Source organism: Lampetra planeri, chromosome 63, assembly GCF_965212315.1.
Source record: "Lampetra planeri chromosome 63, kcLamPlan1.2.h2, whole genome shotgun sequence".
Classification (NCBI taxonomy): domain Eukaryota; kingdom Metazoa; phylum Chordata; class Hyperoartia; order Petromyzontiformes; family Petromyzontidae; genus Lampetra; species Lampetra planeri.
The window spans coordinates 3,061,175-3,133,001 of NC_136169.1; the positions used below are offsets into that span (position 1 = coordinate 3,061,175).

At 52.0% G+C, this 71,827-nt stretch overlaps 3 protein-coding genes across 3 annotated transcripts in view; 1 reads left to right on the top strand and 2 right to left on the bottom strand.

Annotated features, from left to right (window-relative positions):
• Positions 1-6,553: 6,553 nt before the first annotated feature.
• LOC144736790 (malonate--CoA ligase ACSF3, mitochondrial-like) lies at positions 6,554-24,361 on the top strand. Its single transcript, XM_078619425.1, has 11 exons — positions 6,554-6,729; positions 7,615-7,939; positions 9,101-9,513; positions 10,458-10,613; positions 12,781-12,938; positions 13,560-13,705; positions 15,062-15,174; positions 16,389-16,515; positions 19,156-19,290; positions 19,912-20,023; positions 24,198-24,361. Exons 2-11 carry the CDS (start codon positions 7,630-7,632, stop codon positions 24,310-24,312), a joined length of 1,785 nt encoding a protein of 594 aa, XP_078475551.1. The 5' UTR covers positions 6,554-6,729; positions 7,615-7,629; the 3' UTR covers positions 24,313-24,361.
• A 34,272-nt stretch (positions 24,362-58,633) lies between these two features.
• LOC144736875 (uncharacterized) lies at positions 58,634-70,767 on the bottom strand. The gene is made up of 4 exons (XM_078619531.1): positions 70,099-70,767; positions 69,044-69,345; positions 63,220-63,317; positions 58,634-61,162 (listed from the first exon to the last, which is right to left on the bottom strand). The coding sequence occupies exons 1-4, from the start codon at positions 70,760-70,762 to the stop codon at positions 60,997-60,999; spliced, it is 1,230 nt and encodes a 409-aa protein (XP_078475657.1). The 5' UTR covers positions 70,763-70,767; the 3' UTR covers positions 58,634-60,996.
• A 243-nt stretch (positions 70,768-71,010) lies between these two features.
• Positions 71,011-71,827, bottom strand: part of LOC144736808 (uncharacterized) — a 14,792-nt gene continuing 13,975 nt past the window's right edge. The window contains exons 11-12 of the mRNA XM_078619451.1: positions 71,127-71,827; positions 71,011-71,092 (exon numbers count right to left, since the gene is read on the bottom strand). The exon at positions 71,127-71,827 is cut by the window's right edge and continues 1,031 nt beyond it. Coding sequence (XP_078475577.1) covers positions 71,011-71,092; positions 71,127-71,827 — 783 coding nt within the window. The remainder of the gene's footprint in view (positions 71,093-71,126) is intronic.

The following is a 71,827-nucleotide window of genomic DNA, read 5'->3' on the forward strand; positions in this document are numbered from 1 at the left end:
GTGACGTCATTTATGGACGGCCTCTCAATGGCGCGTCTGCACCGCTCGCTACGAATGTGCGCGCGCGTGACGCTCCGTGTTTATCTGCCAGCAAGGAAGAGAAAACATCGCTTTCACTTAATATCCAATTCCCTTCGCACCCCATATAACACCTTCATCCTCACAAGAGGAGTCTTGAACCGAGACAGCCCTGCCACACGCTTAGAGCCACACGTGTTTTCTCCGCTTCGTGGAGGTTCCGACATTATTAATGTATTAGCTGCGCGGGTGTTACAGGCAAGCCCCTTGCAAGAGTAGATATTGCATTTTTTTTTTGGAACACGTGTCCAAAGCGTGTGGGTTGGGGTTGGGGTGCTGGACTTTCATGAATTATAGCAGATGCCTATTAAAGATTTGAAGCTTTCGTGACTGCAAGGATTCATACTCTGTTTTTTTTTCCGGTAAAGTCACGTAGGTAAAAAAATCTAATAAAATAATTGAAAAGAACTCAATTAAATCACGACGTTTCGGGCGCAACACAAGCGTCCTTCATCAGGTGGGGAGAACGGAGCGAAAGCACAACCGCTTAAGTGTGTCTAACCCTTGTGTTGCGCCCGAAACGTCGTAACTTAATTTAGTTGTTTTCATTTATTTGATTTGATTTTTTTACCTACGTGACTTTACCGAAAAAAAAAACCATAGAGCATGAAGCCTATAAGAGTTTAGGATAGCATTCAAAATATAAATATTCTTGGTCATTAAGCCCGTCTTTGGCAGGCAAAAGTTTTCAACCAAAAATAATTAAACTGAAATTATATATAACAACAAAAGTTAATCTACGATCGGACCATTAACATCGACTCCGAAAACATTTGTGTTTTACCACGAAAATAAAAACTCTAATTGTTGACGACTTGACGTTAACAACTTCTTACATTTCGATTTAAAGCTTTCGTGACTGCAGGGATTCATATTCTTGGTTCTTTCGGTAAAGGCACGTAGAAGGGAAATAATAAAATAATGAAAACATCAAACAATACAATTCTCACGACGTTTCGATTGTAACACAAGCAATCATCATCAGGTGTGAAAAACACAGCAAGAAAATTTTTAAAAAAGTGGCGGTTTTTTCTTAAAGTCAGCACTACGGACAGCGACTGGAACGGAGGAGGGGGCAGAGAATGAGAATGGAATGTGGTCTGAAAGTCACCGTAAGCGTGAACACAATCAATTAAGACCCGAAATGGTTGATCAAATCCTTCCAATGATTGCTAAGCCAGAATCCATCTTCTCGGTTGAAATTGTCTCTGTGTTTGTATATGTGGATAACCTCATGAACGAATCTCTCATGGTAGCCAGATGGCTTGCAGAGAACCTCTGTCTTGGAGAAGTCAACGTCATGTGAGCCCACTGAATTATAACAGTGATCTGCCACGGCTGAGGTGTTGGTCCTACCGTGTTTTAGGTCTGCTTTGTGTTCACGGATGCGGTCCGAGACATGTCGTTTGGTTTCTCCAATGTAACTGCTACGTGACTTTACCGAAATAACTTCTTATATTTAAAGACGTACCCATCGGACACCGCTCAATTTAAACATTCCATTCTTTTTAATGAGAAATAAGAAGAACAATATATGAACGTAATATGCTATTAAGGGAAGTTCACCTATCATTAACCGTTTTCGAATTACTCGGATTTAAAATCGTAAAATGCATATTTTTTTCGTTCAGAACCGCTTGACTCCGAAATATCTCAAACAATAAAATATAGAACAATGCTTCTCGCTTTAATTTGATTTGCTGTGTCACGCTCGGTCAAGCAAAAAATAACCGCAATGTCGTGAGAATTTTATTGTTTTATTTTTATTATTTTATTGTTTCCCTTCTACGTGACTTTACCGAAATAACCAAAAATGTGAATCCCTGCAGTCACGAAAGCTTTAAATCAAAATCTCAACACCTGTTTCATTGCCAGAAAGGGTAAAAGCCCATTCTTATTTTTCATCGTTTTTAATTCTGGCATAAACGCAATTGCGTGTTTTTTATAACAGTTTCGAGCAATACACTCAACGACTCACTCCAAATATGCCGTCAAATTTCCCATGCTCAGGGCAATCAGATTATATATATACACACACACACCTCTAAAGCATATGCTATATATATAATACAGTGTCTTTCAGAATGGACAATTCACGTCAATTACCCATGCAGCGTCGCTGCTGCTATTGTCTGGGAATACAAATGATCTGATCTGTGCAGTTAATCAAGCGTTCGGGCTGCATGCAAATTAACGAACCATCCACAACCGCGCAGCTTTCATGGATTCTCCATGACGAGACTGCCCCTTGCCATGCGCTTGTTCATCGGCGTGTCGGGCGCTCCTTCCCAAGAGGTTCCGCGTTTCTAAAACCTCGGCGGCGGCCGCCCTGGTAAATACTGTGGTTGTGTACGTGTGTGTGTCATCTCAGTCAGTCGACCCATGGCACTTGGGTCTGCCCCGTGACCTCCTGTCAGCGGGCGTTCGACACTTCACGTGGCCTCAAGGTGCACGTGGCCTGGCACAAGCGTCGTGGTGACGTCACCGCCACTTAGTGGCGAATGGCGGTTGTTGTGTGTGGACGTTACAGTTGGCACAGGAGGAGGCACAGGTGGTACATCGGCCACTCATCTGAGTTAGTCGACCCGTGGCACCTGCTGGGTCTGCCCCGTGACCTCCTGCCAGCGGGCGTTCGACACTTCACGTGGCCTCAAGGTGCACTTGGCCTGGTACAAGCGTCGTGGTGACGTCACCGCCACTTAGTGGCGAATGGCGGTTGTTGTTGTGTGTCTGTGTGTGTGTGTGTCTGTGTGTGTGTGTCTGTGTGTCAGTGTGTGTATAATGGGGAGCGGTAGTGTAGCGGTTAGCGCGTTGCGTTATGAACCCGGCGACACAGGTTCGATTCCCGCTCACGGCTAACACCAGTGACGATTATCTGAACCGGTCCTGGGCCTCCCATAGGTCGACTCGGCCTCAAATGAGTACCAGGTGCGGTGTGTAAAACATCGCCACTGGGGAGACAAAGACAATCGGGCGTGGTTGCTGGCCACCCCCCCCTCGTGTACCGTTCCGGCCTTCATAGGTGCTCGCTAACAGCACTTGCCCCTACAGTCTGTTAAGGCTACGCAGGGCATCTTTGTCTTTTATTTTTGTGTAATGAGCGCGGCGGATCTTAATGATGCAGTGGTGTCCGTCGCTTGTGGGCAGCGGAGGTGATGGGTTTTTTTTAAGTCTCGCCCGCGGACAAACATCAAATAATTGCGACTGGCAGCGCTTGATGGTTTTGCAACGGCAGTGAGGTGGGCTGAGTGAGTTACGTGGGGTGTGGGGGGGGGGTTGTGGGTGAGTGGTGGGAGTTCATTGCCATCACGTTGTGAATTACCCACGTGGCGATTTTATCTATATATATGTAATAAAGGACTCTTAGGCGATGTTGGTCTCCGTCTGTCCTTTATTGGGTTCTTGTCTCGCACCCCGCGATGTCCCCGGTCGGACCCGCACCTCTTCCGTCGCGTGCCCCCCCCCCCGCACGCCGCTCGAGTCCTCCGCTCTCTCTGCAGCCACTCCGCTGCTCCACGTACACCGCTGGCCGACGGTGCCGTGACTCCGACCACGTGGCAAATGGTGCCACTCCCCCGCCAGCACCCCGCGTGGCTTCTCCTATCTTCACTCTCTCTCGACTCCCGATCCCCTTCCGGTTCTCACCCTATATCCTCCTCCTCACGTGACCCTGACTCCTCCTCCTCCTCACGTGACCCTGACTCCGCCCACACTCACCCCGACGACCAGGCTCCACCTCCCCTAATACTCCGGCCCGCGTGAATGGTGCGGAGGCAGCGCCCACCCTGTCCTTGCTCGCATTACATATATACAGGGTGCTTAAAAACTAAAAATGTGAACACTTACATGGGACTATCGTTTTCAAATGGGAAATTAACGGATAATAGTATGGATTCCTGCATGCAGTCACGAAAGCTTCAAATCAAGATTGAACGGGTGATAACACTGGAACACGGTGAACACATTCCTGCGGAGGGAGCTGGTAGGATCGTTGGGTTGCTCGGGCAATGGCCAGTGTCAATGGCGGCGTGGTGTATTCCGCAAATATGGCCGACTGTGAGGGCGGGCACAAGCCGGCGTGAGTAGGTTAAACGTTGAGTTTTATAAGGGCACCACGGGGTGACCAGCCCCTCCCCACCCAGCCCCACCCCTCCCAGCCCCCACCCAGCTCCACCCTCCCCACCCAGCCCCATGTGAGTGAGTGGGTGAGTGAGTAGGTGAGTGAGTAGGTATGTGAGTGAGTAGGTATTTGAGTGAATAGGTATGTGTGTGAGTGAGTAGGTGAGTGAGTATGTGAGTGAGTAGGTGAGTGAGTATGTGAGTGAGTAGGTGAGTGAGTAGGTGAGTGAGTAGGTGATTATGTGAGTGGGTGAATGAGTAGGTGAGTGAGTAGGTGAGTGAATGAGTAGGTGAGTAGGTGAGTATGTGAGTGAGTATGTGAGTGAGTAGGTGAGTGAGTAGGTGAGTGAGTAGGTGAGTGAGTAGGTGGGTGAGTAGGTATGTGAGTGAGTAGGTATGTGAGTGAATAGATATGTGAGTATGTGAGTGAGTAGGTGAGTGAGTATGTGAGTGAGTAGGTGAGTGAGTAGGTGAATGAGTAGGTGAGTGAGTGAATGGGTGAGTGAGTAGGTGAGTGAGTAGGTGAGTATGTGAGTATGTGAGTGAGTAGGTGAGTGAGTAGGTGAGTGAGTAGGTGAGTGAGTATGTGAGTGAGTAGGTGAGTGAGTAGGTGAATGAGTAGGTGAGTGAGTGAATGGGTGAGTGAGTAGGTGAGTGAGTAGGTGAGTATGTGAGTATGTGAGTGAGTAGGTGAGTGAGTAGGTGAGTAGGTGAGTGAGTATGTGAGTGAGTAGGTGAGTGAGTAGGTGAGTGAGTAGGTGAGTGAGTAGGTGAGTGAGTAGGTGAGTGAGTGAATGGGTGAGTGAGTAGGTGAGTGAGTAGGTGAGTATGTGAGTATGTGAGTGAGTAGGTGAGTGAGTATGTGAGTGAGTAGGTGAGTGAGTAGGTGAGTGAGTAGGTGAGTATGTGAGTATGTGAGTGAGTAGGTGAGTGAGTAGGTGAGTGAGTAGGTGAGTGAGTATGTGAGTATGTGAGTATGTGAGTGAGTAGGTGAGTGAGTAGGTGAGTGAGTAGGTGAGTGAGTATGTGAGTGAGTAGGTGAGTGAGTAGGTGAGTGAGTATGTGAGTGAGTGAGTATGTGAGTGAGTAGGTGAGTGAGTAGGTGAGTATGTGAGTGAGTAGGTGAGTGAGTATGTGAGTGAGTAGGTGAGTGAGTAGGTGAGTGAGTGAGTATGTGAGTGAGTATGTGAGTGAGTAGGTGAGTGAGTAGGTGAGTGAGTGAGTAGGTGAGTGAGTAGGTGAGTGAGTGAGTAGGTGAGTGAGTAGGTGAGTGAGTAGGTGGGTGAGTAGGTATGTGAGTGAGTAGGTATGTGAGTGAATAGATATGTGAGTATGTGAGTGAGTAGGTGAGTGAGTATGTGAGTGAGTAGGTGAGTGAGTGAGTATGTGAGTGAGTAGGTGAGTGAGTGAATGGGTGAGTGAGTAGGTGAGTGAGTAGGTGAGTATGTGAGTATGTGAGTGAGTAGGTGAGTGAGTAGGTGAGTGAGTAGGTGAGTGAGTGAGTATGTGAGTGAGTAGGTGAGTGAGTAGGTGAGTGAGTATGTGAGTGAGTGAGTAGGTGAGTGAGTATGTGAGTGAGTGAGTATGTGAGTGAGTAGGTGAGTGAGTAGGTGAGTATGTGAGTGAGTAGGTGAGTGAGTATGTGAGTGAGTAGGTGAGTGAGTAGGTGAGTGAGTAGGTGAGTGAGTGAGTACGTGAGTATGTGAGTGAGTAGGTGAGTGAGTAGGTGAGTGAGTGAGTAGGTGAGTGAGTAGGTGAGTGAGTAGGTGGGTGAGTAGGTGAGTGAGTAGGTGGGTGAGTAGGTATGTGAGTGAGTAGGTATGTGAGTGAATAGATATGTGAGTATGTGAGTGAGTAGGTGAGTGAGTAGGTGAGTGAGTAGGTGAGTGAGTATGTGAGTGAGTAGGTGAGTGAGTAGGTGAGTGAGTATGTGAGTGAGTAGGTGAGTGAGTAGGTGAGTAAGTGATTATGTGAGTGGGTGAATGAGTAGGTGAGTGAGTTGGTGAGTGAATGAGTAGGTGAGTAGGTGAGTATGTGAGTGAGTATGTGAGTAGGTGAGTGAGTAGGTGAGTGAGTGAGTAGGTGAGTGAGTAGGTGAGTGAGTAGGTGGGTGAGTAGGTATGTGAGTGAGTAGGTATGTGAGTGAATAGATATGTGAGTATGTGAGTGAGTAGGTGAGTGAGTATGTGAGTGAGTAGGTGAGTGAGAGAGTATGTGAGTGAGTAGGTGAGTGAGTAGGTGTTTTGTTTAGTTTTAGAAAGATGGGGACGAAGGGAGAGAAAGAGAGAGAGAGAGGTGGGGATGGAGGAGGTAAACCCTCTAAAATCTGACAACGACATCCGTGTCGAGGAGGGGCTTCAACTCAGCGTCACGGAAACAATCGCTCAAGCCGCCGGCGTGCCCTTGCCCTCCACGCGTGTGTGGTGGGCCTCCCCTAGGTCGACTCAGCCTCGACACGAGTACCTGCCGGGGAGACAAAGGCGGTCGGGCGTGGTGCTGTTGGGTCACCCACATCTACAGCTCTTCGTGGTGGTACGGGTTGCCGGCCTTCATCGGTGCTGCTCGCTACTAACAGCACTTGCCCCGGCAGTCTGTTGAAGGCTACACGGGGCATCTTTGTTTGTTGAACACGTGCCGGCCTTCATCGGTGCTGCTCGCTACTAACAGCACTTGCCCCGGCAGTCTGTTGAAGGCTACACGGGGCATCTTTGTTTGTTGAACACGTGCCGGCCTTCGTACGTGCTGCTCGCTACGAACAGCACTTGCCCCGGCAGTCTGTTGAAGGCTACACGGGGCATCTTTGTTTGTTGAACACGTGCCGGCCTTCGTACGTGCTGCTCGCTACGAACAGCACTTGCCCCGGCAGTCTGTTGAAGGCTACACGGGGGATCTTTGCCTGTATCGTGGATTGCGTGTTCTCCCCCCCCCGGCCACGCCAAGGTGACTGGTCACGTGTTCCCGTTTGTCGGGAACACGTGGGTAGATTTCAACAGTGGAATCCCCCTCTGAACGATGGTAAAGCCACAGCCGTGTCAACCCACGTGGTTTACCACGTGGTGTTATTTGTACCGGATAATTGATCTTTTACGGGTTCCATACGGCGAAGTGAGTCACTGGTGAGTCACCGTTTGTCACTCATTTCCCAACGTCTTGTCTCTTCTCACAATTCAAGTTCCTAGAATCAACCCACCCGCGCCTGCAACATGGCTTCATCCCAGAGGTCGCAATCAGGTACCCGATACCCGTACCCTACCCGTACCCGGTCGGGTACGGGTAGGGTACGGCCGGGTACGGGTACGGGTACCCGTTTGCGACCCTGGTGCGGCCGGGTACGGATACGGGTAAGGAATCAAAACCCGTTTGCGACCTCTGATCCTTCCCCACCCGTCTCACCGCCCCCCCCCCCCGTCTCACCAGCGCCGCGACGCCGTCATGCTGACATTGGCGCTCGTTCGCGCCAGCCGGGCGCTACCGGCGGGCGTCAACGCCGCCTCTCCCGCCGGCGCCGGGGCCTTCGTTCACCGCCGGGCCTTCCGTCCGTCGGCCACCACCTCCTCCACCTCCACCACCTCCTCCGCCTCATCCGCCGGGTGCCTGTCCCCCGTGTCGTCGTGCGCCGCCGCGTTTGGAGAGCGCCTGGCCATCTCGGACCGGCACGGCACGGCGACGTACGGGGTCCTGCTGCGGGCCGCGGGGCGCGTCGCGCGGCGCATCCAGCGGGCGCTCGGGGGAGATGACGGCGGTAAAGGGGGGCGATGTTGTTGTTGTTGTTGTGAGTTGTTGTTGTTGTGAGTCGTTGTTGTTTTGTTGTTGTTGGGAGTTGTTGTTGTGTTGTGAGTTGTTGTTGGGAGTTGTTGTTGTTTTGTTGTTGTTGTGAGTTGTTGTTTTGTTGTGAGTTGTTGTTGTTGTTGTGAGTCGTTGTTGTGAGTTGTTGTTGTGAGTCGTTGTTGTTGTTTTGAGTCGTCATTGTTGTGAGTTGTTGTTGTGAGTCGTTGTTGTTGTGAGTTTTTGTTGTTGTGAATTGTTGTGAGTTGTTGTTGTTGTGAGTCGTTGTTGTTGTTGTGAGTTGTTGTTGTTGTGAGTCGTTGTTGTGAGTCGTTGTTGTGAGTCGTTGTTGTGAGTCGTTGTTGTTGTTGTTGTGAGTCGTTGTTGTGAGTCGTTGTTGTTGTTGTTGTTGTGAGTCGTTGTTGTGAGTCGTTGTTGTTGTTGTTGTGAGTCGTCGTTGTTGTTGTTGTGAGTCGTCGTTGTTGTTGTTGTGAGTCGTCGTTGTTGTGAGTTGTTGTTGTGAGTCGTCGTTGTTGTGAGTCGTCGTCGCGAGTCATCTCTCTGCGTCTTCCTTCCGCGTTGTCCACGGATGGCAGGCGCCTGGTGCCCACACCCCCCACGCTCCACGCTTCGCTCCCTTTCCTCAACGTTTGTGTGTCGGACTTCTTTCGCGCCACCGTACGTAGCCAACCGCGCTAATCGGAGCAGACTAACCACGACAACGAGCAGTTCTTAAACAAATTCGTTCGTCAACCTCACCAGACTTAAAAGTGCGTCGCTCCGGTGGCTTCCTAACATCGTGAAGGAAGAGCGTTCCAGACGGCCGCAGAAGCGCATCCGAAAGCGCCGCGCGACGCGGTGACGACCACAGTCTCTTCGCTGGCGAGCGAGCGAGCGGTGGACTCGCTCGCCCTGGTGGACTTTCTGTCCGCTGGCCCCCTCCCTCACCCCCTCCCCCACCCCCCACCTCGCCTCCCTGTCCGCCAGAGGTCGCAACCGGGTACCCGATACCCGTACCCTACCCGATACCCGGCTACCCGTACCCGGCCGGGTACGGGTACCCATTTGCGACCCTGGTGCGGCCGGGTACGGGTAAGGAATCAAAACCCGTTTGCGACCTCTGCCGTCCGCCTCCCAGGGAATCCGGCGTCGGAGGCGGTGGCGTTCCTGTGCCCCAACGACGCGCGCTACGTGGCGGCCCAGTGGGCCACGTGGCTACGCGGCTCGGTGGCCGTGCCGCTCTACCACCGTCACCCGCGGCGCGAGCTCCACTACGTGGCGGGCGACTGCGGCGCCCGCGTCGTCCTCTCGACGGAGGAGTTCGCCGAGACGGCCGCGGGTGTCGCCCGCGAGATGGGCGTGCCGCACGTCACGGTGATGCACAGCGACGTGTACGGTGGGGGGGGTGGCGATGACGACGACGACGGGGTGGGGGGGGGCGGAGCGACCGGCGGTGACTGGCGAGAACGCCCGGCGATGATCGTCTACACCAGCGGCACGACCGGGAGGCCCAAGGGAGTCCTGAGCACGCACGGAAATCTCCACGCGCAGGTGCATGAAGCGGGTGTGGGGCCTGTAGCATGACGCTGCGGAGGAGCGCTAAAAAATAAAAAAACACGCAAATATTAAAACGCAAATTTGTAACTTGCATAGTGAAGTAATTTTTATTTTTTTCATTTGCCATACAGCCAGATAATACGGCCAATCGATAACCTTAAACACGCAGTCGTTCATAAAAGTCGAAGGCAGTATAGTACTATAGTAATAGAGTAAGTGCAGAATCACTGAAACCGGAATAAAAAAAAAACACGCAAATATTAAAACACAAATTTGTAACTTGCATAGTGAAGTAATTGTATTTTTTCATTTGCCATACAGCCAGATAATACGGCGAATCGATAACCTTAAACACACAGTCGTTCATAAAAGTCGAAGGCGGTAGAGTACTATAGTAATAGAGCAAGTGCAGAATCACTGAAACCGGAATTTAAAAAAAAAACACGCAAATATTAAAACACTAATTTGTAAAATTTCGATTTAAAGCTTTCGTGACTGCAGGGATTCATCTTCTTGGTTCTTTCGGTAAAGTCACGTAGAAGGGAAATAATAAAATAATACAAATAAAACATTATAAAATAATTCTCACGACGTTTCGGCCACAACGCAAGCAGCCGTCCTCAGGTGAAGACCAGGTCTGTTGGGGAGACAGCGTCTGAATGAAATACCACCACGCTTGGAGCGTATATTTTTATTATTTTATTATGTTTTATTTTTATTATTTTATTATTTCCCTTCTACGTGACTTTACCGAAAGAACCAAGAAGATGTATACCACTTATTTAAGTTTTAAGATTCCTACACGTTGAATGCACCCACCTTCCTGCCATAGTAAATTCCTTGTCTGTGCAAACTTTCATGGCGAATAAAACCGTTTCTGATTCTGATTTGCATTTTTAAACGCCCGGCACGCGCCCGTTCCCGTGCCCGGCCGACAGGTCTCCTGCCTGCTGGAGGCTTGGGAGTGGAGCTGCGATGACGTCATCCTCCACACGCTGCCCCTTCACCACACGCACGGCATCGTCAACAAGCTTCTGTGCCCTCTCGCCGTGGGGGCCTCGTGTGTCATGCTCCCCGAATTCGATGCCCGGCAGGTTGGTGGTGGCGGGGAATGAAGAGTCGCCACGCCTGTCCGTTCAGTCGTCCACTCGCTCGTTCATTCGCCCACTCACCCGTTCACTCACCCACTCATTAATTAAGTCTCTCGCCCACTCACTCACCCACTCATTAATTAAGTCTGTCGCTCGTTCACTCGCCAACCCGCTCGTTCACTCACCCACCCACTCATTCACTCGCCCACTCACCCGTTCACTCACCCACTCATTCATTAAGTCTCTCGCCCACTCACTCACCCACCCACTCATTCATTCGCCCACTCACCCGTTCACTCACCCACTCATTCATTAAGTCTCTCGCCCACTCACTCACCCACTCACCCGTTCACTCACCCACTCATTAATTAAGTCTCTCGCCCGCTCACTCGCCCACCCGCTCGTTCACTCGCCCACTTACCCGTTCACTCACCCACTCATTAATTAAGTCCCTCGCCCGCTCACTCGCCCACCCACTCATTCACTCGCCCACTCACCCGTTCACTCACCCACTCATTAATTAAGTCCCTCGCCCGCTCACTCGCCCACCCACTCATTCACTCGCCCACTCACCCGTTCACTCACCCACTCATTAATTAAGTCCCTCGCCCGCTCACTCGCCCACCCACTCATTCACTCGCCCACTCACCCGTTCACTCACCCACTCATTCATTAAGTCTCTCGCCCATTCACTCGCCCACCCGCTCGTTCACTCGCCCACTCACCCGTTCACTCACCCACTCATTCGTTAAGTCTCTCGCCCACTCACTCACCCACTCACTCATTCACTCGCCCACCCGCTCGTTCACTCGCCCACTCACCCATTCACTCACCCACTCATTCGTTAAGTCTCTCGCCCGCTCACTCGCCCACCCGCTCATTCACTCGCCCACTCACTCGTTCACTCGCCCACTCACCCGTTCACTCACCCACTCATTTGTTAAGTCTCTAGCCCACTCACTCGCTCACCCGCTCGTTCACTCGCCCACTCATTCTTTAAGTCTCTCGCCCGCTCACTCGCCCACCCGCTCATTCACTCACCCACTCACTCATTCATTCGCCCACTCATTCATTAAGTCTCTCGCTCGTTCACTCGCCCACCCGCTCGTTCACTTGCCCACTCACCCGTTCACTCACCCACTCATTCGTTAAGTCTCTCACCCACTCACTCACCTACTCACTCATTCATTCGCCCACTCACCCGTTCACTCACCCACTCATTAATTAAGTCTCTCGCCCGCTCACTCGCCTACTCGCTCGTTCACTCGCCCACTCACCCGTTCACTCACCCACTCATTCGTTAAGTCTCTCGCCCACTCACTCGCCCACCCGCTCGTTCACTCGCCCACTCACCCGTTCACTCACCCTCTCGTTTGCTCATTCACTAATTCGCCCACTGACTCACCCGCTCACTCGTTGACGGATTAAATCGCTAATTCTCGCCGGCTCGTTCGCTCGCCGCTGTGTTCACCCACCGTACGTACGGAGGGTCACTGGAAAAAAAGCACACGTTTACTCACCCGCCCACTCATTCACCCATTCACTCACCCACTCACTAATTCACTCTTTCACTCACCCACTCACCCACCCAATCACTCATGCACTCACCCACCCACTCACTCAATCACTCACCCATTCACTCATTCACTCACCCATTCACTCACCCACTCCATCGCTCACTCACCCACCCACCCACTCACCTGCTCACTCACTCACCGACTCACTAATTCACTCATTCACTTACCCACTCACTCACCCACTCACTCACCCACTCACTCACTCACTCACCCACTCACTCACTCACCCACCCACCCACCCACCCACTCACTCACTGACCCACTCGCCCATTCACTCACCTGCTCACTCACCCACCCACTCGCCCATTCACTCACCCACTCACTCATTGACCCACTCGCCCATTCACTCACCTGTTCACTCACCCACCCACTCACCCACCCACTCACTCACCCACCCACTCTCCCACTCACCGGTTCCGTTCCGTCTACACGTACGTCATCAGAACTTGAAAGGGGTAACGACCGCGAGCCTTTTTGGTGACACGAAACGTGTCGAGTTGCTGCTGCTACTGCTACAGCCGCCGCCGCTGACCCTGCTCGTGCATCACCACTGCCAACGCATCGCCGTCGCTGTCCCCCCCCCCCCCGCCCAGGTGTGGGAGCACCTGTTGAGTGGCGAGGCGTCACCGCGGGTGAACGTGTTCATGGCGGTGCCCACGGTGTACGCGCGGCTCATCGACTATTACGACGAGCACTACACGCGGCCTCGCGTCCGCGACTTCGTGCGCGGCATGTGCAAGGAGCACATCCGGTACGTGTGTGTGTGTGTGCGTGTGCGTGCGTGTGTGTGTGTGTACGTGTGTGCGTGCGTGTGTGCGTGTGTGCGCGTGCGTGTGTGCGCGTGCGTGTGTGTGCGCGTGCGTGCGCGTGCGTGCACGTGTGTGCGTGCGCGTGTGTGTGTGTGCGTGTGCGTGTGTGCGCGCGCCCCTTGTGTGCCGTTCTGGCCTTCATAGGTGCTCGCTAACAGCACTTGCCCGAACAGTCTGTTAAGGCTATACAGGGGATCTTTGTCTTTGTGTGTGCGTGTGTGTCGTGGGGAGCGGTAGTGTAGCGGTTTAGTGCTATGCTGCGCTCGGAACCCGGCGACCCGGGTTCAATTCCTACTCACGGCCAACAGTGACGATTATCTGAACCGTCCCTGAGCCTCCCCTAGGTCGACTCAGCCTCAAATCAGTACCAGTTGCAGTGTGAAAACCTCGCCACCCAAAATGTCGTGGTGCCGCCCACCCACCCCCTCGTGTGCCGCCGTGCAGGTAGCCTTCACAGACGCTCGCTAACAGCACTCGCCCCAACAGCCTGTTAGAGGCCATACGGGGGAATCTTTGTCTTTGTACGGGTAGTGAACGCCACTCTCCCCTTCGTGCCGCGGCAGCCTCATGGTGTCGGGCTCTGCGGCGCTGCCCACGCCGGTTCTGGAGCGCTGGGAGGAGATCACGGGCCACCGCCTGCTGGAGCGCTACGGCATGACCGAGCTGGGCATGGTGCTCTCAAACCCACTGCGCGGGGATAGGATTCCCGGTGAGGATTCGGCGCGTACTTGCCGCTGGCTGGGAGGTGTTAATTGTCTAGCTGGGTACGCGGGAGGTTCGTGGGTTCGATCCCCGACACTGATCAACGTCACGCGTTTAGAGCATCTGGCTGTTATAAATGTCCACGTTGTTTCGATTTAAAGCTTTCGTGACTGCAGGGATTCATCTTCTTGGTTCTTTCGGTAAAGTCACGTAGAAGGGAAGTAATAAAATAATAAAATAAAACATAATAAAATAATTCTCACGACGTTTCGGCCACAACGCAAGCAGCCGTCCTCAGGTGAAGACCAGGTCTGTCGGGAAGACAGCGTCTGAATGACAGACCTGGTCTTCACCTGAGGACGGCTGCTTGCGTTGTGGCCGAAACGTCGTGAGAATTATTTTATTATGTTTTATTTTTATTATTTAATTATTTCCCTTCTACGTGACTTTACCGAAAGAACCAAGAAGATAAGCCGATTTGTTGCGCTATCATTTATGACAGACAGGACACTTCTGAAATAGAGCTATATAGCTTAGTGGTACCTGGTAGAATAAAAAAGTGTTTTGTTTCCGTATGGGTCTCTCTATAGGTTCCTATGGGTCTCTGTGGATCTCTATGAGTTTCTGTGAGTCTTTATGAGTCTCTAAAACATGCATTTAATGTATTTTGCTGCGTATTTGAAGCTTGCGGTGTCTCTCTCTCTCTCCCGTGGTGGTCGCGTGGATTTTTCTCCGGGTCCTCCGGGTTTTTCCCTCCTCGTTTAGAATCGACGGCTCGCGTTTAACAGCGATTTGTGGCTGCGAATAAATTCGCACGTGGCAAAGAGCCCCCCCCGCCTTTTTTTTTTTTTTTGGCCCGTCGTTTGCGACGACCCACAAGCTTACATGGCTACGGTGGGCCTGACCTGGTCATAAGAAAATAACAAGAATAGATTCACGATTCGGAACAACGCTCCCCCCCCCCCCCCCCCGCCAGTCAGCCGGTACCGCACGGCCGCCCTGGTTGGTACCGCGGCGATGATATTAGCCGAGGGAGCCGTTATAAATAAATAACCCTCGTGATGTCGTTTAAACGAAACAAAAAAACTGCTCAAGCCGGGTTCGATTCCCCGCTCATGGGCCGACACCTGTGACGCTTACCCGAACCGAAGCTGGGCCTCCCCTAGGTCGACTCGGCCTCAAATGAGTACCTGGTGCGGTGTGTAAACGTCGTCGGTTGGGAGACAAAGGGCGGGTCGGGCGTGGTGCCGGCCTTCATCGGTGCTACTCGCCAACAGCTCTTGCCCCGGCGGCCTTTTCGAGGCTATACGGGGAGGGGGGGACCTTTGTCTTTGTGGTGCCACCATGGTTGTTGTTGCCGTAGGCACGGTGGGGTCACCGCTGCCGGGCGTGGAGGTGAGGATCGTCATGGAGGCTGTGAGTGGGGGGGGCGAGTCGTGCAAGGCGATCGTCCAGGCAGACAGCAAGTCCACGAGGGTGAGTGACTCCACCGCTCGCTCGCTCACCATGCGCTCGCTCGCTCATCCACGGTGGCTAGGAGATGTTAACTACCTCGCCTGGTACGCAGGAGGTCGTAGGTTCGATCCCGACCCTGACGCCTGCTGTATATTTGGAGTTTGCGTGTCTCTCTCTCTCTCTCATCATCACGGTGGCTAGGAGATGCTAAATACCTCGCCTGGTACGCAGGAGGTCGTAGGTTCGATCCCGACCCTGACACCTGCTGTATATTTGGAGTCTGCGTGTCTCTCTCTCTCATCATCATCACGGTGGCTAGGAGATGTTAACTACCTCGCCTGGTATGCAGGAGGTCGTAGGTTCGATCCCGACCCTGACACCTGCTGTATATTTGGAGTTTGCGTGTCTCTCTCTCTCATCCATAGTGGCTAGGAGATGTGTTGCCCGTGTTGCCCTTCATAGGTGCTGCTCGCTAACAGCACTTGCCCCGACAGTCTGTTAAGGCTATAGGGGGGATCTTTGTCTTTGGGGGGGGGGGGGGTGGAGAGTGTAAACGAGTGGAGAGCACGCACCTGGGACCCCATCAGAATATTTCGAGGCAGGAATCTGGGGAGACAAAGGTGGCCGTGCGCGCCTCTTGACCACCCCCTCCCCACCCCCCCCCCCCCGGGCACGCAGCCCTTGCCCCCCACGGTCTGCCAGAGTTCCACACGGGGGGGTGGGGGGGGGGGCCTCTTTGTTTGCCCACACTCATCCCCGTCTCGACTCACTAGCTTGTCTCCGTGCTCTCAACTGACTGGCTGCCCGTCGCCAGTAGGGTCACATACAAGACCGCCTGCCTCTGCCACAGTGCCTTCACATCCGCCTGCCCGCCGTACCGTTCTTCATTATTGACAACTTGCAGCTCAGCACACGGCAGATGCCTGCGCAGCGCGACTCACGACCTCCTCTTGATACCAAGATCCAGGATGGTCATCGTGTCTACGCGCCGCTTCTCGGTGGCAGCCCCAACAGTCTGGAACGACATCCCTCTGCACATTCGCAGCGTCGCCTCAATCGCCTCTTTCAAGAGAGACTTAAAAACTCACCTCTATAGCCACGTGCTTTCGAGCGACTCTGAGCTTGGCTCCGCGCCTCTGAGTTGCGGCCACTACGTCTGCAAATTTGCGCGCGTTACAAATTGAACTATTGTTATTATTTGTCTCGTGTCGTGTCGTATCGTCGCCGGTTCGCAGGTGACGCCGGGCTTCGAGGGCAAGGAGGGCGAGCTGCAGGTGTCCGGCCCCTCCGTCTTCAAGGAGTACTGGCGGCGGCCTCTTGAGACCAAGGAGGCGTTCACGTCGGACGGCTGGTTCAAGACGGGTACGTGCGGTTGTGGTGGTGGCGGTTGTGGCGGTGGTGGCGGTGGTGCGGTGGTGCGGTGGTGGTGGCGGTGGTTGGCGGTGGTGCGGTGGTGGCGGCCCTCGTTTGCGTGGCCTCGCAGCGGGCAGGGGTCGGGGTTCGATTCCCGACTCGGGTGTATTTCTGTGTGTGGAGTTTGTGCATTCTCTCTTCCCCGTGTTCTGTAGAGTGTGAGTGAGTGCGTGTGTATGAGTGAGTGTGTGAAGTCAGTATGTTCTTCCCCCTATTCTGTATAGTATGAGTGTGTGTGTGTGTGAGTGACCGGCTCCGGTTTGACAGCAGAGAGGTCTCACTCCGAATCAGTCGGGTCTTCTCGGCCACGGTCATGCCCTCCTTTCTCTACGCTTGCGAAACGTGGACCCCCCACTAATGGAACATCTTCGCCGATTATAAACATTTAGGCTGGCCTGTCTACGATCCGTCCTGGGTTTAACCAGGCTGGATTGTGTGAGAAGCTCACATATCCTTGAAAGATCTGGACAACGTCCCATCGGTGAGCTCCTCCGGCAGTCAAGGCTGCGTTGGCTGGGACATGTTGCCCACATGCCCAGCCACCGCATGCCTAAACAGCCGGATTGAAGGGGGCTAAACGGGCGCGACACTGGCTAGAGAAGAGATGGAGTGATGTGGTACAGGAGGCTGAGTGGACTTGCCGATGACTGGTACCAGCGGTGTCAAGATCGGCCTCTGTGGAGGAGGCTGCTGCTGCGATGACCAATCATCTGCAACTCGATGAAACAAAAATGCCACAGTCTCCTCCCGGCCATCCCCCCCACGCCCGCCTCGCTTTCCCGTTCACGTCACCATCGCCGCGTTAATTAAAACATCGCATGTAGCGCAATCCCACGCCGGCGACAAACAACCGTTGTCCCCGTCGCGATAATTAGGCCCGCATCGTTAGTACACCGGCCTAGCGATTCAACGCTAACAAGGGCATCGGCACCATCATCATCATCATCATTATTATTTGAACGCAAATTTTGGCGCGTGGGAGGGAGTTAATTTGTTTCAGGTAGTCGCGCCGGTGTTGGCGTCAAGTGGCGTTGCATTTCGATTGGAGCCCCCCCCCCCTTCCCTTAGTAAAAAAAAAAACATTTGCATTCGCGTGACGCAAGACATGAAAATCAAAGCAATTTTTGTTACAAATTTTATTTTATTTTTTTACTAAAAATAACAGCCACGATCTCTTCACCGTTCAATTCCGCCGAGCGGAAACCGTTTTCCGCGTCCGAAAAAAATCCCAAGACACCTGCCCGCTCCCTCTGGAATGGAATCAACCCTTTTGCCGTTGCAGTTTTTCTTCCGATTCCGATTCCCACGACGTCCACGTGCTGACAGGTACTCGTGGCCTTTCGCGGGCCTGCCCCGTGACATACACCAACGGAACCGGAAGAAAAAAAAACGAAATCAGACAACTTCTTGGTTCTTTTGGTAAAGTCACGTAGAAGGTAAATAATAAAATAATACAAATAAAACATAATAAAATACAATTCTCACGACGTTTCGGCCACAACGCAAGCAGCCGTCCTCAGGTGAAGAACAGGTCTGTCGGAAAGACAGCGTCTGAATGAACACCATCAAGCTTGGCAGCGTAGATTTAAGCTGGGTTGGAGGAGGAAGGGCGCCTTTCCGACAGACCTGTTCTTCACCTGAGGACGGCTGCTTGCGTTGTGGCCGAAACGTCGTGAGAATTGTATTTTATTGTTTTATTTTTATTATTTTATTATTTACCTTCTACCTTACTTTACCGAAAGAACCAAGAAGATGAATCCCTGCAGTCACGAAAGCTTTAAATAGAAATCAGACAACTTTATCGGTGCCGAGGCTCCCACAAGGCCACGCGGCAGGGCGTGTGGCACAGCTTGGCGCCTGCTAATCGTAGGCCGTGGCCTCTGTCGCGACAGGTTCTTTGCGCTATGGCGTCAAATAATCGGCGCAAATGCACCACGCGTTGACGCCTGTTGTACCCTTGGAGTTTGCGTGTCTCTCTCCGTGGTCACGTGAATTTTTCTCCCCTCCACATTCAGAATGGACGTCGGGCGTTTCGAGCATTTTCTGCTCTATTCGTAGGTTTTTTCGGTAAAGTCACGTAGGTAAAAAAATTAAATTAATAAAAGTAAAATAAAAATAAAATAAAAATCACGACGTTTCGGAGGCAACACAAGCTTCCGTCTTCAGGTGGAACCGTCACAGCACGAAGACGGAAGCTTGTGTTGCCTCCGAAACGTCGTGATTTTTATTTTATTTTAATTTTACTCTTATAAATTTTTTACCTACGTGACTTTACCGAAAAAACCTACGAATATGAATCCTTGCAGTCACGAAAGCTTCATTTTCTGCTGCTCTGCATTTCCACGCGATGTCTAGAAGCCTCTTCGTTGCGCTTTCATTCGTGATAGCCAGGTCCCTAAAGTGGGCCTCACCTGGCAAGACAAAGAATAGTTTGCGCCTGGTACGGTGTGTGAAACACCAGCTCCATGCGAGCCTTCACAGGAGGTGCTCGCTAAAACAGCACTTGCCCCTGCGGCCTGCGTAAGCTACGGCGGGGGGGGAGATCTTTACCTTTGTTTCTGTGCACCCCCTCCCTCCCGCGGTGCGCAGGCGACACGGCCGTGTACCGTGACGGCACGTTCCGCCTGCTGGGGCGCACGTCGGCCGACATCATCAAGAGCGGCGGGTACAAGATCAGCGCGCTGGAGGTGGAGTGGAATCTCCTGTCTCACCCCGACGTCACCGGTAGCTCCGCCATCCCCCCCACACCCCCCACACCCCCCCCCACCGCGCCCCCCTCCCCGCCACAGGCTAACACTGCGTGAGAAATTCCCATGGTCCAAAAGTCAAACAAATCGAGTTCCTGTTCCAATGAGCATTGGGGCGCGGCACCCGTGCCGCCCAGCGGCCCCGTGCGTCGTGCCCGCTGTTCCTTCGTAGGGTCTTGGCCAAGAACGGCACTTGCCCCCACGTGTTCCGGCTCCACCCACCCACACACCCACACACCCACCCAACTGCCGACCCACCAACCCACCCGCCCACCCACCCTCCCACCCAAACACCCACCCACCCACCTGCCCAATCGCCGACCCACCCGCCCACCCACCCACCCACCCGCCTGCCGACCCATCCACCAACCCGCCCACCCACCCGCCCACCCAAACACCCACCCACACACCCGCCCAACCGCCGGCCCACCCGCCCACCCACCCACCCGCCTGCCGTCCCATCCACCAAACCGCTCGCCCACCCGCCTAACCGCCGACACACCAACCCACCCGCCCACCCAAACACCCACCCACCCACTTACCCAACCACCCACCCGCCCGCCCACCCGCTTTCCTACCCTCCCGCCCCCCCGCGCAGACGTGGCGGTGATCGGGGCCCCCGACTCGCTGTGGGGCCAGCGAGTGACGGCGCTGGTGGTGCTGCGGCGGGGAGCGACGCTCACCCTCAAGCAGATCAAGGAGTGGGCAAGGTAAGCCTGAGCCACCGCCTCCTCTGTGCGGGGCCCTGCAAGTTTCGCTGGCTGGCCTTCCTGCTTGGATTCGTGCTCGCCTGGCCGGTTAGGTGGCTGGCCGGCCCACCGAGCGGCCAGGTAAACACATTTTTTAAAAACTATTTTTTACTTTTTTTTTTTACTTTTTTTTACTTTTTTTAAAACTTTTTTTACTTTTTTTTACTTATTTACTACACCCCTGGTAAGGCCCATTGAGCTATAATGAAGCACTTTTTCAGAAGCGGGGCTGGCCCTCGTAAGTGGTGGGCTCGGCGACGGCAGGCCCAGCATCGTCGCCTGTAAATTCGCGGCAGCGGCCAAGGAAATACTCCCAAAACGCACGACGTTGATTCTAAATGCGAAGGGGAAAAAAGCGGAGGACCCCGGAGGAAAGAAATCTACGTGACCACGGGGAGAAAGACACCGCAAACTCCACATATACAGCAGCAGGCATCAGGTTTGGGATCGTACCCACGACCTCCTGTACAGCAGGCCAAGGTAGTTAACATCTCCTAGCCACCGTGGCGCCCCAATCATCGGCATTGGGGAGACAAAGGCGGCCGGGCGGGGGCGGGTGGGGGGGGGCGAGCGGTGACATGCGGAGGCGGGCCGACGAAAGTGAGGGCCCTAATTAAATAATTAATGAAACGTTTAAAACCCGCGTGGATGCGCATCGCTCTCTCGTAGCGGCGTTGCGCAAATTAACGCGCGACGTTGCGAGCGGAGCGGTGGTAGTAGTGGTGCTAAAATTTAAATTATCACCTCGCTGCAGTAGGGGGGGGGGGGGCGGGGGGTAACTGGAGGAACGGCGGCGGGCGTATCATTTCACGACGATGACGGATTATAAATTTAAGCAACAAAAAAAAAACTCGGCCACCGTATTGCATCGTGGACAACAAACGGGGAGAGTGGGGTGTGTGAACGGCCGGGCGTCTCCGTTAATGAGTTGGCGAGCGTTTTTTGGGGGGTTTTTTCCGCTGCGGTGCGAAAATGCCATTTTAATTGTCAATTATTTTTTTAATTGTCGCGGAAAAAATATATATATAAATTTTTAAACGCGCTGCGAAACACGCTCTCGGTATATTGAAAAAAATGTAATGTCTTTTATGTATTAGATTTATTTATATAATAATATTATTTTATATTTCGATTGTATAATCTTTTTTTTTTTAAACGCGCTGCGAAACACGCTCCCGGGATACTGAAAAAAATTGAATGTCTTTTATGTATTAGATTCATTTATATAATAATATTATTTTATATTTCGATTTTATAATCTTTTTCTTTTTGCTGCTTGCGGCGTCAGTCGGCTCACGTCGCGTTTTACGGCAGCGAGTGTCACGCCGGGAGGGGGGCGTCTTGACAATATCGCCGCGTTTGGTGAGGAACTTTACAAAAGAAAATTCTAACGCCCTCACCGAGAGCACCGATGCAAACCGTGGCCGGTACCTCACCAGGGATTTTGGCGGACGTTGCCGTCTTGGTTTCGCGGCCGCCGCCGTGTGCTCGCTTCCGTCCGTCGGGAAAGCGGAGCGCGCGTGCGTCCGTACCGGTGGTCTGAGCGTGTACGTGTGCGCATTGTGCTGAACTTCTTTCGTGCCGCCGTTTGTAGCCAACCGCGGTGGGAAGGACATCAGACTCGGCACGACAACGAGCGGTTCATCTTCTTGGTTCTTTTGGTAAAGTCATCACGTAGAAGGGAAATAATAAAATAATAAAAATAAAACATAATAAAATAATACAATTCTCACGACGTGAATCCTCACCTGAGGACGGCTGCTTGCGTCGTGGCCGAAACGTCATGAGAATTTTTATTTTATTATGTTTTATTTTTATTATTCTATTATTTCCCTTCTACGTGACTTTACCGAAAGAAGTCCAACACACGTACGTGTTTCGATTTAAAGCTTCCGTGACTGCAGGGATTCATCTTCTTGGTTCTTTCGGTAAAGTCACGTAGAGGGGAAATAATAAAATAATAAAAATAAAACATAATAAAATTGTATTTTAAAATAAAACATAATAAAATAATTCTCATGACGTTTCGGCCACAACGCAAGCAGCCATCCTCAAGTGAAGATCAGGTCTGTCGGGAAGACAGCGTCTGAATGAACACCACCAGGCTTGGCAGCGTATATTTGAGCTGGGTTGGAGGGGGAAGAGCGCCTTGACAAAGGAATTTGCATATCAAGAGGAATTTAGCATATTTATGGGAAATGCAGATATGGGATTAGTCATTACTTGTGGAATGCGTAGGAGGTGGGCGGGGGGTTTTCAAAGTCATATTATGCCCGTGTATTATGCAGGATTAGCAGCAACAAAGGGTGGGAGTAGAGCGGTTCTAGATGAATCCGTTAGTCAATCTGGGCGATTTCAGTTCCAGGCAGAGGTCGCAACCGGTTACCCGATACCCGTACCCTACCCGATACCCGGGTACCCGTACCCGGCTAGGTACGGGTACGGGTAGCCGTTTGCGACCCTGGTGCGGCCAGGTACGGGTACGGGTAAGGAATCAAAACCCGTTTGCGACCTCTGGTACGCCCGCGGCTGGATCCACGGGCAGGCCACGTGCAGCAGCAGCAGCGTAGCCACCACCAACCACCACCACCAACCACCACCACCAACCACCACCAACCACCAACCACCACCACCAACCACCACCAACCACCAACCACCACCACCAACCACCACTGGGCCCAGCTATTGTCCGTTGTCACTTCACATCGCTGGGTGTCATTGCGCTCCCAACTCCCGAGAAGTAGGGCAAAGCAACTCACAAGCAAATAAACACCTCGCCCCCCTTGCCCCCCAGGCCCCCCTCTCAACTCTCAACCCCCCCCCACCCCAAGCAACCCCCGACCACTCCCCCCCCCCCTCCCCCCGTCGCGAGCCTCCAATCTGCCAGATCGCCCGTGGCCACCCTACGCTCTCCTGTAAGACACGGAGACCACCACCCCCCCCACCACCACCCCCCCCACCACCCCCCCACCACCACCACGAACCCCGACCCTTTCCACTCCGCTGCGTCTTCCCCCACCGCCCCTCCCCCCCACTCTTGTCCCCCGCACCGCCCCCCCTCCCCTCGCCACGACAGCTCACCGCCCCCAGCGAAATGTGCAGCCTCGCGATCACCGCCACCACCGAAACCCGAACCTGGTCTCTCCATCGACCCACCACCACCACCGCCCTCGTCCACTTCCCGGCGACCTCGTGGCCACCACGGCGGGGAGGCAGCGGTTGTGGTTGTGGTTGTGCCCGTGGGATGAATTTCGGCGCTCTCCCGCCGGAGTGGCGCTCAGTGCGGGCATGGCCCATGCGCTCCGTGAGCCGTGGGTCACCGGCTGTGACGACTTCCAGCGGGGCCTCCCCTAGGTCGACTCGTCCTCAAATGATAACCTGGTGCGGTGCGTGAACATTGGGGAGATGAAGGCGGCCGGGCGTGGTGCTGGACCACCCGCCTCGTCGTGTGCCGTGCCGGCCTTCGTAGGTGCTCGCTAACAGCACTTGCCCCGACAGTGTTGAGGCTATACGGGGGGGGGGAACTGGTAAAATAAATAGTCAAAAATGTTTAATTTAATTATTGGTTTTTTACCCTTCTATCTGGCAACAAAACTGACACCTTTTTTACAAGGAGTCATGTTTACATAGACCACAATACCTGCGGTCATAATGCAAACAAAAAACATAACTCTGATAATGTATGCACTGCCCTTGAAGTTGATTGGTCCACACCCGAGACAGCTTTCCTTAGAGCCTAGTCTCCATTGGTGTTGGACCAGATGACGCCAAAAGGCGTCTCGGGTGTGGACCAATCAACTTCAAGGACAGTGCACATTATCAGAGTTGTGTTTTTTGTTTGCATTATGACCGCAGGTATTGTGGTCTATGTAAACATGACTCCTTGTAAAAAAAGGTGTCAGTTTTGTTTTCAGATAGAAGGGTAAAAAAACCAATTATCATATTTTTTACCGGCAAATGAGGTTCCAATGATGTTTAGTTTAGTTTTTGTTTTGTTATGCCACGTGGTGGTAGTTGTAGTCTTGAAAAACCGTTGGTTATTATCATGCCCCGACATGCGTGAAAAAACAGCCTCCGTAAGTCATCGGATTTCCCCGCATGATGGATAAAGTTCGCGATTGCCGTGCGTGCGCAGGGAGAGGATGGTGGCCTACACAATCCCGTCGGAGATGATCCTCATGGACGAGCTGCCCAGGAACGCCATGGGCAAGGTGAACAAGAAGGACCTGCTGAAGAAGTTCTTCCCGTGACGGCGGAGGGGCGCATTCGGCGGCTCCACGTCTTTGGTGGGGGGCTGGTTGTGGTGGGTGGGTGGGGGGATTAGAAGCAAGGATGTTATTAATGGATGGGCAGAGAGAGAGAGAGAAACGGGAAGAGGGGGGAAAGAGCTTCATGGCTCATCGGATTCTTCCGGTATGAATCAATGTTCTGACTATACTCTTAGGTTTTTTCGGTAAAGTCACGTAGGTAAAAAAAGAAAATTAATAAAAGTAATAATATAAATAAAATAACAAATCACGACGTTTCGGAGGCAACACAAGTCATCAAGTGGGACCATCACAGCTAGATTTACTGTATCAACCTAAGAGTATGAATCCTTGCAGTCACGAAAGCTTCAAATCTAGAATCAATGTTCTGATTTTGAGAAATACAGCAACAGGCGTCAGGGTCGGGATCGAACCCACGACCTCCTGTGTACCAGGCGAGGTAGTTGACATCTGCAAGCCACTGGTCTTCTCTGTTAGTTTCCGGACTCGTGGAGACCATTTATGCCCCTCCCCGCGTGTGGGACAACCACGGCGCAGGGTTTGCGTTCCCGTGAACGCCCAAGCACTTATCGCGCAGAGACCGGGGCATTCAAATGAAGGCCCTTTGTGACGTCGTCGTTAGCTCAGCCAATCGTAGTTTGTCCGACGAATTGCCCTCCACGCTCTTGAATGTTGCACTATATAAAGTTTTTATTTTTTTACAAACTCCAGGACTCTCGACCACCACCACCACCACGCTCCGTGTCTCTCTCTATGCCGCGTTTGCCAAGTTGCTCCTCCCCACACTCGAATGCAAATTAACTCGTTCCACGCTGCACGCGCGCGATTATTGTCGAGCGCGTTTCCTCGTCGTGAAGCGGTTAGCGCTGCCTTCGTCACGTGGAACGCGTGCACACACACACACAGAACACGTGAAACACACACACACGTGCACACACACAGAACACGTGCACACACACACACGGAACACGTGAAACACACACACACACACACGTGCACACACACGGAACGCGCGCACACACACGTGCACACACACACACACAAGGAACACGCGCACACACACAGAACACGTACACACACACGCACACACGTGCACACACACACAGAACACGTGCGCACACGGAACGCGTGAACACACACGGAACACGTGAAACACACACACGGAACACGTGAAACACACACACACGGACGCGTGCACACACACGGAACGCGCACACACACACGGAACATGTGAAATACACACACACGGAACATGTGAAATACACACACACGGAACGTGTGAAACACACACGGAACGTGTGAAACACACACACACGGAACACGCGCACACACACACACGGAACATGTGAAATACACACACACGGAACGCGTGCACACACACAGAACGCGCGCACACACACGGAACATGTGAAACACACACACACGGAACGCGTGAAACACACACACACACCAATATCTGAATCTTAATATGAATCGGCTGCACAAACGTAATTGCTCGGCGCGTCAATCGTCGGGCGAGTGCGATGTGGAACCTGTGTACGTGGATGGGGAGGAGTAGATTGGCACAGCAGGGGGCACAGGTGGTGCATCAGCCAGTCGTCTCGGTCATCTCAGTCAGTCGACCCGTGGCACCTGCTGGGTCTGCCCCGTGACCTCCTGCCAGCGGGCGTTCGACACTTCACGTGATAGCCTCAAGGTGCACGTGGCCTGGCACAAGCGTCGTGGTGACGTCACCGCCACTTAGTGGCGAATGGCGAATGGCGGTTGTTGTAGATTGGTGAACGAGGACAGATGGAGCGTCGTGGTGGTGGTGGGAGTCGCGAAGAGTGAAGTTGGGAAACCCCCCCCCTGCACTTGCTTGTGCCAGCTGCCAAAACTGGCACTGTGCCTGGCACAGGTGTTCGTGATGATGATGACGACGGTGCCTCCAACTGTTAGCGTTGAGTGGTTTCTGCTGTTGCATATTTATTGGTGCGCGTGTGTGTGTGGTGGTGTGTGTGTGTAGTGGGGGTCGTGTGGTGGTCAGCGGCACTGCGCTACGAAACCCGAGTTCGATTAATTCTAGATTTGAAGTTTTCGTGACTGCGAGGACCCCCATACTCTTTCGGTAAAGTCACGCAGGTGAAAAATAAAATAATAAAAATAACTAAATTAAATCACTTAATTTAGTTAATTTCATTTTATTATTTAAATTTTTATTTTTCATCTACGTGACTTTACCGAAAGAGCCAAAGAGTACCGAGTTCGATTCCCGCACGCGACCAATCGCAGCACTTGCCCCGACAGTCTGTCGAAGGCTATACCGGGTGTGGGGGATATTTGTCTTTGGAAGGTTGTAGCGCAGTGGTTAGCGTGCTTCACAACGAATCCTGTTCGATTTTCTCGGCCATGGCTAACCCAACATCGGTGGCGATTTATCTGAACTTGGACCTCCCCTAGGTCAACTCGGCCTTAAATGGAACGCGCCTCGATACGCTGGTGTGGGACTGCACTGGTGCAGGCATTAGGATGTAAGCCACACCAGGGAATCGCCCGACGTTCCGGCCTCGATGCGAGGCCGTTCGCAGCACTCGTCCCCGATAGTCCGATAGGTGGAGGGGTGGAGGGGTGGTTACTTAGATCGTTTGATAAAAACGAGAGTAGTTTTTAAACCTGTACAGTAGTGTAGTGTATAGTAGTGTAGTGTATAGTGTATTGTATAGTTTAGTATAGTTTATTGTAGTAGTGTCGTGTATAGTGTCGTGTACAGTGTGTAGTGTATACACTACACACTACACACTGATATACACTACACTATACACTAGTGTAGTAGTGTCGTGTATAGTGTCGTGTATAGTGTGTAGTGTAGTCTTTACACTACACTACACACTGATATACACTACACACTACACTACACACTAATATACAAAACACTGTACACTAAACTAAACACTACTATACACTATACTATACACTATACACTACACTACTGTACACGACACTATACACTACTGTACACTACACTATACACTACTATACACTAGTCTACACTATACTAGTAACTAATTGGCGTTTTGTTTACGTGACAAACCCCTTACTAATTGGCTGTGTCGGGTGGTGGAGGGTTACGACACAACATTTATACTTACGCGATCTAACCCAAACACCTTTATTACGTGTTACAATTTTGAAAAGATGATTAAGCGGATAAGTAATTACAAAACGTTGGGGGGGGGGGGGGGGTTGTTGTTGGAATTGTATCGATGACGATTTTACAGAGAGAGGATTGGTGGGGAGGAAGACATTTTACGTGACGTTGCACAAGAAGTCTCGTGGCATTCCGATTGTTAATTTTCGAACATCTTCCATCGGTGGAAGACGATGTGCATTTATTTATTGAATAAATCTCTTGCACGAGATTGACCGTGATCGTTCTAATCGTGGCGAAACTGATCGCGAAGGAAAAAAAAAAGCCTTGAATCGAAGGAATACAATGGACGTGATTCGAATAAACACTTTTAATTGAACGCACCCGCCGTTGGTTGTGGAATTCTTTTTTGTGTCTCCTCACTTACAACCTCATCACCAGCCTTGGTCTATCCACTGCTGGATGAACATCTCCCCAAGGCGTCTCCACCATCCTCATCACCAGCCTTGGTCTATCCACTGCTGGATGAACATCTCCCCAAGGCGTCTCCACCATCCTCATCACCAGCCTTGGTCTATCCACTGCTGGATGAACATCTCCCCAAGGCGTCTCCACCATCCTCATCACCAGCCTTGGTCTATCCACTGCTGGATGAACATCTCCCCAAGGCGTCTCCACCATCATCACCAGCCTTGGTCTATCCACTGCTGGATGAACATCTCCCCAAGGCGTCTCTACCATCATCACCAGCCTTGGTCTATCCACTGCTGGATGAACATCTCCCCAAGGCGTCTCCACCATCCTCATCACCAGCCTTGGTCTATCCACTGCTGGATGAACATCTCCCCAAGGCGTCTCCACCATCTCCATCACCAGCCTTGGTCTATCCACTGCTCGATGAACGCCTCCGCAAGCCACCTGCACACCAGGTCATGTCACCTCCGCTCCATCTCCTGGGCGGAGGTCCTTACGGACGCGTTCCATTGCTGGGCTGTCCCTCGGTTCTTAGTCTCGACCATGGGTCATCTTCCTGTCGTCACAATCGCTTCTCTTCGCAGTTCGGATGATGTCGGCATCAGCCCGCGTGTCTTCGAATCCACGCGCTCCACGTTTGTCATTTGTGTGCCCAGTCTTTCATGAATCGTAATAATTATAGATGTATTATTGGTTCTTTTCGGTAAGTCACGTAGAAGGGAAATCATAAATTAATACAAATAAAACAATATAATACAATTCTCACGACGTTTCGGCCACAACGCAAGCAGCCGTCCTCAGGTGAAGAAACAGAGCTGTCGGAAAGACAGCGTCTGAAAATTAAGACTTTACCGAAAGAACCAAGAATATGAATCCCTGCGGTCACGAAAGCTTTAACGCGAAAATTATAGATTTAAAAAAAAAATACGTTCAGCGAATGTGATGATGGGTCGGACATGGAGGCTCAACATTTGTGAATCAGAATATTTACAGGAGGAATCCGATGAACTATGAAGCAATTTTTTTCACAGATGTCCAGTATGGAGCACGGGGTCAAAACTCTTACAACAACACACAGACAATTACAAAAACACGGCAGGCGCGCAAAGTATAGGAAAGACAAGCAAATCACTTTTAACAGATCGATACAAATTAAACCAAATAATATTGTTTTGCATCTTACCATTGTCTAACAATTTAAATGCTTCTTCTTGGTTCTTTCGGTAAAGTCACGGAGAAGGGAAATAATAACATAATAAAATAATTCTCACGACGTTTCGGCCACAACGCAAGCAGCCGTCCTAAGGTGAAGAACAGGTCTGTCGGAAAGACAGCGTCTGAATGAACACCACCACGTTTGGCAGCGTATATTTAAGCCGGGTTGGAGGGGGGAAGAGCGCCTTGACAAATGAATTTGCATATCAAGAGGAATTTAGCATATTTATGGGAAATGCAGATATGGGATTAGTCACTACTTGTGGAATGCGTAGGAGGTGGGCGGGGGGGTTTCGTTTCAAAGTCATTATGCCTTCAAATCGAAATTTAAATGCATTAATCACGAACACAACAGTGCCTACTCAACACTCAGTGTCACCCCTGGTGCTTGACCCGCTCCGCCGTTGCCGTGGAGACGCAGCAGCGCCGTTGCCACGGAGACGCAGCAGCGCCGTTGCCCTGGAGACGCAGCCGCGCGCTCAGCTCGGCACGTGACACTCAATATAAACAAGTGGCCTTTCCTGCGCTGGGCTGCTCAGGCACGCGATTTATTTATAAAATACGTATTATTATAATTTTAGTATTATTTCATTGTTATTTGAGAAAACCGATGCAACTTAACAAACTTGAAAAGAAAAAAAACAAATGTCTCACATCTTGACGTCGCCTTTAAAAAAAATTTGGCGAACGTCGATGAAAATGTCGACGTTTTTGCAACAGGACGACTTTTTGCTGTTGTTCTATCGGCATCGAAATAATCGTCGTCTCTTGAGGTCGTTTGTGTGGCACACACACACACAAAGTAGCCAGCCAAATTGCATCATATCAGAATAACAAGACGGTAAACGCGCCAGATGTCGAAGATTTGAAGCTTTCGTGACTGCAGGAATCCATACTCTTTGGTTCTTTCGGTAAAGTCACGTGGGTAGAAAATAAAATAAAATAAATCACGACGTTTCGATCGCAACACAAGCGGTCGTCATCAGGCAAAAGGGACAAGTGCCGTGCAACGTTGCAATGGGTGGGGGGGGTGGGTGGTGGTCACGGCAGACGGACAACATCGACGGCGTCAAACACATTCCTGCGGAGGGAGCTGGTAGGAACGTCCGGGGTTGCTCGGGTCAATGGCCAGGGTCAATCGGCGGGCGTGGGTGTATTCCGCAAATATGGCCGACTGTGAGGGGCGGGCACAAGCCGGCGTGAGTAGGTTAAAACGTTGAGTTTTATAAGGGCACCACGGGGGTGACCAGCCCCTCCCCACCCTGCCCCCACCCCTCCCACACCCCCACCCTCCCCACCCCTCCCCACCCCAGCCCCTCCCCACCCCTCCCCTCCCCCACCCAGCCCCTCCCCCCCGCACCCAGCCCCTCCCTGGCACGACCGGACACAATAATCCCTGTGGGCTGGTGTAACCAGGAGGTTCCTACTAGTATTAACATCACGCTAATTTCTCACATTAACATCACGCTAATTTCTCACATTAACATCACTAGCCCCGGCCCACTTCTTTATGACCATTGGGCTCCACCCATTTAAAACCTTTTTTAAAACAGTCTGCATCAGCAGCAGACCATGCTTTCCCACCTGATGACGGACGCTTGTGTTGTGCCCGAAACGTCGTGATTTTTATTTTATTTCATACATACGTGACTTTACCGAAAGAACCAAAGAGTATGGAGTTTTAAAGAGTTTTATATTTCACTACCCTGGCCACCACACACGCTCCAGCAACACTTCATTTAACTCTGCCTCGAACCCTCCCTCCCACCCTCCCCTTCCTCTCCCTCTCGTTAATTTTTATTTACGATCAGATGAAACAAGAAGATTATCGGTGTAGGTTCGGCACTTTGCTTCGTTCATCATGTCGTTTTTTTTTCATTGCTTTCCTTTATATGCCCTCCCCCCCCCCCCCCCTTTTTTAAGTGAAATATTTTGCGTATTTTTCCCATTGTGAAACAAAATCAAGGCTGTGCTGTCTTTCTTCGTAGACAAAAACATCCTCCTCCTCACCCCTTTCCCTATCTCTCTACCACCTGTCTCTCTACCCCTCTCTCTACCCCCCTCTCTCTCTCTACCCCCCCCTCTCTCTACCCCCTCCTCTCTCTCTCTCTCTCTACCCCCTCTCTCTCTCTACCCCCCTCTCTCTCTACCCCTCTCTCTACTCCCTCTCGCTCTATCCCCCCTCTCTACCCCCCTCTCTCTACTACCCCCCCCCCTCTCTCTACCCCCCTCTCTCTACCCCCTCTCCTCTCTCTACCCTCTCTCTCTACACCCCTCTCTCTCTCTACCCCCCCTCTCTCTACTCTCTCTCTCTACCCCCCTGTCTCTCTACCCCTCTCTCTACCCCCTCTCTCTACCCCCTCTCTCTCTACCCCCTCTCTCTCTACCAACTCTCTCTACCCCCCCCCCTCCTCACTCTACCCCCTCTCTCTCTACCCACTGTCTCTCTACCCCCCTCTCTCTCTCTCTACCACCCCCTCTCCCACCCTCTCCCTCCCTCTCTCTCTACCCCTCTCCCTCCCTCCCTCTCCCACCCTCTCCCTCCCCCTCCCTCTCTCACCCCTCTCCCTCCCTCCCTCCCCCTCCCTCTCCCTCCCTCCCTCCCCCTCCCTCTCCCTCCCTCTCTCTCCCACCCGCTCGTCCCGTCGCTCACGAGGCTGGAGGCGCCGCGGCCCGGAGCGTGGCTGCCACGTGGCCGTGATCGTGACCGACAGCTGACTCCGTGCAGGCTGCGATCTTCCCGTCCCACCTTACGGCTCGCCGCGCCCTTCTAATCGCAGTGACACGCACAGATGGCCGTGACACAGACGTCGTCCCGGTGGCATCCACTGCGCCTGCCACCCCCCCCCTCCCACTAAAGGCAAAGAACCCCCATATAGCATTCACAGGCGTTTCGCGGGGCAAGTGGTGGATAAAAAAAAGTGTAGTTTAATTACTCTTAGTTCTTTCGGTAAAGTCACGTAGGTAAAAAATTAAATTAAAATTAATAAAAAAATAAAGTAATGAAAAAATAAAATAATAATAAAATATTTTATTGTTCTTTTTTATTATTATATTATATTTTTTTTTTATTAAAAATGAAATTAAAAATAATAAAAAAAGAAAAAAATGAAAAATAAAAAAATAATAAAATATTTTGTTCTTACTTTATTTGATTTTAATTTTTATTAATTTTTATTTCATTTTTTACCTACGTGACTTTACCGCCCTCACAGTCGGCCATATTTGCGGAATACACCACGCCGCCATTAACCCTTGGCCATTGACCGAGCAACCCAACGTTTCTACCAGCTCCCTCCGCAGGAATGTGTTATTTAACCGAGCACTTTTTTCCGCAATACACACCCTACGCTGGCAAACACTCTTCTCTCGCTCGCTTCCTGCACAACTGTACGTGGCTTGATAGCCTCTACACAGCGCTAGCCGTCTTAACACTGGCGGCGCTGAACCGAGACAGCCCAACTACCGTCTAGCAGCGCAATATCGACGGCGACGATGGCGACGATCTTTCAACAGCACGACGGAGATCCCACTCCAAACGACAGCCCCGAGCTCTCTCTCAGGGGCCCCTTTTATGCTCCCCGGCGTGGCTGGGGCGGAGCGAGGCACCTACCAGCGGCTTCCCGGGCTTCCCCCACGTGCCCCTTCTGTAACCTTTCCCCCAGATATCCCCTCTGGTGGGTCACGTGGCCTGATGACGTCAGGGCTGCCACCCCCCTCCCCATACTCTTAGTTCTTTCGGTGAAGTCACGTAGGTAAAAAAATGAAATGAAAATTAATAAAAAAATTAAACAAATAATCACGACGTTTCGGAGGCAACACAAGTCTCCGTCATCAGGTGGGACCGTCACAGCCAGATTTGCTGCATCAAGTGAGGTAAGGATTCAAGATGCAAGCCCTTAAATACAAGTTGGGTGGGGAGGAGAGGGGGGGGGGAGCTTATCAGAATGTGGTAGCCAATGAATGGAACGTATCGGGAGGGAGGGAGGGGGGCGGGGGCTAAAAGAAGGCACGAAGTGATGCAGCTAATCTGGCTGTGACGGTCCCACCTGATGACGGAGACTTGTGTTGCCTCCGAAACGTCGTGAGTTTATTGTTTTATTTTTATTAAATTTTATTTCATTTTTTACCTACGTGACTTTACCCGAAAGAACTAAGAGTATGAATCCTTGCAGTCACGAAAGCTTCAAATCTAGAATTAATATCCCCTCCCCAGCCAGCAGCCAGCGCTACGCTGCTGCACAGCTAATTCGAGGTCACTACACTAACAACAAACCTACGTCTCCTGACTTTTGGGGGGCGTTTCGCTCCACCCCTGCATCAGAGGGGTATTTGGCCTACTCTTCCCATGCTGGCCAAACCCGTTTGCCAGAGCCTCACTATCATTATTTGCCCCTCGACATTTGCGTCATTACTCGCAACGCTCATCAAGCGCGCACGCAGCGCAGACTTTCGCACGGCACTCGCTCGCTCTCTGGCCCATCGCTCAGCGCCGCCGTCGACTTAATTGCCCCGTGCTCTGCATTCGAAATGACGTGGGGGGGCCCTGGGTGGTGTGGCGGAAAGGCGGGGGGGAAGGGGGGAGTGGTGGGTATTATGGTAATGAGCCCCCTTAATTAATATTCCCCGAGTTTAATTGCGCTCATGCATGCAGAGTGGCGAAGAGGCCTTTGCGTCGGTGGGGGGGGGCTAGGCGTGGGGGGGCTAGGGGGCGGGGGGGATGGGGGAGAGGCGGGGCTGTCTGCGCCGGGTCACAGGTCAGGGGGTCAAATCCAGGTCTGGTTTTGTACTCGGCCGAGGCAGTGTCTCGGGTTCGACACCTGGTTAGGGTGGTGTGGGGCAGGAGCTTGACTCAGCTCATCATCATCCCTTCAAAGGGGTCGATACAATGAATACCACTTAATGTAGGCAAAGACAACAGTGGCTTCTCTCCATCTCGCACTCCCGCCATAGGAACGTGGAATATCCACCACCGGTTCTGCGCAAATGGCTCAGTGCTGGTTTTGGCGAGAAATCGTTTTGGCTGCTTATCTCAGAGGTGCTGGGATCTGTGTCCCCCCCCTCACCCCCCCACCCCCTCACCCCCCTCACCCCCCCCTTCACCCCCCCCCCTCACCCCCCCTCTTACTCGCATGCCTCCTCCTTGCTGTGGCTAGACATTTCGTCTCTCTGCATCATGGACTGAGAACAAAGAAGCCATCACGACCGTCAATAACAACTCTGTGTGTGTAGCCTCGACATTACTACGACCGGCGCCAAGGACGTCCAACAGGCATACGTAGAAATATATAACAGGAGACGTTTCGGGCAATGACCCTTCTTCATATTTTTATATATATTTTTTTTCCTTTACTTAACTGACTTAACACATGCTATTGCTGTTCAAAGCGAACGTTGTTATTGTACGTAATTGTGTGTAATTCTAAACACGCACCACGCGTCGTCAACAAGTTACAGCGTCCCGACTGGTATCGATCCTCTCTGTTTATGTTGCTTTGAAGAAGGACCATCGCCCGAAACGTCGGGCGGTTGGTGGCTACGCACGTGACTGCCTGCAATCCAGTACTGTGGAGGAGGCAGCAGCAGGGGTTTGGTGGATCACGCACCGACCTGGCCACCACAAACGATAGCCCAATGAAGTGGCGTATCGCGTGGAAATGCATCGCACTTTGATGATAAATGTGGAGGGGAAAACCCGGAGGACCCAGAGCAAAAATCCACGTGACCACGCGGAGAGAGAGAGACACGCAAACACCAAATACACAGCAGTAGGCGTCAGGGTTGGGATCGAACCCACGACCTCTTGTGAACCAGGCGAGGTAGTCAACATCTCACCACGGTGAGAGAGAGAGACACGCAAACCCCAAATACAAAGCAGGTGTCAGGGTTGGGATCGAACCCACGACCTCCTGTGAACCAGGCGAGGTAGTCAACATCTCACCACGGTGAGAGAGAGAGAGACACGCAAACCCCAAATATAAAGCAGGTGTCAGGGTTGGGATCGAACCCACGACCTCATGTGAACCCGGCGAGGTAGTTAACATCTCGCCACAGGGAGAGAGAGAGACACGCACACCCCCAAATACACAGCAGGCGTCAGGGTTGGGATCGAACCCACGACCTCCTGTGAACCCGGCGAGGTAGTTAACATCTCACCACGGGGAGAGAGAGAGACACGCAAACCCCAAATACAAAGCAGGCGTCAGGGTTGGGATCGAACCCACGACCTCCTGTGAACCCGGCGAGGTAGTTAACATCTCACCACGGGGAGAGAGAGAGACACGCAAACCCCAAATACACAGCAGGCGTCAGGGTTGGGATCGAACCCACGACCTCCTGTGAACCCGGCGAGGTAGTTAACATCTCGCCACAGGGAGAGAGAGAGACACGCACACCCGCAAATACACAGCAGGCGTCAGGGTTGGGATCGAACCCACGACCTCCTGTGAACCCGGCGAGGTAGTTAACATCTCACCACGGGGAGAGAGAGAGACACGCAAACCCCAAATACACAGCAGGCGTCAGGGTTGGGATCGAACCCACGACCTCCTGTGAACCCGGCGAGGTAGTTAACATCTCGCCACAGGGAGAGAGAGAGACACGCACACCCGCAAATACACAGCAGGCGTCAGGGTTGGGATCGAACCCACGACCTCCTGTGAACCCGGCGAGGTAGTCAACAGCTCGCCAGCGTGTCGCCCCAATGTGGCAGCAGAACGCGGCTGATCAAGAGTCACACGACGCAGCGGTGGCTCTCCGTGATATATAATGAAATAAAAGTTTTTAACTAATTTTTACATGATTCAATTATTTTTACATAAAGTCCACACGTTATTATTATTGACTGATGTGTTGATCGTTGTTGTGGTTAATTGCGCTTGTGTGCACCACTGCCAACGCAGCAGCAGAATCATCGAAATCGCGACCAAGATAATCCACGTCCCCCTCTCGGTCTGGCCTGGCCCGCTTTGTAGGTTCAACGTCTCGGATTTAGGGGCCGTCCATAAATGACGTCACGCGATTTTGGACGATTTTTTTACCCACTCCCCCCCCCCATCGTCACAAAAAGTCAGACCCCCCCTCAAATATGACGTCACAAAGCTCTGCCCCCACCCCCCCCCCAAAAAATAAAACATGCTTCAAATCGCTTTAAACTATTGTCATTGTAGTGCGTATTTAATGCGGCGCTGCACTCTGATGTTGTAGGAGAAAACATTTATTAAAAAGTATAATTAATTAAGTAGAACGTGCTGTCTATATTTATATAAAGTTGCGCATTTTGATGTGACGTCACATTTCTCAACGCCCCCCTCCCTCGTCACACATCGTCACAAATGTCTGACCCCCCCCCCCCTCCCCTAGGTGCGTGACGTCATTTATGGACGGCCCCTTAGCTGCTGCGGGAGTTGCATCGGCGGTGGCGCTGGTGGCACTCCGGTGTCTTCACAACCCATTTAACTGACGGCGAGGGGTGGGATGAGGCTCGGACTAAAATTCATTATCGCCCCAGTGCATTGCAAAAAAAAAAGAACAAATTAATGAGGTTTACGGATTTTATTTTTATTGAAAGTGATTTGCGTTTTTTTTAGAATTGTTATTATTAAAGCGATGTCCTTGCTCAAATGAACAGTGAGATATTAGTGCTCGTGTCTTGTTTACAGTTCGGCAAAGGCAGTGGTGGAAATTCCACATTCTTATGGCAGGGGCGTGGTGAATGCCGGGGGGGTGGGGCGGGGAGCGGGGTCGGCGAGACACCCCATAGGACAACCATTGTTGACTTCCCCACAATACGGTCCTGAATTTGCTCCCGCTGTCTGGATTCGGACCTAGATGCTCTGTGGTTCCGGCTCAGTGTGGCTGACCCCTAGACCACCCACCCATCCATCCACCCAACCACCCAACCACCCATCCACTCAGCCACCCAACCACCCAGCCACTCAGCCACCCAACCACCCAGCCACTCAGCCACCCATCCACTCAGCAACCCAACCACCCAACCACCCATCCACTCAGCCACCCAACCACCCAACCACCCAGCCACTCAGCCACCCAACCACCCAACCACCCATCCACTCAGCCACCCAACCACCCAACCACCCAGCCACTCAGCCACCCAACCACCAAGCCACTCAGCCACCCATCCACTCAGCCACCCAACCACCCAACCACCCATCCACTCAGCCACTCAGCCACCCAACCACCCAGCCACTCAGCCACCCAACCACTCAGCCACCCAACCACCCAACCACCCAACCACTCAGCCACCCAACCACGCAACCACCAAGTCACCCAACCACTCAGCCACCCAACCACACAATCACTCAACCACCCAGCCACTCAACCACCCAACCACCCAACCACTCAGCCACTCAGCCACCCAACCACCCAACCACCAAGCCACCCAACCACTCAGCCACCCAACCACCCAATCACTCAACCACCCAGCCACTCAGCCACCCAACCACCCAATCACTCAACCACCCAGCCACTCAGCCACCCAACCACCAAGCCACTCAGCCACCCATCCACTCAGCCACCCAACCACCCAACCACCCATCCACTCAGCCACTCAGCCACCCAACCACCCAGCCACTCAGCCACCCAACCACTCAGCCACCCAACCACCCAACCACCCAACCACTCAGCCACCCAACCACGCAACCACCAAGTCACCCAACCACTCAGCCACCCAACCACACAATCACTCAACCACCCAGCCACTCAACCACCCAACCACCCAACCACTCAGCCACTCAGCCACCCAACCACCCAACCACCAAGCCACCCAACCACTCAGCCACCCAACCACCCAATCACTCAACCACCCAGTCACTCAGCCACCCAACCACCCAATCACTCAACCACCCAGCCACTCAGCCACCCAACCACCCAACCACTCAGCCACCCAACCACCCAGCCAGCCATCCATCCGCCCAGCCACCCAACCACCCATCCACCCAACCACCCAACCACTCAGCCACCCAACCACCCATCCACTCAGCCACCCAACCACCCAGCCAGCCATCTGTCCACCCAGCCACCCAACCACCCATCCACCCAACCACCCAGCCACTCAGCCACCCAACCACCCATCCACTCAGCCACCCAACCACCCAGCCAGCCATCCATCCACCCAGCCACCCAACCACCCATCCACCCAGCCACCCAACCACCCATCCACCCAACCACCCAGCCACTCAGCCACCCAACCACCCATCCACTCAGCCACCCAACCACCCAGCCAGCCATCCATCCACCCAGCCACCCAACCACCCATCCACCCAGCCACCCAACCACTCAGCCACCCAACCACCCAGCCAGCCACCCATCCACTCAGCCACCCAACCAACCACCAAGCCACCCAATCATCCAACCACGCAACTACACACCACCGACCACCTGGCCACCCAGCCACCAAACCACCCAACAACCCAACAAACCAGCTACCCATCCAGGCACTCAACCACCCAGTGACCCCACCACAGCCTATGATCACCCCGGTCGCCGATTGGCTACACACTGAAATAACAAGAAGCAGCATTTTGTTTGACAATTCGTGCTTTAATAATAATAATTCTAATTATGTATTCATCCAGGAAAGCCACACCGAATCCAAAGACTCCTTTACACTTCTGCGCGATGGACACAAACTCGGGGCCAGTTTCGGATTAAAGCATTGAAGGTCTCAGATTTTTCAGTTGAATTCAGATTTTCGGATCAATTGCCTTATGAAATAAAAACCACGTGTCTGCTGACAGAAGGAAGGACGCCCGGTGTGACGTCACAATCTTAGGCCATATTAGTGACGTCACTTCCGCTTTCGGAGCTATAAAAAACTATATTGATTCAGGATCGTCCTAAATTCATTTATTTAGGGCTGATTTTGAGATTTTTTTTTTCGTCGCAAAATCGGGAACCACTCCACTCACGTCGATCTTTAAACAACCTCGTGTTACATTTCTTGAGTATTTGGCTCCTCTAAATGTCCACGTGACGATAAGACACTCAAATTGTCAAATTTCGATGTAAAGCTTCTTTCGTGACTGCAGGGATTCATCTTCTTGGTTCTTTCGGTAAAGTCACGTAGAAGGGAAGTAATGAAATAATAAAAATAAAACATAATAAAATAATTCTCCCCGACAGACCTGGTCTTCACCTGAGGACGGCTGCTTGCGTTGTGGCCAAAACGTCGTGAGAATTATTTTATTATGTTTTATTATTATTATTATTTTATTACTTCCCTTCTACGTGACTTTACCGAAAGAACCAAGAAGACTCAAATTGTTTTTTGGATTTGACCCCATTTTCGGTGGCCAGGTCGCTTCTGAAAAGAGCTACACTGCTCAGTGGGCTTTACCTGGAAAAAACAAAAACATCGTGTAATTTTTATTCACGTTTAAAGCTAAAAGCAAGAGCATAACTCGGTGGTGGGGGAGGGGAGGGGGACAACAACCACAACACAAATGAGGTGGAGCGGATGAAAGTTCCCCTGCCTGAGTTGTGGGGGGGGGGGGGGGTAATGGGGTTTGTGTTGTATAACAGCGACCCCTGCTGGTTTCGCTCGTGTCGAGTAGTCAGGCACCCACCGGGCCACTCTCAAATCGCAAGGCATCGATTGCCACGTGTGGCATCACGAGTCGGTTACCACGCTCATGATTGACAATCTGAAAACTCAATTCCCCTGCACAAGAATACGGGGTAAACTGTGTGGGTTGACAGGTGTGGAATCACCCCCATCATCATCATCATCGTCGTCGACGTCACACATCATCGTCACCATCAAACGAACCCTATCGTCACCACCCTCACCATCATAATCCAGTCACCACATCATCATGATGATCAAATATAAAGATCCCCCCCGCATAACAGACTGTAGGGGCAAGTGCTGTTAGCGAGCACCTATGAAGGTCGGCACGGCACACGAGGGGGTGGGTGGCCAACACACCACGCCCGGCCGCCGATGTTTACACACCGCACCAGGTACTCATTTGAGGCCGAGTCGACCTAGGGGAGGCCCAGGACCGGTTCAGATAAGCGTCACCGGTGTTGGCCGTGAGCGGGAATCGAACCCGGGTTGCCAGGTTCGTTAGCGCAGCATAGCGCTAACCACTACACTACCGCTCCCCACAACCATCACCACCACCCATTTCCATCTGTGTCATAATCAATCATGAGTCAATTTAACACGTAGGCTCAAATTTTTAAATGCTGTTGATTCTCTCTACAGCACACAGGTGGGCTAAATAAGTGAATGATTTGTCCTTTGAAAAACGTGAAAAACATTTTTTACTGTTTGGCCGTGTCGCGTGGTGGAGGGTTACGACACATTTATAAATAACGCGATCTGACCCAAAAACCTTGATTATGAATCATGAGTCAATCAAACCCAACAACAAGCACGACCCATCCTTCTCCATCTACACGTGTGCAGGCCCCGCTGTGGCACCACCACCACCCCCACCACCACCGCCACCGCTCCGGGCCGAACTCACGCTCCGTCTCCTCCTGATCCGACCCCGCGCCACGCAGAGCGGCCCGGCGAGGCAGAGGCTCGCGGTGCCGGCCACGCAGCCGCTGCAGCAGCAGCGACAAAGGCGGGTGGCCACGCAGCCGCAACTGCTGCGGCACAGCAGCCCAGCCAGCAGCAGCAGCAGGAGCAGCAGCAGGGCGAGCGTCACGCCCAGAGGCAGCAGGAGACTCGATGAGGGTGCGGTGGAGCCCACGGAGCCAACGGGAGCTGCAGGAACGCACGGCGCGATTCGTACATTGAGATGCGGTATATTTTTTCTCGATTTAAAGCTTCCGTGACTGCAGGGATTCGTCTTCTTGGTTCTTTCGGTAAAGTCACGTAGGAGGGAAATGATGAAATAATAAAAATAACACATAATAAAATAACATAATATAATAAAGTAATAAAATAATATAATATTATTATTTTATAATGTTTTATTGTTATATTTTATTATTTCCCTTCCACGTGACTTTACCGAAAGAACCAAGACGATGCGGTATATCATTATTATGATGTGCTGTTGTTGTTATTGTCATCATTATTTCAAATCGTCGGGCTGGTTGGATTGGCTGACCGGGCTGGGTGGGCTGGGTGGGCTGGGTGGGCTGCGTAGCAACAATAAACACGACTTTTAACACTATGAGACATCTCCTTTACCAGTGGCAAAATATAGTAATAGGTTTTTACCCTTTCAACTGGTACAAAAACTGACACCTTTATACAAGGCATCATGTTTGCAATAATCAAAACACAAGCAGTCAAAATGCAAACAAAAAGAAGCAACTCTGATGATGATGATGATGATGATAATGATATGCACTGTCCTTGAAGTTGATTGGTCCACACCCGAGACAACTTTTCTTAGAGCCTAGTCTCCTTTTGGCGTCATCTGGTCCAACACCAATGGAGACTAGGCTCTAAGAAAAGCTGTCTCGGGTGTGGACCAATAAACTTCAAGGACAGTGCATATCATGATCATCATCAGAGTTGTTTCTTTTTGTTTGCGTTTTGACTGCTTGTGTTGCGGTTATTGCAAACATGATGCCTTGTATAAAGGTGTCAGTTTTCGTACCAGTTGAAAGGGTAAAAACCTATTACTACGACTTTTCACGTGAAAATGTACCATCCTAATCATCGCCATCGTTATGGCCAATGCCAGTTGCAGCGTATTGGGGTTTGTTTCAGCTGTAGGAGCAGCAAACCGGAGAACCCGGAGGAATTCCATCGGGGGGGGGGTGGAGGGGACACACACACACAAAGTAGTGCAGTGTGTAGTGCAGTGTGTAGCAGTGTAGTTTGTAGTAATGTAGTGTATAGTGTAGTGTGTTGTATAGTGTAGTAGTGTATAGTGTAGTGTAGTAGTGTATAGTGTAGTGTAGTAGTGTATAGTGTAGTTTGTAGTAATGTAGTGTATAGTGTGTAGTTTGTAGCAATGTAGTGTATAGTAGTGTAGTGTATAGTGTTGTTTGTAGTAGTGTAGTGTATAGTGTAGTTTGTAGTAGTGTATTGCGTAGTCTAGTGTATAGTCTAGTGTATAGTGTAGTTTGTAGTAGTGTAGTGTATAGTGTAGTGTGTAGTGTAGTTTGTAGTAGTGTATTGCGTAGTCTAGTGTATAGTCTAGTGAATAGTGTATTTTGTAGTAGTGTAGTGTATAGTGTAGTGTATAGTGTAGTGTATTGTGTAGTCTAGTGTATAGTCTAGTGTATAGTGTAGTTTGTAGTAATGTAGTGTATTGTGTAGTCTAGTGTATAGTGTAGTGTATAGTCTAGTGTATAGTGTAGTTTGTAGTAGTCTAGTGTATAGTGTAGTGTATAGTGTAGTGTATAGTGTAGTGTATAGTGTAGTGTATATTGTAGTGTATAGTGTAGTGTATAGTGTAGTGTATAGTGTAGTGTGTAGTCTAGTGTATAGTCTAGTCTGTAGTGTAGTGTATAGTGTAGTGTATAGTGTAGTGTATAATGTAGTGTATAGTGTGCCGTGAGGCAGGAGTGAAGGCGTGTGTCGTCTACCCATGCTGCTGCTGCTGCTGCCTCCCATGGAGGCATTGACATGGCAGGACGGGGCCGCATTGTTGGAGTCGTCCCCACAGAAGTCGACCCCGGCGCAGAGCAGCGTCACGCTCACGCATCGCCCGTTGGTGCACGAAAACTCATCCGCCAGGCAGCCAACGCCTGCAAGGAATCGTCACCCAAGTACGTGCACACGTGAGATGTTGACGACCTCGCCTGGTGTACAGGAGGTCGTGGGTTCGAGCCCAACCCTTGACGCCTGCTGTGTAATAATTGTTTTTTTACCCTTCTATCTGGCAACAAAACTGACACCTTTCTACAAGGAGTCATGTTTGCATAGACCACAATACCTGCAGTCATAATGCAAACAAAAACAACTCTGTATGCACTGTCCTGAGTTATGTTTATTGTTTGCATTATGACTGCAGGTATTGTGGTCTATGCAAACATGACTCCTTGTAAAAAGGTGTCAGTTTTGTTGCCAAATAGAAGGGTAAAAAACCAATTATCATATTTTTTACTGGCAAATGAGGTTTCAATGGTGCTTGCTGTGTATTTGGAGTTTGCGTGTCTCTCTCTCCCCGTGGTGAGATGTTGACTACCTCGCCTGGTATGTAGGAGGTCGTGGGTTCGAGCCCAACCCTGACGCCTGCTGTCTATTTGGAGTTTGCGTGTCTCTCTCTCTCCCCGTGGTGAGATGTTAACTACCTCGCCTGGTTCACAGGAGGTCGTGGGTTCGATCGCGACCCAGACGGGTGGGGCTGGGTGGGGAGGGGCTGGTCACCCCGTGGTGCCCTTATAAAACTCAACATTTAACCTACTCACGCCGGCTTGTGCCCGCCCTCACAGTCGGCCACATTTGCGGAATACACCACGCCGCCGTTGACCCTGGCCATTGACCGAGCAACCCAACGTTCCTACCAGCTCCCTCCGCAGGAATGTGTTTAACGCCGTCGATCTTGTCCGTCTGCCGTGACCACCACCACCCCCCACCCCCCCCCCCCCACCATGGCAACGTTGCACGACACTTGCACCGTACCGGCCGTGAAGGCGCTGAAGGCCACGCTGAGGTTGAGGTTCGTGGCGTTGCCGCTCATCAACAGCAGCGAGACCGTGAGCTCGCGGCCGCTTGACGCAATGATGGTCCTGGGGGTGGCCGCTCCTCCCACGTGCTCGCTGCAGACGCGCGCCAGAGGGCCGCTGCTGTTGCCGCTGCCGCTGCTGCTGCCTGTAACAGCACGTGGGGCAGGAAAGGTCTATGTGTGTGTGTGTGTGATCACGTGGTGTGTGTGAGCACGTGGAGTCATCTCGGTCAGTCGACCCGTGGCACCTGCTGGGTCTGCCCCGTGACCTCCTGCCAGCGGGCGTTCGACACTTCACGTGGCCTCAAGGTGCACATGGCCTGGCACAAGCGTCGTGGTGACGTCACCGCCACTTAGTGGCGAATGGCGGTTGTTGTTGTTGTTGCACGTGGGGCTGTATGGGTCTATGTGTGTGTGTGAGCACGTGGGGCTGTGTGGGTCTATGTGTGTGTGTGAGCACGTGGGGCTGTGTGGGTCTATGTGTGTGTGTGAGCACGTGGGGCTGTATGGGTCTATGTGTGTGTGTGATCACGTGGGGCTGTGTGGGTCTATGTGTGTGTGTGATCACGTGGGCTGTGTGGGTCTATGTGTGTGTGTGTGATCACGTGGGGCTGTATGGGTCTATGTGTGTGTGTGATCACGTGGGGCTGTATGGGTCTATGTGTGTGTGTGATCACGTGGGGCTGTGTAGGTGTATGTGTGTGTGTGTGAGCACGTGGGGCTGTATGGGTCTATGTGTGTGTGTGATCACGTGGGGCTGTGTGGGTCTATGTGTGTGTGTGATCACGTGGGGCTGTGTGGGTGTATGTGTGTGTGTGTGAGCACGTGGGGCTGTATGGGTCTATGTGTGTGTGTGATCACGTGGGCTGTGTGGGTCTATGTGTGTGTGTGATCACGTGGGCTGTGTGGGTCTATGTGTGTGTGTGATCACGTGGGCTGTGTGGGTCTATGTGTGTGTGTGATTACGTGGGGCTCTGTGGGTCTATGTGTGTGTGTGATCACGTGGGGCTGTGTGGGTCTGTGTGTGTGAGATCACGTCGGGCTACCAATTGGAATGTTTGTAATCGATGCACTGATTGGGACGCGCTAACGTGTTAAACATTTTCCCTCGTTTCTCAGATAAAAACGAAGGCGCAGCCCTGCAAGTGCTGTCGGAAGGGGGCTCCACCAGAGTCCGCGCTAGCGAGAGGTGTTTGGCCTCCTCTTCCAACACGCTGGCCAGAAGTGTAGGCGACACGGTGGCTAGGAGATGTGAACTACCTCGCCTGGTCTACAGGAGGTCGTGGGTTCGATCCCGACCCTGACGCCTGGTGTATATTTGGAGTTTGCGGTGTCTCTCTTTCCGTGGTGAGATGTTAACTACCTCGCCTGGTCTACAGGAGGTAGTGGGTTCGATCCCGACCCTGACGCCTGCTGTATATTTGGAGTTTGCGTGTCTCTTTCTCTCCCAGTGTTCGCATAGATTTTTCTCCGTGTCCTTCGTGTTTCTCACTCCACATTTTAGAAAAATAACGTCACACGTTCGGAGTCATTTGCCTGCTGCACATTTCAACGTGACGGTGATCCCACTTTCGTCGAACTATCATTTGCGATGGTCAGATCACTTCTGACAAAAAAAATGAAGAGCCGATGCAGCTCAGTTGGCGTTGCCTGGTTCACTAAAATAAAATAAAAGTTCGTTCAACATACTAATAGGGTTTTCCCCCTTTTTCTGGCAACAAAACTGACACCTTTTGCAAGGAATCATGCTTACATTAACCACAATACTTGCAGTCAAATGCAAACAAAAAACAATACTCTGATAATTTATGCATTGTCTTTGAAACTGATTGGTCCACACCAGAGACAGCTTTCTTTAGAGCCGAGTCTCATATGGTGTTCGACCAGATGACGCCAAAAGGCGCACAGTTCAAAGACAGCGCACTATCAGAGTAATGAGAGCTCGGGGTTTGCATTTGACTGCAAGTATTGTGGTACATGTAAGCATGATTCCTTGCAAAAGGTGTCAGTTTTGTTGCCAGAAAAATAAGGGGAAAAGCCCTATTAGTATATTTTGGTACTGGCAAAGGAGGTCCCATGATTCGTTCAACATTTTAGAGTCGGAAGAGTTTTGCCGCGCACCCCTACTCCTTCAGCCCACCACTCGCGACGTGCATGCGTCAAGGAGCAGTTACCGCTGTCGGCTCGCCCTTCGTAGATCTCGAGCGCGTTCTGCGTGCAGTTGTCCGGGTCCACGACGAAACGTCGCAGCAGAATCAGCATGGCCTGCAATCGACATCAGGCTCGTCGTCATCGTCAGCCTCAGCAGCAGCAGCGTCATTAGAATATATGAGCATCATCATTTGGCAATATCGTCATCATAATCGGCATCATCATCATCATTGGCAATATCGTCATCATAATCGGCATCATCATCATCAATGGCAATATCGTCTTCATCATCGGCATCATCATCATCATTGGCAATATCGTCATCATAATCATCATCATTGGCAATATCGTCATCATAATCGGCATCATCATTGGCAATATCGTCATCATTTGGCATCATCATTGGCAATATCGTCATCATAATCATCATCATCATTGGAATATCGTCTTCATCATCGGCATCATCATAATAATTGGCAACATCGTCATCATAATCATCATTGGCAATATCGTCATCATAATCGGCATCATCATTGACAATATCGTCATCATAATCGGCATCATCATCATCATTGGCAATATCGTCTTCATAATCGGCATCATCATCATTGGCAATATCGTCCCCGCCCCCACCCCCCGTACAGCCTTAACAGACTGTTGGGGCAAGTGCTGTTAGCGAACCAGCACCACAACCCGGGTCCGCCTTTGTCTCCCCAGTGGCGATGTTTACACGACCACACCAGGTTCCCATTTTGAGGCCGAGTCGACCCAGGTGAGGCTCAGGACTGGTTCGGATAAACAATCGTCACTGGCGCTGGTGGCCGCGAGCGAAAATCGAACCCGGGTTTCGTTACGCGGCGTGCTAACCGCAGCACCACCGCTCCCCACAACCACCCGGCAAATCTGACCATGGGTTGAACCTGGACTCGTAAACGTCAGGGTCACACGCACCTGTCCATCTCGAGCCGCCCGCAGGGTGAACGGGCATCGTCCTGGAGGGGGGCCCAGCAGAGATCCGCCTTCCACGAGGCCCCCCAAGACGCGCTCCTCCGATCCGTTACATCGCGTGGCGCCGTCGGGCGAGAGGAGATCCACTGTGGGATACAACGTCGGGCGTGGATCGCGTGGAGCGCACCCCCCCCCCCCTAACCACCCCAACCCCCCCCCCCCCCCTGTACCCCCCCCGATCATCTGACGATTTGTTGTCCCACGGGACCGTCATTTAACCCATTAGGCGGACCAACATTTATTTTTGGGGGGGGAATTTCCCCGTCGATTCAACGTTTGTAGCAGCAGCTTTGGAGCTACGAAAGTGCATGCGGCTGTCGCAAAAAATTGTGCTGCTGCTGCTTCTTCTTTGAATTTAGGACAACATAAATTGTGCACTTTGCACCCGCTCACCCCCCCGGCTGCTGTATATTTGGAGTTTGTGGTGTCTCTCTCTCTCTCGTTCTCTTTTTTTTTACGATCAGTGGAAACAAGAAGATGCTCGGTGTAGTCGGAACTTTGCTTCGTTCATCATTTCGTAATTTTTTTTACTTTTCTTTATGTAAACCCCCACCTCTCGCTCACTCTCTCCGTCACCCTCTCGCTCACTCTCTCGCTCACTCTCACTCTCTCGGTCACTCTCTCGCTCACTCTCTCGCTCTCTCTCTCGCCACCGTGGGGTGCGGTCGCACAAACGAGTTGCTCCTGCCCCTACCTGTGTGCGGATGGAGGCCTGGGCTCAGGTGAGAGCCTGAGCCCGGCCTAGAGAGAGGTGTACCTGCGATTTTTCTTTCGCGTGTATTAGCTTGTGATAAATAGCAGTTTTAACACTGCTGTTGTTTGTCTGTTTGAGTGCTTTGTCTGTGTGGTTGTTCTTTTGTCTGTCGTCTTTTTTGTTTGATCGTCCTTTTCCTTTGTTTGTTTCTGTCGGCTGGTTGGTGTGGTGTGGTCGGTGTGGTGTGGATGGTGTATTTGTCTGTTTGTGTGGTTGTTGTTTATGTTTGTTCGTCTGTCGGGCTGGTATTCTGCGTGGTTGTGTATTGTTGTGTGTTTGTTTTGTGTGGGGTTATTACTTTTTTTTATCACTTTTTATTTTTTTTCTACGATTAATTTTCGCTGCCACTGCGCTGCTGCCATGCAAGCACCATGGCTCAGCCTGGCAGCATGGAGGCCCTCACGGATCGGCACGGGTTTCGCTGCTTCCCTCCGCTGGGGACGTCGCTCGACGACGTCGCTGAGGCGGTGGCGGCACACACCGGGCCGGCAGCCATCCGAATAATCCAGAGGGAGAACCGGGGCTACGTGGTCTACGTGGCCACGGTGGAGGCGGCGGCGTGCGTCGTTGAGAGGGGGCTCAGCGTCGGAGGGGAGGGGGGGCTGCTCGTGCAATGCAGCCCGCTCTCTACACCGGCTGTTCGGGTGACCATCTCCGGCGCGCCACCATACTTCACGAATGCAGAGCTGAGGGTGGAACTGCAACGCTACGGCGTGGTGGTGTCGCCCATCGTCCTGCTGCATATAAAAACACAACGGAGGGAGCTGAGGCACGTTCTGTCAGGCCAACGGCAGGCGTTCCTCGTGCTTAAAAGTGGGAGTACCGAGCTGGATGTGGCCATCAAACGCACTGCTGGTGGCCGCGTCCACACGATATACCTGGCCACGGCCGAGCCACGCTGCTACGCGTGCGGTGGTGCCGGGCATCTAAGGAAGAACTGCTCCACCGGAATGAAGCTGCAACGACGGAGACAAGGCTGGTGCTGCAACAAAAACAGCAGCAGCAGCGGGAGCAGCATCAGCAGCAGCAGCCATCACAGGTGCCGCCACTGCAGCAGGAACAACAGCAGCAGAGTGGTGGTGCCGAGCCCGTGCCGGAGCACGGGGAGTCGGACCCTCAGGAGGGTGCCGACAGCAATGGGGCTGCCGTCATTAAGAGCGCCAGGAGGAAGAGGAGGAGGCGCGGAAACGGGCAGACGGAGCAGTTCAAGAGGCCAGCCGCAGCCGGCGACATCGGTCGGCCGGCCGGCTGTCCGGAGGATGGGGGGGGGGAAGCTATGGAGGCCACTGACAACGCAGACTCGGCGGGCGTGAGCGAGCCGAAAGCGCGTTTGCCGAGCTCGGCCCCACCCACCCCTGCGACGGAGGGAGAGGAGCCAGCAGCTGCTGCCAGCGCCAGCGTGGTGCCGAGCGACGACGCAGCTCCGGGGAGCCACTATTCACACGGACCGACGGGTGGTCGGGAAGGGAGCGTGGAGCCCGATGTGGTCGAGGAGGAGGACTGTGCCGCCGAACGAGCCAGCTGCTCGGCGGGTAAGGAGGGGGAGGCCGTGGAGATTGCCAGCGGCGCGCACCTGGCGGTGACGACAGGAGGAGCGCCCCGGCTGTTTCCGGCCTCGCCCGTTCCAGCGCGGGAGAGAGAGGAGACGTAGGCTGCCGCCGACGTCGTAGGTGTGCCGGGCGGCGTCCTGGCTCCGAGGAGTTCCCCTCATCCGCCCCGAGTGGTGGCGGGAAGAGGTCGAGGAAATCCAAGGGGAAGAGTTCGCCCTCGGTGAAGCCGGGGGGGGAAGGCCGTGGAAACCTCTGAAGGCGCGCACCCAGCGAACGCGATCGAGCTGGGAGCGCGATCGCCGAGGCAGGCCTCGCTCACCCCGGCGACGGGAGAGGAAAGGTCGCCGACCACCGCCAGCGCAGGCTCTGTGCTGTGCGGCGTCACAGCTCGGACCCCCCCCCCCCACCTCATCTACCCTGACGGATGACGGGAGGGAGAGTGAGGAGCCGAGGTAACTGATGGGGAAGGCGCCACCGAGCAGATCGGCTGCTCAGTGGAGGTGGAAGGAGAAGCGATGGAGGCCGATAGCGGCGCGCGCCTGCTGGTGACGACCAAGGGGGCGCAATGGCCGGCTTCGACCCCAGCTCCTCAGACAGAGTTCGGAGAAGGGACATTGATTGTCGCGGACGCAAGCTGGGTGCCGCGCGATTTTGTCCCCTTTAAAGGCAACCCCCCCCCCCGCCACGGAACGGATCAAGAGACCGAAGGGCTGGAGGAGGTTGCCTGCACTCGGGACGGAGCCTGGTGAGGTGCCCGTTCCCGGAACGTCGGCAGATACCGGAGGGTGGGTTGGCGCCGACGGGAAAGCTCATGGTGATGACCTGGAGAACGATTTGGACGGGAGGGCGTCCCCCCAGAAGCTTGGAGGCTGGAGAGAGCAGGCTGAGCCCGGGGAATGTGCGCCCGAAGCCCTCCTCCTCCGGTGGTGGAGGACGGCGGAAAAAGAGAAAAAGGGGAATGTGGCGAGGGAGCTGGCAAAAGTTTTCCCCGGAAGGTACTCCCTTGCGGGGGTGGTAGTGGACGTGAGGTTTGAGACACATAAGTATGGTTTCGGCGCTCAAGAGATCGAACGGATAGCGGAAATAATGGACAAATCGGGGCTGTTCCCCTCCTTTTTGGTGGACGAAGACGAAGAGGAAGAAGACGAGAGGATAGCCTGGGCGAGGGAGGTCAAGGAGAGGGAGGCCATGAAGGCCAGCGGCGATGCGCGGGTGAAGGCGGCGACCGAGGGAGCGAAGCAGCCGGACCCGGCCTCGCCTGCCTCATCGTCGCAGGGGAGCGGGGTGAGCGCCGTCAGCGGTGGCGCCCCAACGGGATGGAGGGAGAGGCCGAAGGCCTGGCCTCCGATGGCCGAGATGGAGTGCTCCCCCGAGTATCTCCTCGGCTTCCTAAAATGGTCATACGGGAGGCGAAACATCTACGTGCGGGACAGCTTCCCGAATAGAAAGAAATTTATGAGAACGGCCCAGCGTGTGGTCCAGGACCCGAGTACTTTCGGGTACAGTCGCCAGGAAATTTTCCGGGTCAAAGCCTTGATGGGCAAGGTCCGAAAACAGCCACCATCCCCCCCCACCCCCCCCTTCTCCCCCGAGGCGTTGAGGACGACGCCACTACCGCCGCCGCCAGCCGGGGGGGGAGGTGAGGAGGTGGGAGTGGAGGGGATGTCATGTTAGGAGAAGCCCTGCCAGGCGAAAGGGTGTCAAAGCCCGGAATGTCATTGGACACTGACTCTGAGGCGGTGGCGATGTGGTGCGCGATGGCTGGGCAGTGCTTGGTGTTGCCATGAGATGACCACGCCGAATGCACTTGGACTTGTTTCAGTGCAATTTGCGCCGGAACCTGAACGACGCGCACACCGGACATTGACTGTGATGCGGTGGCGATGTGTTGCGTGACGATCAATGAAGTGTGGTTGTTGCCATGAAGGCATGTACATTTTGTTTGGCGATCGAATGAAGTGAATGCTGTTGCCATAAAGGCATGTACGTTCGTTTTGATGCACGGCAAGGCTCCGGCGCCATTGGTGCTGGGGGAATAAAATTGTTATAAAAGTCAAAAGTCTCTCTCTCGCTCACTCTCTCGCTCACTCTCTCGCTCACCCTCTCGCTCACCCTCTCGGTCACTCTCTCACTCTCTCTCTCTCGGTCACTCTCTCGCTCACTCTTTCGCTCACTCTCTCGGTCACTCTCTCGCTCACTCTCTCGCTCTCTCTCTCGCTCACTCTCTCGCTCACCCTCTCGGTCACTCTCTCGGTCACTCTCTCGCTCACTCTCTCGCTCACCCTCTCGCTCACCCTCTCGCTCACTCTCTCGCTCACTCTCTCGCTCACTCTCTCGCTCACCCTTTCGGTCACTCTCTCGCTCACTCACTCGGTCACTCTCTCGCTCACTCTCTCCCTCACTCTCTCGGTCACTTTCTCGCTCACTCTCTCGGTCACTCTCTCGCTCACTCTCTCGCTCACTCTCTCGCTCACTCTCTCGCTCACCCTCTCGCTCTCTCTCTCGCTCACTCTCTCGCTCACTCTCTCGCTCACCCTCTCGCTCACCCTCTCGGTCACTCTCTCGCTCACTCTCTCACTCTCTCTCTCGCTCACTCTCTCGGTCACTCTTTCGCTCACTCTCTCGCTCTCTCGGTCACTCACTCTCTCGCTCTCTCTCTCTCGCTTTCTCTTCCCTCCCCACGTGGGTCGCGTGGATTTTGCTCCGGGTGCTTCCGATTTTGTTCCACCTCAGCATTTCGAATCGGCGTCACGCGTTTCCACTGTCCGGCTACCGCTTTAATATTTTCCACGTGATTGATGATAACGATAAACCGTCTCGCCACGTTGTCATTTGTGATGGCGAGGTGGCTTCTGAATAAGTATAACCCCTTAAATACAAAGTTTTTCACTATAAATCCTTTTTATGCGTGGCGGCCAGAGTCCTCTCGTCCTCTGGCTTGAGATGGCTGCCACCTATGGGTCAGATGATTGCATTGCACCATTGAGCAATTGGCAATGTTCTGGCCTGCCCACTACTAGACATCTGTGGTGAAAAAATAGCTAATCGGATTTCTCCAGTATAAATTAAGTTCATGTCCGTCTCACCTGTGGTGAAGTGGGCTTTGGGGAGATTGTATTCCATATGAAGTAAGGATGCTGATGATGTACGTCTCACCTGTGGTGAAGGTGAATGCGGCATTGGGAATATTCTATTAGCTATGAAATAAAGAATCTGATTCTGTCCGTCTCACCTGCGGTGCAGGTGAAGGTGGCTGTGGGAATATTCTATTAGCTATGAAGTAAGGATGCTGATTCTGTCCGTCTCACCTGTGGTGAAGGTGATTGCGGCTTTAGGAAGATTCTATTACCTGTGAAGTAAAGAATCTGATTCTGTCCGTCTCACCTGTGGTGAAGGTAAATGCGGCTGTGGGAAGTCCCAATGCGAACAGCAATGCGCGTGTCGCCAGCATCGTCCCCCTCTTCCTCCTGGAGCGGACGATTTCGAGAGCTCGCGCCAGCGCAGAGACTCGGGATGAACTGAGAACAACAACAACAACAAAACAACAACAATAACAACAACAAAAAGCCGAGTTTGGTGTGGTGATGATGATGATGCGGTGTGATGTAGTGTTATGGTGGTGGTGATAATCATGTGGTGGTGATGATGATGATGGTGTGGTGGTGTGATTGATTACAATGTGATGTCTTTGATGGTAAAGATGATGATGATGTGGTGTGATGTAGTGTTATGGTGGGGGTGGTGGTGATAATTATGTGGTGGTGATGATGATGTGGTGGTGTGATTGATTACGATGTGGTGTCATTGATGGTAAAGAAGATGATGATGTGATGCGATGAATGATGATGTGATGATTATGTGGTGTGACTATGGTAATGCTGCTGATGTAGTACGATGCATGATGTTGGTGCGGTGATGGTAATGATACGATGATGATGCAGTGCGATTATTGATGATGCGATGGTGTGGTGTTACGATGGTAACGATGCTGAGAACGACGTAGCGTTGTGACGGCAACGATGAAGACGACGCAGTGTGATCATAATTACGACATCGATGATGATAACGATACATTGACGATACGACTACAACACGAATTCCAGGATTACATAATGTCAACAAAGAAGGTGGATGGAATCAATTGACCATGCAGCCTGCGGCAGAATAACCACGACACGGACATCTGGGACGCTGTACGCAACTTTCGAATTGTCATCGCACTGCTCTGTCCAGCGCAGGCGTTGGAAAACCTTTCGAAGACGAAGCAGAGAGACATTTTTTGTGTCTTTGATCAACAATAGTTGGACAGCCGCATCACATGCAGAGCTACTTGTGCGCGCACAACACACAGCGGGCAACACAGCAGACGACACAATCTGAATGTTTTCGATTTAAAGCTTTCGTGACTGCAGGGATTCGTATTCTTGGTTCTTTCGGTAAAGTCACGTAGAAGGGAAAAATAATAAAATAATAAAAATAAAACTACACAATCCGACTTTAAATACAATCGGCGATGGAATAAACGGCGTCTAGTTTAGTGTCGTTTCCCCCACCCCTTGCTACTCTTTAGCACTGCAGGTCGACTGCTGTACATTTTGTGGTCACCAAGATACTCCACTGTGACCACATTTCCCGACATATTTAATGAATTATCCGTACACACATTTACATTTAACATTCCAGTTATTTTTATTTTAAACCGGCTGCCCGCATGGGAGGGTGGGGGGGCAGCCAAAAAAGCCACAAGGGGGGACAGCCAACAGAGCCACAAGGGGGGGGGGGGCAGCCAAAAGAGCCGTAAGGGGGGGCAGCCAAAAGAGCCACAAGGGGGGGGGGGCAGCCAAAGAGCCGCCGCATGCGACTCCTGAGCCGCATGTTGCCCACCCCCTGGCTCCAGGTGCACGGAGCGTCTGTGAGCTCCCTACCGTCTGTGAGCCCCCTACCGCGTGTCTGTGAGCCCCCTACCGCCCGTCAGCTGCGTGCAGTGAGCTCTCGCCCTGAGCCCTCTTGCGACTCCGTCCCGTCGCTGTGCTTTGACTGCCGGATTAAAGACGCGCACGGGCACTTATAACTGGAGGGATTAGCACTCGCCCGTCCTCACACTCACTCACACCCACAAACACACACTTCTCAGCCTGGCCGTGACGGTGGTGGTGGTTACGCCGGCAACGACGGGGGTTGGTGGATCACCGCACAGATGTATGTACGTAATCATAATCAACGTTTTTGGGTTTAGATCGCGTTATTTATAAATGTGCCGTAACCTTCCACCACCCGACACGGCCAATCAGTAAAAAAAGTGTCACGTTGACAAAAGACAAAATAGTTCACGCTTCAACACACCGGTGAGCTGAAGCAGTGAACTATTTGTCGTTTGTCAACGTGACACTTTTTTACTGATTGGCCGTGTCGGGTGGTGGAGGGTTACGACACATTTATAAATAACGCGATCTAAACCCAAAAACGTTGATTATGAATAATATTGGTCGCGAAAGCCTTACACGTGTTGAACTGTATGTACGTATGTTGAACTTCTTGCTCGCCAGGTGAACACAGCACACGTGTGAACGCCACGCTTTCCTCCTGCCCCCCCCCACCCATCTGTACGGGGATAGAGTGTTGCCCCCTCGCACGCGTGCGATGTCTCTGGGTGCTCTAGTTTCCTCCCACGTGTATATACACTCATTCATCAACCGATACCACCGTGGCATGTGCAATGACAAGAGAGCCTGCATGCGGTGCGAAGGGACTGGTGGCCACGGGAGGTAGTGACAGGGGAGTCAGCTGCGAGTGCGAAGGGACTAGTGGCCACGGAAGGTAGTGACAGGGGAGTCAGCTGCGAGTGCGAAGAGACTAGTGGCCACGGGAGGTAGTGACAGGGGAGTCAGCTGTGAGTGTGAAGGGACTGGTGGCCACGGGAGGTAATGACAGGGGAGTCAGCTGCGAGTGCGAAGGGACTGGTGGCTACGGGAATGTTCGCGAAGGGAGCGTGGTCAGGTGACGGAAGAGGACGGTGGAGTCTGCCGGTGGAGCGAGCGTCCAGTGTCAGCCAGAATGATCGAGAAGGGGGGCGTGGCCTCATGTTGGTCTATAAGGGGGAGATGCGCGGGAGACTCGGGGCTGTTGCAGTGGAGGCCTCTTGCCTGATGTCAAGCGAACGCGTCTTAAATAAAGTGCCATCTCAAGAGAAGTGTGTCATGTCGTCATTACGCACATACATAGAGGACCGCAGAGATTGGGCAATTGTTGATAGCGTCGGCTCCTCACCACCACCGCGTGGCTTCTCCCTTGCCACTCGTCTGTGGTTCATCATCTTCCTGGCGTTTCTGAGTCGTGCCCCCCTCTCTCTCGCTGTATCTCCTCTCCCGGCGAGATTGGCGCGGTTGCCTACGTATGGTGTGAAAGAAGTTCAACATGGTACGTGTGCACCGAGCGACGGTTGCGGCACGGCGTGACGAGCCGTCGTCGTCGTCACCATTATGACTCATCCAGCAGTGGATTGAAAACAAGGGGCTGCAAATGGAACGTTCCGTTTCGCGACAACCATTGCTGTTATTGTTATTATCACCGCAGTGCCATTGAGAGGAACGCCAGATGCGCGGATTAGCTCCCCGCCCCCCACACCGCCCTGCCCCCTCACCCCCCACGTGACGCAGAAGCGTCACAATGGAAGTGTGACGTCGTTTGTTGGTGAGACGATTATCTGAACCGGTTCTGGGCCTCCCCTAGGTCGACTCAGCCTCAAACTAGTACCCGGTGCGGTGCGTAAAGACGTCGCCACTGGGGAGACAAAGGCGGCCAGGCGTGGTGCTGGCCTCCCACCTCCTCGTGTACCGTTCCGGCCTTCATCGGCTAACAGCACTTTCTCCAAACAGCCCGTGGAGGCTATACGGGGGATCTTTGTCTTTGCCTTTTGTTTTCATTATTCGGAAGTGTGCGTGCGCGCGCTCGCTCGCTCGTGTGTTTGTTGATTTGGCAGAGTGGCGGGTGCCGGGCGCCCTGCGGGTTTTGTTTTGACAGCGGGAGATGGCGAATCGGGCGGATTACCGAGGCGATCTCGTCCGAACGAGACCCCCCGATGTTGTTAGGACCACCCCCGATCTCGTCCTAACGAGACCCCCCGATGTTGTAGGACCACCCCCGATCTCGTCCGAACGAGACCCCCCGATGTTGTAGGACCACCCCCGATCTCGTCCTAACGAGACCCCCGATGCTTCCCTGTCCATTCTTCTCGGTGGCAACCCTCGACGACCCTCCGCGAGGAGGCGATGTTTGTTCATCAATCGCGTCGTTGCGCAACACAAAGACAAAGATCCCCCCTGTATAGCCTTGACAGACTGTTGGGGCAAGTGCCGTGAACGAGTAGGAGCCCCTGTGAAGGCCGCCAATGTGTCACGTGGTCACCACCACGGTCCGTACCGCCTTTGTCTCCCCAACTGCCGATGTTTACTATAACACCGCAACAGGTACTCACTCGAGGCTGAGTCAGGTGTGCGTCACCGTCGGTGTTGGTTGGCCGCGAGCGGGAATCGAACTCGGGTGGCCGGGTTCGCAGCGCAGCGTGCTAACCGTTGCACCACCGCTCCCCATCACACGCACGCGCACACGCGCACGCGCGCGTATTCGTAGTTCCTGGTGCGGCGTGTGAAATCAGCAGCACTGGGGGAGACAAAGGCAGGTTGGTGTGGTATTCGTTTGCATGCATGGGCACTGGGAAGACAAAGGCGGCCGGGCGCGTTGCCGGCCACTCTGCTCGTTTGTGTGCTGTTTCGGTCTCAATTGGCACTCACGAACAGTACTGGACCTTTGATTTAAAAGCTTTCGTGACTGCAGGGATTCATATTCTTGGTTCTTTCGGTAAAGTCACGTAGAAGGGAAATGATAAAAATATAAACTTATAAAACAATACAATTCTAGCAATCATCATCATGTGGATTTCACACCTGATGACGATTGCTTGTGTTGCAGTCGAAACGTCGTGAGAATTTTATTGTTTTATATTTTTATTATTTTATTATGTCCCTTCTACGTGACTTTACCGAAAGAACCAAGAAGATCGATTCGAAGCTTTCGTGACTGCAGGAATTTACTCTTTGTTTCTGTTAGTAAAGTTATGTAGAAATAAATTAAATAATAATAGAATACGACGTTTCGATTGCAACACAAGCAATCGTCATCAGGTACGAATGAATGAGAAAACAAACCTAGTACATTTCGATTTAAAGCTTTCGTGACTGCAGGGATTCATATTCTTGGTTCTTTCGGTAAAGTCACGTAGAAGGGAAATAATAAAATAATAAAAATATAAAACAATACAATTCTAGCAATCATCATCAGGTGGATTTCACACCTGATGATGATTGCTTGTATTTCAGTCGAAACGTCGTGAGAATTTTATTGTTTTATATTTTTATTATTTTGTTATTTCCCTTCTACGTGACTTTACCGAAAGAACCAAGAATATAGTACTGGACCTGTTGAGATTAATTAGTGGCTAGGGGGTGGGAGGAGCTGGAGGGTGGGGGGGTCATTATGTCTATTATTGTGCAGCAATTTGGCAGCGGGTGGGCAGAGGAGCGACGCTCACAACAACGAGTGGAGCGCCGGGGGCGATTAAAACGCAGCAAGTTGGCACAGTTGAGAGTTGGTGCATCTAAAACTATTTCTTTTAGCAGAAGCGACCTGGCCATAAATGATAGCTCGAAGTGGCTCATCAGGCGGAAATTTGCAGCAGGCAAAGACTCTAAAACGCGTGACGTTGATTCTAAATGTGGAGGGGGAAAACCAGGAGGACCCGGAGAAAAATCCACGTGGCCACGGAGAGAGAGAGAGAGACACGCAAACTCCAAATATACAGCTGCAGGCGTCAGGGTCGGCATCGAACCCACGACCTCCTGTATACAATAAATGAGTGACGAACGGTGATGGTTGTTGTTGTTATTGTCTAAACTATAATTCAATATATAACTTTGAAAAAATCCATGTAAACCTATATCTCTATAAACCCAAATAAAACACAGCAGACGAACGCGAATCAGATGGGCCTTTTTATTTGAACGGCAGCAATCAAGCAGCTGCAGCAGCAGCATCATCATTATTTTATACACCACACACAAACCTCTCACTTTCAGGTCGCAAATACATTTTGACGCAGGATTACATTTTCTTGGTTCTTTCGGTAAAATCACGTAGGTGAAAATAAAAATAAACTAAATTAAATCACGACGTTTCGGAGGCAACACAAGTTTCCGTCATCAGGTGGGACAACCACATCATTAAAAAAACAGAGTTACTGGTGGGCAAAAAAACTGAATTACTGATGCCCACTACAGTAATTCTATTTTTTTATGCTGTGGTTGTCCCAATTTGTGTTGCCTCCGAAACGTCGTGATTTAATTTAGTTATTTTAAACTTTTATATTTTTTATTTTTACCTACGTGACTTTACCGAAAGAACCAAAGAGTATGGATCCTTGCAGTCACGAAAACTTCAAATCTAGAAGTAGCTCATCATTTGTACCCGCCTCTTACCACGCGAGACGTCTCTGCTAGGAGACCAGCACTTTATGGTCCGTGCACTTTATGTTCATGGTTATTAATCTCGATTGTGGCTAAGAGCCATTGATGTTTGCGTTTCATTGTATAGAACAGCACCATCTGACCCTCACCCCAACCCCCTTCCTTTTCCCCTTCGGCAATGTGTTGCAGCCCGTACCACCATTCCCCTATATACATTTATCTTTTAAACGAATTTCCCAAATGATGTACGCTGCCGTGTGAGCGTGTCGGCTGCCGTGTGAGTGTGTGAACAAGACGATTGATAAATTAGGTGCAGGAATACAAGTAACGTGATTGGGGTGTTTTATTTTTTTCAGTCATTGGTGACCGGTTTCAATGACAACTCAATTCTGTGCAAAGTCTGTGCATCTCAATGCGATTCTATGTGGGGTCGGCATGCGAGTCTAGGGGTCTCCGTACGAGTCAATTGGTGACCGGGCTGATGCCATCAACCTGGTTTAATCACAGTGGGCGGATGAACCGGGATTCGAACCCAGAACCTCAACGGTACCGGCTCTGGGTTCTCAACTGCAGTGATTTAGTGGCCTCCCAGAAAACTTTAAGCATAAATGATATATAATAGGGGTATGATTTGACCAAACATCTTAAGATAGGACGCTCTTCATACAAGAGTCTCAGTGCCTAGTGAGACCATACTAGATAAATATATTCGTTTAAATGTGTTTATATATATTTGATATAAATGGACTAATATAAAGCTTTGTGTCATGCCCGCTCCACACCAATCGAAGCTAACAACGCGCCCTGTGGGGTGCTTTAATGGCACGATGTCCCACGTTTCGCTCCGTGTCCTGAGAGACTCTTCGCACCATGTGCTGGGAGCATCTCAACAACAACAATAAAAATAACACATTGTAAACGCACGCAGCTTTCGTTCACCAGGGAATGATTCAGACAGGGAATGATTCAGAGGCTCGCGGGAAGCCACAGACAAGCGGGGAAGGAAGGCGGCCGCAACCGGCGCCAAGGGTTGCCCAAGCTCTGCGGTCCTACATGTGGATGAATCGCCAACTCCATTCATAACGAGTGGCTATACGAACGGAGGGAAGCTGGACTATCCGGAGAAACCCACGTCTGTCACGAGGGGGTGAATATCAAGGACCTAGTTCTAATGACAACCTCAGTTCTGTGCGAGTCTGTGCATCTCGATGCAACTCTATGTGGGTGCGCATGCGAGTCTAGGGGTCTCTATGCGAGTCAATTGATGACCCGACTTAAACTTATCAACTCAATTTCGATTTAAAGCTTTCGTGACTGCAGGGATTCATCTTCTTGGTTCTTTCGGTAAAGTCACTTAGAATGGAAATAATAAAATAATAAAAATAATTCTATACAAATTATTTTGTCAAGGCGCTCTTCCCCCCTCTATCCCAGCTTAAATAGTCACTCCAAGCCTGGGGTGTGTCATTCAGACTCTGTCTTCTCGACAGACCTGTTCTCCACCTGAGAACGGCTGCTTGCGTTGTTGCCGAAACGTCGTGAGAATTATTTCATTATGTTTTATTTTTATTATTTTATTATTTCCATTCTACGTGACTTTATCGAAAGAACCAAGAAGATTATCAACTCAACTTGGGAACTTGGTTTAAATCAGAGTGGGCGGCTGAACCTGGATTCGAACCCAGAGCCGGTACCGTTGAGGGCCTCCGCCAACCCTCACTTGCTGCACGCTGCAGTGAGACGTTTACTCCCTCGCCACCGTGGCGAGATGTTGACTCCCTCGCCTGGTATACAGGAGTTTGTGGGTTGGATCCCGGTCCTGACGCCTGCTGTATATGTGGAGTCTGCGTGTTCTCTCCGAGGGTGCGTGGATTTTATTCTGGGTCCTCCGGGTTTTTCCGTCCACATTTAGAAACATTCTGCTGCTACAAATTGCGACGTGACAAGCCACTAAGTTGAGCTATCATTTGTGACCAAGTCGCTGTACAGCTCGGTGTGTCTTACCTGCCAAAATAAAAATAGTAGTTTAGTAGCAGCAGTTTTAATTATACAGGCGCAGCACAGCCCAGCAGCTGCCGGCTGGGTGGGCGGTTGGGTTGTGGGTGGGTGGGTCGGTGCGAAACGTCGGACATCATCTACATCCTCCCCGTGGCTCGTGACAAGAGTAGGGGCCCACATCTCTCCGTCTCTCTCTCTCTCTCTCGTGACGGTCCCTACGTGAGCTCTTGCAGCCGTGGGGGGGGGGGGGGTAGGAGGTCCTTCCCTACACGAGGATTCCGTCTCGATCCTGCCCGCACTCATCCCCGGCTCGTACCGGCACCGCTGCCGGCTGCCACAGGCAGTCCGTGCTGGCGAAGAGGCCGCCGCCTCGGCCCTGTACCACGAGGGGCACGTAGAGGGCGTACGCCGGCAGCAGGAGACGCCCGGGCCTGCGGCACAGACGCGATTTATTTACTACTTTACGCCACGGGTTCGATGAACGCGGGTTGGGGGGTAGGGAAAGGGGCCCAGTGAAGGCCACCAGAAAAAAAAGCCGACAAAATAATGGCACGGTTTGCCGGCAACGCACACAAGCACCAAACGTTGAAGGCGTTGAAAGAGTCATCTTCTTGGTTCTTTCGGTAAAGTCACGTAGAATGGAAATAATCAAACAATAAAAATAAAACATAATAAAATAATTCTCACGACGTTTCGGCCACAACGCAAGCAGCCGTCCTCAGGTGAAGAACAGGTCTGTCAGAAAGACAGCGTCTGAAGGACGGCTGATTGCGTTGTGGCCGAAACGTCGTGAGAATTATTTTATAATGTTTAATTTTTAATGTTTTATTATTTCCATTCTACGTGACTTTACCGAAAGAACCAAGAAGATGAATCCCTGCAGTCACGAAAGCTTTAAATCGGAGTGTTGAAAGAGATTCGGTGTTTAAACACCATTGGAACCTCATTTGCCAGTTAAAAAGATGAGAATTGTTTATTTACCCTTCTATCTGGCAACAACACTTACCCCTTTTTCAAGGACAGTGCATACATTATCAGAGTTATGTTTTTTGTTTGCATTATGACTGCAGGTATTGTGGTCTATGCAAACATGACTCCTTGTAAAAATGGTGTCAGTTTTGTTGCCAGATAGAAGGGTAAAAAACCAATTATCAGAGATTAGGTGGTTTATAAACTGGTCTATTGAATTGGGCGAGGATGTTGTTGTTATCATTGTTGTCGATGTTGTTGTTGTTATTATTGTAAGAGCTTGAGGGTGGGATTAATTTGATAAACTTTTCCCCTCCCCCCCCCCCGCATTGTTGCAACTTCCGTGCCAGGAGATGGAATCAAACCCGCGAGCCTCTGGTCTGCAAGTGCCATGTTTGCCGTGATAGCTGAGAGGCATTTTTAAATCCTTTATATTAAGTTCACTTGCTTGCGCGCTTACGACCGTGCAAATCTTTCGGTCGTTTTTTTTATCCCACTTCCCGCGATCCAATCGAGCTGACATTTTGCACACAGACTCGTTGTGCGTGACAATTTATTTTCGTGAAAAAACATTTGCAAAATTTTCCACTTTTTAGGAAATTTATTTTTTATATTTAATTTAAAATACCAATGTGATAAAAATGAAACTCTTATTCAAGAAAAACAGAAATGAATAATAAAATAAAACCGATGCCACGCATATAAAGGCTTTATAGTGAAAAACTTTGTTTTTACGGGTACATTGTTTTGCACTGTTTGTGGTAACGTTCTGATCGCGTGCCCCCTACTGGACAACTGTGAAAAAATAGCTTTTCACTCATCGGATTCCTCCTGCAGCATAAATACATATTCTGATCGTGTAGCAGCGTCCATACAGCCACGATTGAACAATCGTCATTGCTTAATGATAACTTACTTCCGATCAGTAGACATTTCCTGATTGATGTCACACATCGATAGATACATTACGCTATGAGACATCCTTTACCAGTGGCAAAATATAGTAATAGGTTTTTACCCTTTCAACTGGTACAAAAACTGACACCTTTATATATTTTTTGCCACTGGTAAAGGAGGTCTCATAGTGTAAATGCTTACCCCGAGCTCTCAATACTCTTATAGTGCGCTGTTTTTGAGTTGTACGCCTTTTGGCATCATCTGGTCCAACACCAATGGAGACTAGGCTCTAAGAAAAGCTGTCTCGGGTGTGGACCAATCAACTTCAAGGACAGTGCATATCATTATCATCATCAGAGTTGTTTCTTTTTGTTTGCATTTTGACTGCTTGTGTTGTGGTTATTGCAAACATGATGCCTTGTATAAAGGTGTCAGTTTTTGTACCACTTGAAAAGATACATTACGCATTGATAACTTTCACAAACACTGCCGTCACAAAATAGTGGCCAACTTTTTTTTTTTACTTCTTCACAACATTGCAAACGATCTGGTGGAATTTATTTTTACATTCATACACAATCCACTGCAGGTCGGACAAAAGCGCCGAGGGAGTTATTCGTACCCGTTGACTCCACCGAACTCCTCCCGATCGCCGTGTCCCCTTGCCGAGGCCACGTTCACCGCGCCGGCGTCTTCCCCACGGCAGCTCTGGTCAGCCACCTGCCCAAGGGAACGTTGACATTTGACCCGTGCAGGGCAGAGGGCGCAAACGGGTTTTGATTCCTTACCCGTACCCGTACCCGGCCGCACCAGGGTCGAAAACGGGTACCCGTACCCTACCATACCGATTGCGATCTCTGGGATGAAGCCATGTTGCAGGCGCGGGTGGGTTTATTCTAGGATCTTGAATTGTGAGAAGAGACAAGACGTTGGGAAATGAGTGACAAACGGTGACTCACCAGTGACTCACGGCCTACCCGTACCCGGCCGCACCAGGGTCGCAAACAGGTACCCGTACCCGTACCCGGCCGGGTACGGGTAGCCGGGTATCGGGCAGGGTACGGGTATCGGGTACCCGGTTGCGACCTCTGGTGCAGGGGCCTCCAGCGCAGGAGGGTGTATGCAGTGCAGTGTATGTTGAACTTCTTTCGCACAGTACGTAGCCAACCGTGCTAATTGGAGGTGCTGGTGAAGGACAACAAAACTAAACACAACATGCAGTTGTAAACAAATGAGTTTGTCAATTTTGATGATTTCAAAGTGCATATCAACAGTGGCTTCCTAACATCGGGAGAAAGAGCGTTCCAGACGACCGCAGAAAACAGGGCATCTGAAGGCGTCGCGCGATGCGGTGACCACCGTCTTTGCTCGACAGTTGAGCCAAAATCCGCTGCCGCTGCTGCTGCTGCTGCTGCAAGTGTAGAGGTGTTACGGGAGGGCGAACAAACACACCAGGGGTGGTTATGCCCGCAAGGATGCTTACATCCACGTCCGCATCGGTTAGCCCTGGGGGGCTGAAACGGCGCTGTGATCCCCCATGGCCCCACCCCTCGGGGGGGGGGGGGGGAGTTGCTATATAAGGCGGTGAGCCGGTGGGCTCGGGGGTTCAGTGTTCAGCTTTAGCCAGTGAAGAAGGAAGACCGGCTAGATAGGCCCTGGGACTCCCCTGGATCGCCGTCCTTCTAAGGAGCGACCGGGGCAAGCCAGTGGCGTGGCCCCGAGAGCTCAGAGCCGATGCTCTTGTAAGAGCCGGTCTGGGGACTCAGGGTGCCGTGATCCCAGCTTGGCCAGAGCTGAGTCAGCTAGCCTCCCCTAGCTCTCGAGTGGAGGACCTGGGAGTAGGCTAGCCGGGATAGAGATAGTGGAGTCTCCCTGTTAGACGGGTGAAGGGGCCGATACCCCTTCGAGTGTTGTATACCTTGGCCTGTATTGAGTGAAACGTTTAATGAATAAGTGTGCCTCCGACTACGTCGCCCACGTCTCATTGAACCTACTACACAAGGATGACCGGAGTTCGCACAACGATGCCTTATGCTCTTTAACGAGTTCGGCAAGCGAGCTGCTACTGCTGCTGCTGCGTTGGGGGAAATGTTTGGCCGTCGATTCCACGAGTATTTGAGGGCTTTTGAGTAATAATCACGCCCAGCGCTGAGTGGAAGGAAGGCCGTGATCGACGTTGAGAATGGGCGTGGCTCACAAGTACGTATAAATAGATTAACATTGCCCATAGAATAACATTGCCCATAGACTAACATTGGCCATAGACTAACATTGCCCATAGACTTACATTGCCCATAGACTTACATTGCCCGTATAATAACACTACCCATAGACCAACACTACCCATAGACCAACACTACCCATAGACCAACACTACCCATTGACTAACATTACCCATAGACTCAACACTACACCTAGACCAACACTGCACATAGACTAACATTGCCCATACACTCAACACTACCCATAGACTCAACACTACCCATAGATTTCGATTTAAAGCTTTCGTGACTGCAGGGATTCATCTTCTTGGTTCTTTCGGTAAAGTCACGTAGAAGGGAAGTAATAAAATAATAAAAATAAAACAAAATAAAATAATTCTCACGACGTTTCGGCCACAACGCAAGCCTGAGGATGGCTGCTTGCGTTGTGGCCGAAACGTCGTGATAATTATTTTATTATGTTTTATTTTTATTATTTTATTACTTCCCTTCTACGTGACTTTACCAAAAGAACCAAGAAGATGACTACCCATAGACTAACACTACCCATAGACCAACACTACCCATAGACCAACATTACCCATAGACTAACACTACCCATAGACCAACACTACCCATAGACTAACACTACCCATAGACCAACATTACCCATAGACTAACACTACCCATAGACCAACATTACCCATAGACTAACACTACCCATAGACCAACATTACCCATAGACCAACACTACCCATAGACCAACATTACCCATAGACTAACACTACCCATAGACCAAATTACCCATAGACTCAACACTACCCATAGACTAACACTACCCATAGACCAAATTACCCATAGACTCAACACTACCCATAGACTAACACTACCGATAGACTAACACTACCCATAGACTAACACTACCCATAGACCAAATTACCCATAGACCAACACTACCCATAGACCAACACTACCCATAGACCAAATTACCCATACACTCAACACGACCCATACACTCAACACTACCCATACACTCAACACGACCCATACACTCAACACGACCCATACACTCAACACGACCCATACACTCAACACTACCCATAGACTCAACACTACCCATAGACCAACATCACCCATACACTCAACACGACCCATACACTCAACACTACCCATAGACTCAACACTACCCATAGACCAACATCACCCATACACTCAACACGACCCATACACTCAACACTACCCATACACTCAACACGACCCATACACTCAACACGACCCATACACTCAACACGACCCATACACTCAACACTACCCATAGACTCAACACTACCCATAGACCAACATCACCCATACACTCAACACGACCCATACACTCAACACTACCCATAGACTCAACACTACCCATAGACCAACATCACCCATACACTCAACACGACCCATACACTCAACACGACCCATACACTCAACACGACCCATACACTCAACACTACCCATAGACTCAACACTACCCATAGACCAACATCACCCATACACTCAACACGACCCATACACTCAACACGACCCATACACTCAACATTACCCATAGACCAACACTACCCATAGACCAACACTACCCATAGACCAACACTACCCATAGACCAACACTACCCATAGACCAACACTACCCATAGACCAACACTACCCATAGACTAACACTACCCACAGCTCAACACTGCCCATGGACTAACACTACCCATAGACCAACATTACCCATAGACCAACACCACCCATAGACTCAACAATACCTACAGACTCAACACTACCCATAGACTAACACTACCCATAGACCAACACTGCCCATAGACTCAACACTGCCCATAGACAAACACTACCCATAGACTCAACACTACCCATAGACTAACACTACCCATAGACCAAATTACCCATAGACTCAACACTACCCATAGACTAACACTACCCATAGACTAACACTACCCATAGACTAACACTACCCATAGACTCAACACTACCCATAGACTCAACACTACCCATAGACTCACACTACCCATAGACTAACACTACCCATAGACTCAACACTACCCACAGACTAACACTACCCATAGACTAACACTACCCATAGACTAACACTACCCATAGACTAACACTACCCATAGACCAAATTACCCATAGACTAACACTACCCATAGACTCAACACTACCCATAGACCAACATCACCCATACACTCAACACGACCCATACACTCAACACTACCCATACACTCAACACTACCCATACACTCAACACTACCCATACACTCAACACGACCCATACACTCAACACGACCCATACACTCAACACGACCCATACACTCAACACTACCCATACACTCAACACTACCCATAGACTCAACACTACCCATAGACTAACACTACCCATAGACTAACACTACCCATAGACCAAATTACCCATACACTCAACACTACCCATACACTCAACACGACCCATACACTCAACACTACCCATACACTCAACACTACCCATACACTCAACACGACCCATACACTCAACACGACCCATACACTCAACACGACCCATACACTCAACACGACCCATACACTCAACACGACCCATACACTCAACATTACCCATAGACTCAACACTACCCATAGACCAACATCACCCATACACTCAACACGACCCATACACTCAACACTACCCATAGACTCAACACTACCCATAGACCAACATCACCCATACACTCAACACGACCCATACACTCAACACGACCCATACACTCAACATTACCCATAGACCAACACTACCCATAGACCAACACTACCCATAGACCAACACTACCCATAGACCAACACTACCCATAGACTAACACTACCCACAGCTCAACACTGCCCATGGACTAACACTACCCATAGACCAACATTACCCATAGACCAACACCACCCATAGACTCAACAATACCTACAGACTCAACACTACCCATAGACTAACACTACCCATAGACCAACACTGCCCATAGACTCAACACTGCCCATAGACTCAACACTGCCCATAGACAAACACTACCCATAGACTCAACACTACCCATAGACCAAATTACCCATAGACTCAACACTACCCATAGACTAACACTACCCATAGACTAACACTACCCATAGACTAACACTACCCATAGACTCAACACTACCCATAGACTCAACACTACCCATAGACTAACACTACCCATAGACTAACACTACCCATAGACCAAATTACCCATACACTCAACACGACCCATACACTCAACACGACCCATACACTCAACACTACCCATATACCAACACTACCCATAGACCAACATCACCCATACACTCAACACGACCCATACACTCAACACGACCCATACACTCAACACGACCCATAGACTCAACACTACCCATAGACCAACATCACCCATAGACCAACATCACCCATACACTCAACACGACCCATACACTCAACACGACCCATACACTCAACATTACCCATAGACCAACACTACCCATAGACCAACACTACCCATAGACCAACACTACCCATAGACCAACACTACCCATAGACCAACACTACCCATAGACCAACACTACCCATAGACTAACACTACCCACAGCTCAACACTGCCCATGTACTAACACTACCCATAGACCAACATTACCCATAGACCAACACTACCCATAGACTCAACAATACCTACAGACTCAACACTACCCATAGACTAACACTACCCATAGACCAACACTGCCCATAGACTCAACACTGCCCATAGACAAACACTACCCATAGACTCAACATTACCCATAGACTCAACATTACCCATAGACTCAACAATACCCATAGACTCAACACTACCCATAGACCAACACTACCCATAGACTAACACTACCCACAGCTCAACACTGCCCATGGACTAACACTACCCATAGACCAACATTACCCATAGACCAACACTACCCATAGACTCAACAATACCTACAGACTCAACACTACCCATAGACTAACACTACCCATAGACCAACACTGCCCATAGACTCAACACTGCCCATAGACAAACACTACCCATAGACTCAACATTACCCATAGACTCAACATTACCCATAGACTCAACACTACCCATAGACCAACACTACCCATAGACTAACACTACCCATAGCTCAACACTGCCCATGGACTAACACTACCCACAGACTAACACTACCCACAGACAAACACTGCCCACAGGAGAACGAGCGTACCGGGCCGTGGGCGATTTTGGCAGCGGCCGTGGTGGCGGTGGCAGCGGTGACGGCGGCGGCAGTGGTGGCTGTGGCGGCGGCGGTGGCGGTGGTGGTGGTGGTGGTGACGGCGGCGAGGCTGGCGGGGTTGGAGGCCCAGCGTGAGCGAAGCAAGTGCGGGTCGCGCAGCCGGAAGGTGTGCAGCTTGTGGAGCGAGCGGCCGGTCTCGGCCACGCTGGCGCTCACCATCACCATCATGGCGAAGCGATCGGCCAGCAGGTCCATGTACTCGCCCGGGGTGACCGTGATGAGGGCGTCTTGCTCTGTGCGGGCGGGCGGTCGAGCGGGCGGGTTATCGAGTGGGTGATTGAGTGGGTGCATGGGCGAGAGGTTGAGTGGGTGATCGAGTGGGCTAGCGAATGGGTTGACGAGCGGGTGGGTGATCGGGTGAGTGGGTGGGTGGTGGCACCGGAGGGTGAGTGGGCGATCGAGTGAGCGCGAGCGAATGGGTGAGCGAGCGGGTGAGCGAGTGGGTGAGTGCGCAAGAGGGTTGAGTGGGTGGTGGAGTGGGGGCAATTGAGTGGGTGAGCGGGTGAGCGAGTGGGTGAGTGAGCAAGAGGGTTGAGTGGGTGGTCGAGTGGGGGCGATCGAGTGGGTGAGCGAGTGGGTGAGCGAGTGGGTGAGTGAGCAAGAGGGTTGAGTGGGTGGTCGAGTGGGGGCGATCGAGTGGGTGAGCGAGTGGGTGAGCGAGTAGGTGAGTGAGCAAGAGGGTTGAGTGGGTGGTCGAGTGGGGGCGATTGAGTAGGTTAGCGGATGAGCGAGTGGGTGAGCGAGTGGGTGAGTGCGCAAGATGGTTGAGTGGGTGGTCGAGTGGGTGCGATCGAGTGGGTGAGCGAGTGGGTGAGTGCACAAGAGGGTTGAATGGGTGGTCGAGTGGGAGCGAGTGAATGGCTGAGCGAGTGGAGTGAGTCGGCAACGAGTGCAGGTGATTGACCGAGAGAAAGAGACCCCCCCCCCCCCAATCTTTCTCTGCACCCCAGGCCACTCGCGCACAAAGACACTCGTCCCTGGCTCACCGTCGAAGGGGCAAAGCACGATGGCGAAGCTCTCCTCCTTGAAGACGCCCAGAGTCTTGCCCATGAGCGTGACCACGTGGCCACGCAGCTGCACGCTCACCGACCGCACCTCGTTGCTCAGACTCGTCACCCGAACCAGCATCGCGAAGTTCGATCCCAGCACGATCCCCTCCTGCAGGAACACGGCCACCGCCACGTCCCGGCATCGCCGCTGCTGATGATGATGATGATGCTTCTCAAGTTGCTGCTGCTGATGATGATGATTCTGATTCTCATGGTCTTGCTGATGATGGCACTGCTCTTGAAGCTGCTGCCCATGTTCATGTTGGTCATGTTGCTGCAGCTGCTGCTGCTGATGATGATCTTGCTGCTGCTGTTGCTGATGTTGGAGATGATCTTGTCCGGCCTGCTGCTGCAGATGCTGGTGATAGTAATGATGGTGGTGATGATGGTAATGCTGTTGCTGCTGCTGCTGCTGTTGCTGAAGAAGACTCCGATGTTCCGTTTGCTCCGTCTCTTCCTGGCGGCGCAGCTTCGCGAATTCGGCACCGGCGACGGGCGCCAAAGATCCAGCGGCCTCGACCGACAGAGGCGCCCGATCGGGCCCGGCCCCGATCACGTGGTCGCCGGCCCACGCCGACGCCGCCGGGGCCGCTGGGGCCATGCCGACGATCGCCTCGTCGCCCGAAGCCGCGCCGCGCAAGAGCAGCCTGCGGGTCGCTGCAACGTCGGCTCGGCGCCGATCGTTCTCCGCCAGCAGGCACCGCAGCCGATCCGCGTAAAACGTCGGGCCTGCGGCTCGCCCGGCGCTGCCGTAGGCGCCGCCACCGCCGCCGCCGCTGCCCGAGGCGTCGCTCTCCGCCGGATTGGCCGCCACGCCGCGCGGGAAGGACCGCCGGTCCCCGGCTACGGTCACGGCCGGGGCGCCGTCACGCGGCTCTGGGAACGGCCCCCTGGCACCGGCATGCCGCTCATTCGCCACGGCCGCAGCCGCCTCGGAGATCGCGCCCCACCCGCCGTACGCCGACCGATCCCCGCGGCGCCCCTCCTCCTCCTCCTGCTGCTCGCACAGTCGTCTCCGAACCCCCGGCGAAGCCCGCGACCCCTCGTCCACGCCTCCGTGGGCGAGCGGCCCCGCCGACGGCTCCCCGACGCGGCCGCCCGCCCCGCGCTCGTGAAGGCCGCTGCCCACCCCCGACGGCCGGAGCGGCGCGCCCGGGTGCGGCACGTTGCCATCGTGCGCGCCAGGCACGCCGCCGAGAAATTGGCCTCTCTGCGTCGTGAGGTTCGGCGCGAACGGCGACTGCCCCGGCGCGACGAGGGCCTGACCGCCGATGCCACCGACGCCGAGCGGAGGACGCCACGAGCACGCCGGGGCGCACGAGACGGCCGCGGCAGCCGTCGCCGTGTAGGGGCTGGACCAACAGCGCCCGCCGGCTGACGCAGAACGCGCCCCAAATCCCACGGAGGCCGGAGCCACCACCGCCGCCTCCGCCGGGAGCCGGAGCACGGCGCCGGCATTGCCGACCGCCCGGGGCGGCGTCGGCGCGATTTCCACGGGGCCAGTGGCCACGAACTCCCTGGCGCTGGCAAAGCGGAAGTCGCTGGTGGCCGATCCGCACCATTCCCCTCTTCCTGCTCCGATGACGACCTCGTCACCTCGATGCTCTGCCGTCCACGGCTCGCTCTTCCCCGACCCGGCGCCCATGGCCTTGAAGGTTTGCGGCCG

Bases quoted from the DNA above. Each gene is read 5' to 3' on its own strand.
- LOC144736875 (XM_078619531.1), bottom strand. From the start codon at position 70,762: ATGGCCCCAGCGGCCCCGGCGGCGTCGGCGTGGGCCGGCGACCACGTG. The intron at 69,346-70,098 runs GTGAGCCAGGGA...CCGCCCGCACAG, and splicing joins CGTGCTTTGCCCCTTCGACG to AGCAAGACGCCCTCATCACG. The intron at 63,318-69,043 runs GTACGCTCGTTC...TCCCTTGGGCAG, and splicing joins CCAAAATCGCCCACGGCCCG to GTGGCTGACCAGAGCTGCCG.
- LOC144736790 (XM_078619425.1), top strand. From the start codon at position 7,630: ATGCTGACATTGGCGCTCGTTCGCGCCAGCCGGGCGCTACCGGCGGGC. The intron at 9,514-10,457 runs GTGCATGAAGCG...CCCGGCCGACAG, and splicing joins ACGGAAATCTCCACGCGCAG to GTCTCCTGCCTGCTGGAGGC. The intron at 12,939-13,559 runs GTACGTGTGTGT...GTGCCGCGGCAG, and splicing joins ATGTGCAAGGAGCACATCCG to CCTCATGGTGTCGGGCTCTG.